This window comes from Silurus meridionalis, chromosome 28, assembly GCF_014805685.1.
Source record: "Silurus meridionalis isolate SWU-2019-XX chromosome 28, ASM1480568v1, whole genome shotgun sequence".
Lineage (NCBI taxonomy): Eukaryota > Metazoa > Chordata > Actinopteri > Siluriformes > Siluridae > Silurus > Silurus meridionalis.
This window is the reverse complement of record NC_060911.1, coordinates 8,052,962-8,125,050: the sequence shown is the minus strand read 5'-3', so window position 1 is coordinate 8,125,050 and position 72,089 is coordinate 8,052,962. Positions and strand designations below refer to the sequence as shown.

The following is a 72,089-nucleotide window of genomic DNA, read 5'->3' as shown; positions in this document are numbered from 1 at the left end:
TACCTGCCATTTAACAGTTTCCTGTTCAATTTTTTTCTGAATCACTCCAGACCCATTTTTGCTGTATTTCTTAATTAACCTGAGTTGAAGTACAGTTATGATTAATTGACATATTATGTGTAGTGTTGTTGTACTATGCTTAAAAGCAAATTGTGATCATTTCTGGAGTATCATGCCCTCTTTAAATATATGAACAGATGGACATTTAAAAATCTGTATAATTTACAAATATATATTAGTTATTTAAAATAGGTTATAAAGTGTGATTTTATATTCAGAGATAAACTGGCCAAGTGTTTCTTCAGTCAGTTGTTTCCCCTAATAAACATCTTTGGTCCACACAGAAACATCTCCTGACTGTCTTCTCAGATTCGGTATGTAAATGTGACCTGACTGACAATTCTGGTTTGCATAACAAGGCTTTCAATGCCTGCTTAGGAAAGACCAAAGGGGCAAAACCCTCTGTCCCAGTGGCAGAGCCAAGAGAAAAAGACATTCATTTAGATTAAACATAATTACTCTCTCTGGGGCCGACTCACAGAGAGAAAGAGAATCTCCAGAGGGATCATTAGCAAATTAGACCCAAACAGTGCAGTCTAGGGAAACTAATACCAGGTAAAACTGTGTGAACCTGTCAGTGTTGGTCAGTAAGGATGGGGATACAGGTTACGACAGCACATCAAAAAGACCTCTGATCTCTGAGAGAGTGTGAGAGAGAAAGAGAAGAGACTTTATAGAAGCAAAGTAGGCACTATGGAAAGCAGGATTGTTCACACAAACAAAGATTCCAACAATACAGACCCCTTTGTATGGCCGTGCACATATTTAACTTCCTCCTCTGCATAAAGCTATGCATTATACTCCTTTAGAGTTAAGCCAAAAGATGCTTGCCTCAAGCAGTATTTTCTCTGAAAGAAAGCACATTCATTTAATCTCAATGAATGAACTGGATTTAAGCATGAAAAAAAATTATATTTTTGATTGAGTGCATGCACACTATAACCAGTGCTTCTTCAAAACTTAGTTTCCTCTGTAAAGCAAATATTATGGTCCAAATGTGGGAAGGACTGGAAAATGTATTACATGGCCATGCCAGTAATATCAGTTTTACCATCCAGAAAAGAATCCGAGTCACGTCTCGGGTGATTTAGAAGAGAATTCCCATTCCTTGAAGTAAACCGCATTCCTGTCTATAATTGTGATCCAAAACGTGCGCTGCTGAGTTTGCAGGAAAATATGCCAGTCTGTCTACTTATTCCACCAAATAGATTCCATGACCTAGGCTCATTACTGAGATCTGCTAATATATGACATATTTTGTGTAAAAAGTATAAAATCTACACTACAGAGTCACGTCGAGGTAGAGTTTTTTGGGGTCCCTGAGCAATTTTAAGAATTTATTTTAACATGAATGGTTTGTTCTTTTGCCAAATACAAAAGTGACTCAGGCAAATAAAATAGAAGTTAAATGAATACAAGAGAAAATATACATGATCTTTTTAACTACATCTAAAAGGAAAATGAATACTCTATTCTCACAATTGCTACACTTCTAATTAGCAAATCAAACTTTTCAGTTGCATTTGTATCTCAGTTTCAATAATAGTCTTTGTTTCCTTTTCATAATAATCACAAATAAATCAGAAAAACGATCAGCTGGTTGGTGTGAGGAGATCTGATGCATACATGTGCTATTGTTACAAACCTTAAATTAATCATCAATGCGATGCAGCACAAACACAAAGCTTAACTGAAGTTGATTATTTTACAGTATCAGAATTCCACAACATTATTTACACCACATTTCCCAAACACTTAATCGTTTTAATAAATGAAAAACAGACCCATCAGTTTTATTAATTCATTCATTATTCATAGTGTAGTTATTGTTGTTGATAATCAACACTTTTTGACCAATCAACATCAAGCACTCAACAGCTCTGTCTCATACAAAGGATTGCTAATCATTTTAACAAACCGTTAAAGCAATTGTTAATCCGATATTGATGGCTAGCCAAAGGATTCTGAATAATGCATTTGAAATGGGAAGGTAATTCGTAAAAACATACTAACACAATAAAAACTTTGGGATATTTACAGATAATAGAATCTTGCAGGTAATGATGGAAGTGCAGAATATAAAAACTTATATTTATGGAAATCATTTTGGGCTGAGGTAGACATTTTTTTTGTCCGTAGAAAACAAAAATTTTTAAAAGCTAGAGGTTGTAGCTTTTTTTTAATCACTTTTTTTCTATGACTGTATGTTAGGCAACCCAAGAAATCGAGCCTCGGTTATTACGTAACTTAAACACGCCAGCAGCGTTACAGCTTAATGGCTTTTTCCCAAATGTTTTATTGCAATTTTATATGTGAATGCCTCTTTAAATGTTAAGGCAAACAATGAATTATTGAAAAGAAATTGCCTAAGGAAGAAAGAGAAGGCGGGACTTACAAGTTAGAGCAAGCTGCAGCTAGAAAGTGAACATAGTGGTGGTGGGGCTGCGAGAGAATTACGTTTACACGACACAAAAACAGTCTCGAATGTCAATTTTACATTATAATTATTTAATTAGTATTAATCAGGTAATGATCATCTTGTGTGCAATGAAACTCGCCTATAGACATTGACTCTCTTATTTGGTAACATTCAATTCTCAAAACTTAACTATAGAAGTTTTGGATGTGTATTAAATACATATACTTAGTAATTTATATATTTATTTGCTCAGGGACACTAGTATTGTTGTTAACTTAAATTATAAAGAAAGAAAATAACATCCATATAATCAAGTTATTCAGCTTATCTAATATTTTTATTATATTGTATTATTGTATACATGAGAGATGCATCACATTTGACTTAGAAAATGTGATGTGTGTGAAAAGTGTAAAGTTTTCCCAGAAGAAAAAATTATATTATTTGAGCAAAGGAGGAACACATCTGGAAAGAATTGTTCCAGCATGACAATACCCCTATGCAAAAAGCATTGTTTGGAGTGGAAGCTCTTGAGTGGCCTGCTATACAGCTCTGACCTTATCCCTATTCAACATCTTTGGGATAAATTAGAATGCTGACTGTACTCCAGGCCTCCTTACCTACATCAGTACATGATTTTACAAATCTCTACAAGCACACTCCAACATTTAGTGGAACATCTTCCCAAAATGTGGAGGTTATACAGCAAAAGGGGACTAATTGTTTAATGGAATGTACAAAAAGCATGAATTTTAAGGCCAGGTGTCCACAAACAGTTGTCTATATAGTGTTAAAGGAGAGATCATCAGATTTTTGATCATTAAGTGTTTGGGCTCTGCTGCCTCTGCCCCATATATGAGTCACCACTACTATTTGGTACAGCTGAACCAAATTTATCTACAATAACATTCAACAGGTTCTCCCAGGCCACCACTCATCTTTCATTTAAGCATTTTTCTGCACTTTTCCACCTTGCATTGCATCTGGAAATCATCAAATTGTTTTTGGACATTACTGTGGAACATATTTTCATAGTTCCTGAGGCTGATGTTGAACAAATAAATAATATTATATAATCACATTTTGAATTTTGTGGAAAGAACAGTAGCTTAAAATGATTACTATGAAAAAAGACAGATGCTCTGTTTATATTGACCCAAATATATGAAGAGAATAGATACAGTATAGAGCATAACCATTAAAGGGCTTCCAGTGTCACAATGTGATAAATATTTACAGTGGGATGGAAGGAATGTGGATATTAAATAAAGGCCTGAAGTTGTTCAAACTGAAGTGCCTTATACAAGCACAGGCTGCCTGAGATTTGTCATTCGAGGTGAGATTATACTTACCCATAAAAAAAAAAACAGGCCCCAGCATGTAGCTCTTGCTGGTGTGTCAGTAGCGAGCTGTCATTTCCCATGAGGCATTGCATTGTGTTTGGAATGCTGAGAACAGGAAGTGATTGTGGTTGCCGTGGTTATGCGAGAGCGAAGGCAATACTGCTGCAAAACATGCCATTCCAATGTGTATTATTTTTATTAGGGATTTTTCCCTGAATACTCTTTAAATTAAATGTTTTGAATGAAATTTTCCATGAATTAAGTTTTGCACCAAAGCCAAGATAATTAATTATTATTACTCTCTCTCTCTCTCTCTCTCTCTCTCTCTCTCTCTCTCTCTCTTTCTCTCTCTCTTTCTCTTCTATCGCTTTTCCTACTCTTTACCACTCTTCACTCTCCCAATATATTTCTCCCCATCTTTGTATTCCTTTTGTTTAATTTATGTCTCATTTTTCCTTCTCTCCCTCATTCTCTCCTTCATTTCTCTGTTCTACCCACCGATTTGAGCTTCCCTGGCTCTTATAATGACACACTTGACTCTAACTTAGGATCAGAAAAGCCTGTTGGATGGCAGTGGTGTCATTACAGTAGAAAATTATGACATATATGACAATATGACATTTATCTGGATATATATATAAAAACGTGAAATTCTGCCACAGAGACGTTTGACATGATATACAGTACGTTTGATATACAGTGCTGCTGCAACGAGTCGTTTGAGGTATTTTGAGTGGCACAAATGCTTCAAGAGCAAAAGAACATCACTGGAAAACGATGAGACATCAGAAAGACCTTTAACAAGCTCAAATCCTGAAAATCTCTGAACCATTCGGGAATATGTGCATGATGATCTTTGGAGAACAATCCACACGATCTACGCTGTAACTAACTCTTAGAAAAGAGTTAGTAAGGTAATGATTTTGAGCTCCATTTTGTTTGGTCTCTTCCGCCCCATACGGTATAGTCCTTTAACTCCGCCCCCATACGGTATTGTCTTTTAGCCCCGCCCCCTTACAGTATAATCCTTTGACTCTGCCCCCCACTAGTTAGTGTGACGTACACCATGGTAAAGGAAAGTCATGTCGCTTAAATGCTCTGAAATCGTACAAGGTTCTTAAGGAAAGTAAGGGATAATTAAGCACCTAGCTGGAACGGGAACAAGCTCTTACGGTGTTTCACTAAGAAAAGGTTTCTCATCAAGGAAAGGTAGATTTTGTGTTTCCCAAAGGAAAGGCTGACGGCTGAACACAAAATAAAGGCTTTTTGAAACATCAGTACACTTCACCATTGTCTGGCTAGGGGTTAGCTACAGTAAGAGCTTGGCCCGCATCGATTCCAATAACTGTTGTCTACAACGGGCCACGGAGGGTCTTCACAGCGCCAGTTACAGCTTCTGCTACATCACCATCACAAGACATCAGCGTGGACTTATCAAGCTGCTTCCTCGCACCTGACCTATACTTCGGACAGCAGTCTCACAGTTTCGGTGCAATGGTCAAGTACAACCACACTTACGGACATTGATGCAAGGTCGTGAGTATTAATCTACTATAGTACAACGATACGACGAGCAACGAATGAACGGCTTCTCGGACTGAACATTCAATACTCACCAGCTCAGCAACAAGAGCAACAGTATAAACTGTGATTATATTTGTGCCCATGCCTGTAGGCATCCACATGGACTTTGTCTGTGATAATGTCACAGTCAGGAAATGAGATAGAGGTGGAGGAGCAGATGGCTAGTTACCAGCATGAAGATTTACAAGGTGAAACCCACATAATGGTAGACCAATCAGAGCGACCGTGTCTGAAGGAAACAAATGAAGTTAAACAACAATGTCTAACTGATCTCCAAGGCAAATTTAATAAGGATGATAATGCTCTTGAAGGTCCAAGACGCTCTGAACGCACACGCCATCTTACAGAGAAGATGCTCGCGCACCAATATGAAGAGGCCAAGAGAAAGAGAAAAGGCTGTTTGCCATGTACGAACAGTGGAAGCTCCACGCAAGGAAGGCAAGAGATCAGCTAAAGACTTATATGTCAGAGAGTCAGCTCTGGCCTCTCATTCACGAGCTTAAGAAAAGTAAAGATAACATGATGAACATTTATTATGATATTCGAAATCTCACCTCACCCTCCATCGACATAAGAAGAAGAGTTGATACGTGTGAAGCTGTGACCACAGAAATCATCAACATTGCATACAGCAGAGCTATAAATGAGGAAAGCGGGTTTGATGAGCCGCAGGAAAGACACCGCCTTCACGAACTGCTCCACGACTATGCAAAGTCTGTCTATGGATCCGCAGCTTCTTGGACAAGTCACAGCCAGTCCGATCTCTACTCCATAACGTCATCCATGATAGTAAACGCATGGACGCAGCAGCTGAACTAGCAGTAAAGGAAGCAAATTATCAGATGCTGCTGGAAGAAGAAAAGCAAAAGGAATCTATAAGGGAGCTAGAGGAACAACAACGCAAGACACTAGAGGCACAACGCAAGACACTAGAGGCACAAAGGCGTAAGTTGGAGCGATTACAGGCAGCGAAAGAGATAAGGGCCGCTCAAGCCAAGTTGAAAATCTACGAAGGAGACAGATCACAAGGATGCTATTTATCTCAAGAAGGAAAGGAACATGGAAGCAAAGAATACACCTGTAACTACAGTGCCCTCTCTCAAGTTGCAACGCCCCATCATACAGACATTCCCTCTCTCACTCAGCTCTTTCAAGACAACATAGCCTTAAATAGGCTTCCTGTTCCTGAGCCATTTGTCTTCAACGGCGATCCCATACAATTCATTGAATGGAAGGCAGCATTCACTTCACTCATAGACCAAAGGGCAATCACGCCAGCCGAAAAACTATACTACCTAAAAAAGTACATTGGTGGCTCAGCACGGCAGGCTTTAGATGGCAACTTTTACCGAAATGACAATGAAGCATACCAAGACGCGTGGGACAGACTAAATCGCCGCTTTGGCCAGCCATTCGCTATTCAGAGAGCGTTTAGAGAGAAGCTCACCAACTGGCCGAGAATTCCATCGAAGGATGCTGAAGGACTGAGACGCTTCTCAGATTTTTTGAATGCTTGTCAAGATGCCATGCCTCATGTCAAGGGTCTCGACATATTAAACGACTGGGAAGAAAATGGGAAGCTCGTTCACAAGCTACCAGACTGGGCAGCTTTACGCTGGAACCGACAAGTCACGCAAAGTCTAAATGAAAATCAAGAATTCCCAAGTTTCAAAGAGTTTGCTAGATTCACGTCAGATGAAGCCGAGATTGCTTCCAATCCCATTACGTCCTTCCATGCCCTTCATTTGTCAGATTCTATCACTGAGAAGAGAAACCTCAGAGATGTGAAGAAAACCAAAGCTAGTGTGTTTACCACTCAAATAGTCACTAAAAATGAAAAACACAAGTCAGAACAGGGGAAAGTTAAGGTTTCATGTATCTTTTGTCAAGATAATAGACACCAACTACATGCATGCTACAAGTTCACTGAGATGGTATTAGTTGAGCGCAAATATATAAAGGAGAAGAAACTCTGTTATGGATGCCTGAAACCCGCCACAGCGTGAGAGACTGCCGTCATCGTCTTTTCTGTAACCACTGTAAAGGAAAGCATCCTACAGCCCTGCATGATGACAACTATAAAAGAGAAAGGACTACATCAGAACCAGAAACAAATCAAAGTGCTGCTGCGACGTCACTCAGTGTAGCAGGTGAAAGCTCATCAAACACATCTATGGTGATACCAGTCTGGGTTTCATCTAAAATGATCCAACCACTGAGAAACTCGTCTATGCACTGCTCGACACTCAAAGCGATACTACGTTCATTGACCAAGAAGTGAGTGATGGTCTTAATGCTGACAAGTATCCAGTGAAACTGAAGTTGACGACTATGAGCGGCAGGGATACGGTGATCTGGCGAAGGTGTCTCTGGGCTTCGTGTTAGAGGATATAGTTCTGCAGTTCAAGTCGATCTTCCGGTTACCTATACAAAGGACTGCATACCTGTCAACCGCTCTCACATTCCCACTTGTGAGACGGCTAAAAAATGGAGTCATCTGGCAGAAATAGTGGATGAAATACAACCACTGAAGGACTGTGTAGTAGGTCTTTTGATTGGCTACAACTGCTCAAGAGCTATGGCACCAAGGAAGGTCCTTTTAGGAGACGACGAGGAACCCTATGCTGTAAGGACTGATTTAGGATGGAGTATTGTAGGGCGCTCACTACAAACTCAGGATGTGTTGAGCACACATCATCTGTGTCACAGAATTACAGTTAAAGAGCTACCTCTGTTAACTCCTACCGATGTCATTCGCGTTCTAGAGTCTGACTTCAAAGATGGCAATGACGACAGCAAAGTTGTGTCACAAGACGACATCACATTTCTTAACATACTGGAGAAGGGAATAAGGAAAAATGTGTCTGGACATTATGAAATGCCTCTGCCCTTCAAAACCAGGCCCAGCCTGCCTGACAACAAAGGCTCAGCTATTACGCGCCTTCTTCACCTTAAAAGGAAATTACAACGGGATGAAAGGTATAAGGAACATTATGTTGAGTTCATGGAGGAAGTCATTGGGAAAGGAGATGCTGAGCAGGTCAATGACGGTGGGAGTGAAGGGGAGAGATGGTACATTCCCCATCATGGTGTGCGTCACGCGAAGAAGCCAGATAAACTTCGTGTGGTGTTTGATTGCTCAGCCAGATACAAAGGAACAAGCTTGAATGAGCACCTCCTCTCTGGGCCCGACATGTTAAACAACTTAGGTGGAGTTCTCATCCGTTTCCGACAGCACCCAGTTGCGTTGATGTGCGACATTCAGAAGATGTTCCATCAGTTCCATGTGGTTGAATCTGATCGCAACTTCTTGCGCTTCCTCTGGTGGAAGCAAGGAAATTTGAACTCACAGCCCACCGAGTTTCGCATGAAGGTACATTTGTTCGGTGCTGCTTCTTCTCCGGGATGTGCAAACTATGGGATGAAACATCTAGCTAAGGAGAATCGCGACATCTACCCTCAAGGCTCAAGATTTGTTATGAGGAACTTTTATGTGGATGATGGGCTCGCAAGCGTCGAAAACACCGAAGATGCCATTCAGCTTGCCAGGGAAGCTCGTGAACTCTGCGCCATGGGCGGTCTCCGACTACATAAATTTGTGTCTAATGACAAAAAGGTATTAGAGAGTATACCACTCTCCGAACGAGCCACCAACGTGAAGGATAAGAATCTCTCATTTGATGAATTGCCACTCGAGAGAGCTCTCGGGATTCAATGGGATGTGGAGTCTGACCGCTTCAAGCTTAACGTCAGCCTCAAAGAACAGCCTGAGACGCGACGCGGCATTTTATCTACAGTAGCTTCACTGTACGATCCTCTTGGGTTTGTAGCGCCAGTCGTCCTCAAAGCAAAGAGCATTCTTCAAGAGATGTGCAGGCGAGGTACTGGCTGGGACGATCCTCTTACTGATGAGCTTCGACATAAATGGGAACAATGGAAAAGAGATCTAGCCCACTTAGATAATTTTACCATAGCCCGTACCTACTCACCTGCTGGATTTGGAAGGGTCTCTAAGACAGAGCTGCATCACTTCTCTGATGCCAGTGTGAGGGGTTACGGTCAGTGTTCATACCTGCGACTTCAAAGCGAAAGGAGATGTTCATTGTGCCTTGGTTGTAGGAAAATCACGTGTCTCTCCAACCAAAGTCACAACCATCCCACGACTAGAATTAACAGCAGCAGTTGTTTCCGTGAAAATAAGCAACATGCTTAAGGAGGAATTGGGATGCATTAATGCAGAGGAATTCTTCTGGACTGACTCTAAAGTGGTCTTAGGATACATAAGAAATGAAGCGACGGTTCCACACGTTTGTAGCTAACCGGGTTCAAAAGATTCAGCTCAGCTCAGCCCCACAACAGTGGCGATATGTCCCGACAAATGAGAATCCTGCTGACCACGCCTCCCGGGGCTTGACTGCCAGTGAGTTTTTATCATCTACCTGGCTTGCCGGACCTAAGTTCTTATGGAACAAGGAAATAAAGCTGGCTACAGAGGAAGTACCAGAGTTATCAGTCGGAGATCCAGAGGTCAGGAGTGTTCTAGCACTCAGTACTAAAACCACGGAACACGCAAGCATCATTGATCGTCTGTCTAAGTTCTCATCTTGGTCGCTAACTATACGAGCAATTGCACGCATTCTAAGGCGCATAAGCAATAACAGATCAAACAATCTCACCACTGTAACCGAACGTGAAGAGGCAGAACATCATCTAATCAAAATTCTGCAGAAAAATGTGTATCAAGAAGAGCTAAAACTGCTGAGCAAAGGAATCCCTCTACCACGGCATAATCCTTTGCACGCTCTTGACGCTTTTCTCCATGACGACGGCATACTCAGGGTGGGAGGAGGCTATGCAACTCCTCTCTTCCCAACTTCTTCAAGCACCCTGCAATCATTCCCAAAGATCATCACATCACAAGGATGATTATTGCTTATCATCACGAAAAGATGAAACATCAAGGTAAAGGTCTTACTATCAACGAAATAAGGCGCAGTGGCTACTGGATTACAGGAATCAACCGGGCTGTTGCATCCTACATTCGTCAATGTGTCATCTGTAGACGGCCACGCAGACCTATGGAGGAGCAAAAGATGGCGATCTACCGCCAGAACGGTTGGAGCCATCCTCCTTTCACTTTCTGTGGCATGGATTGCTTCGGGCCATTCCTTACAAAACAAGGAAGAAAAGAGAACAAGAGATACGGTCTTCTTTTCACTTGTCTTAGTTCCGTGCTGTCCATATTGAGATTCTCGAGGACATGTCGACAGATGCTTTCATCAACGGCCTTCGATGTTTCATCGCCATACGTGGTGCTGTTCGTCTGATCAGGTCTGACCCAGGAAGCAACTTTGTAGGAGCCAAAAATGAGTTCAGAGAAGCTCTAAAGGAAGTTGATGCAGATCGTCTTGCTGTATTTCTTGCAAATAGGCAGTGCGACTTCAGAATGAATGCACCCCATGCTAGCCATTCAGGAGGGTGTGGGAAAGACATATAAGGACTGTGAGAAGTGTCCTAAGATCCACTCTCGCTCTTTCCTCTGGTAGACTAAATGATGCTTCGTTACGGGCCTTTTCTATGAAGCTATGGCTATAGTCAACAGCCGTCCTCTGACTGTTGACAATCTCAGTGATCCCCATGGCCTCGAACCACTCACCCTAATCATCTTCTGACAATGAAATCTGTCCAGGCCTTACCTCCTCCAGGTGAATTCATCAGAGAAGATATGTATGGCAAGAAAAGGTGGAGACATGTTCAATACCTTGCAGAACAGTTTTGGAGTAGATGGCGAAAGGAATACCTCGCCAACATAGCTCTTAGACAGCGCTGGCATGCTCCAAGAAGGAATTTACAAGTTGGAGATATCGTAATCCTGAAAGGAGAGGATTTGCAGAGGAATGAGTGGAGATTGGGTAGAGTTTCAAAAGTCACTACTGACAAAGACGGACTTGTACGGAGAGTTAAACTCCAGCTTGGTGACCGTAAGCTTGGCAAGAAAGGGGAGCGTCTTCACGAGTTGTCAGAAGTTGAGCGCCCAATCCAGAAGCTTGTTCTGTTGCTGGAGTCTAATTAAATCTGCTCCTTCCCTCTATAGTACATAATAGTACATAGTCGTTGCTACGTTACAACTTTGGCATAAATTGTCTTCGTTCTTATACGGTTTTTCGGAAAGGTAAATTTTCAGTTTAAATCATTCGTGCTTAATGTAGTCTGTGTACGTCCCATTATTCACTCATGATTGGTGGGAGTGTAACTAACTCTTAGAAAAGAGTTAGTAAGGTAATGATTTTGAGCTCCATTTTGTTTGGTCTCTTCCGCCCCATACGGTATAGTCCTTTAACTCCGCCCCCATACGGTATTGTCTTTTAGCCCCGCCCCCTTACAGTATAATCCTTTGACTCTGCCCCCCACTAGTTAGTGTGACGTACACCATGGTAAAGGAAAGTCATGTCGCTTAAATGCTCTGAAATCGTACAAGGTTCTTAAGGAAAGTAAGGGATAATTAAGCACCTAGCTGGAACGGGAACAAGCTCTTACGGTGTTTCACTAAGAAAAGGTTTCTCATCAAGGAAAGGTAGATTTTGTGTTTCCCAAAGGAAAGGCTGACGGCTGAACACAAAATAAAGGCTTTTTGAAACATCAGTACACTTCACCATTGTCTGGCTAGGGGTTAGCTACATACGCACCCACCCTAATCACTAGATTTGGCTCCTGTGAACTTCACCCTCTTACCAAATATTAAGGTCCAGCTCAGGTCGCCGTTTTGAAACCATTGCGGCGATCCAGCGCGAATCACAGAAGGTGCTTTAAAAAGAAGACTTCCAGGACATATTCCAGAAGTGGATGAACACTGGGAGAGCTGTATTGCTGTGCAAGGGGACTATTTTGAAGGTGATAGTGTGTAAACTTGGAGAAATAAAGTACTTTCTTGTAAACAAAGTAGTCTCTTGTAGTCTCTAAACTTTTTGATGCCACCTCCGGATAAGGGAAACAAGCCTAGTATGTGGCAACTTCATTTTTTTTTGTTGTTGTGCCAGGACTGAGCTGATCTGACCTTTAGATTAAAGCAGTTATTTGTGTGCCTTTAGAATATATATTTAACCTTGGAAGGTGAATTAACTTAGGGTTAGGGTTTGTTGTGAGACAATGTTTTCCTAATACCTCAACACACACACACTTTAGAGTTTTTAGCTGTTTATAGAAACAGCAAGGGAGAAAATGAAAACCTACATGATACACATATCAAAGCTTGACCCCTACTCACACATGCTGTATTATTCAGTTCAAAGAGATAAGATTCAGGCACACAAACCCGAATGGCTGCTTTAACAAAGAGACACAGCCAAGATGATGTAATGTACAGGTGGAAACTAAAGAGATTTGCCTTATCTTGATATACTAAGGCTTTGTTCACACAGAAAGGTGATTTGTTTGCTCAGACAGGAAAACATGTATTGGTTCACAGAGCAGAACAAGACAGGTAAAACCTAGGCTATCAATCTAGATGCCGATATACTTTAGGTGCATAGAACAAGCCGGCCATGGTATCTGTTATATCCTTGATGCTGTTGTAACTGTAGCTGCAAGAGTTAGAAAATGTACTTGCCTGACTGGCATAAATTTCTTATGAAAGAAACACTAAACATGATCAACAGGAAAAGAACCGTAAATTCAGATTTAAATGGTCACCTGACCAGAAATCTGATAAAGCTGAATTTGTCTAAAATGAATAAAACTGATTTTTGTTTTGTTTTATGCTTTCTTATTTAAAAAAAAATAGGAAAGCGTCCCGCAAATGCAGGATTGTGAGAGGTTTCCTAGAAAGGTAACCAAAATTCAACATGATTCTTTTTTTATGCAGGAGTCTATTTTAATTTAGAATGATTCCTAGACATTTGTTTTAGCAACATGGGAAAGCCCTAAAAAATATTTAATTGCTGTTCATTATGTTATCGGCTAAATATTAAAATAGAATGCCTTTGTGTTTAATTTCTCTCAAGCACTTTGTTCTGGTCGGCAGGACCAAAGTGCATTTCTCACGGCTCAATAAATAGCATTCGTTTGAACGATCAAAGCATAGTTTTATTATCTTGGCTGTTGTGTAATTTTCTGCAACATACTGATTTCTTCATTTTACATGACTGAGTGAGCACCCAGGGTTTGAACAATCTTTTGAACACCTAACCTAGCCAAAGCCATATCTTCAGTATACTGTACACCAGTGTATACTACATAACTTCACTAAACTTTAATTTACAACTTAATTCAATGAAATAGTCACAGAGAAGAATCTCCTATTTGTGCAATAGTCCATAATCGTGTGTGGCATCATTTACTTTTCTCATTCTCTTTGCTCTATTGAAAGAAAAACACAATTATGTAGCTCAAATCCAGAGATATCATCTCTACTGGTTCTCTGGGTCAAGTAGCAGGAGAGCCATAATATCCGGATACCATTAGGCAGAGAAAAACTAGAAGGATAGAAAACTGGAGGCATTTTAATGGAGATAGCACTTGAAGTGCTTCTGGATGGACTCCAGGTCGTACAAATGATTTCACCATTTTCACATACACAAAGCAGCACATCCCCACTGGCGCCGTGTCTTCATAGTGGATATTTCTGTCTAAACACTGGCTGATGAATGAGTGGAGCAAGATGCTAGCCAGAAAAACCAAGCAGTCAGAATTATACACTGAAGTTATTGCCTATATGGAAAACCAATTTTGAGTCATTACCGCAGTTGTCAACAATAAATCAGATATACGAGCTATGAGTGGTGTGTTGTGCCTTTTCTATATTCTGTCTTCTAAAGAAACATCTCAATTAAACAGACACAGCGTGGAGGTCATACATTGCACATCTCACAGAGCCCTGTATCCATATATTGTGTATGTATATGTGTGTGGTGGGTGTTTCTTGGGATCAAACACAAACAAAACAGAACATCAGAAAATCCCTGTCAACAAATAGACCATCACGTTTGCTTATTCAGAGTAGTTAAAACCTTTGATGTGCAACCAAACACTAACTGTAAAAGAATGTATGAATGTAAAAAATCAACATAACTTGCTGATGAGTCAAGGGCTCAGTCTACTGGGGGGGGGACCCGGGAAAAAAATATTTTTTGCAATTTTTTAATTTCTGCATTTGTGCATATTGTAGTGTATTAAATTAGGGAATTAAATCAAGCATAACGTAGATGGGTTTTAGCTTTGTGTGTGAGAGTGTGTGATTCAGAATGTGTTTGTGTGTGCGTTAGTTAGTCTTCTCTTGCTCCTGTGGAGTGAGCCACCTGTCCTTCCAGTTGACACTACTCCATTGTGCATGGTAGAAAAGCCTCTTTAGGGTGACAGATACGTCTCCTGGGATATCTGAGGGAGAGCAAGAGGAAGTGTGCTGAGGGTATCAAATGCTAAAAACCTACACAGACTGACACAGACAACTCTGTTTCTGCTAGAAATGGGCAGAACCTCACTTAAAACCTCAATAAAACATTTTGTTTTTTGTTTTTTAAGAGATAATGCTATATATGATGATAAAATGTCAATATGATAATACTAATTCTCTTTTATTAGTCTATATACAGTGAGGAAAATAAGTATTTGAACACCCTGCTATTTTGCAAGTTCTCCCACTTAGAAATCATGGAGGGGTCTGAAATTGTCATTGTAGGTGCATGTCCACTGTAAGAGACATAATCTAAAAAAGAAAAAACCAGAAATCACAATGTATGATTTTTAAACTATTTATTTGTAGGATACAGCTGCAAATAAGTATTTGAACACCTGAGAAAGTCAATGTTAATATTTGGTACAGTAGCCTTTGTTTGCAATTACAGAGGTCAAACGTTTCCTGTAGTTTTTCACCAGGTTTGCACACACTGCAGGAGGGATTTTAGCCCACTCCTCCACACAGATCTTCTCTAGATCAGTCAGGTTTCTGGCCTGTTGCTGAGAAACACGGAGTTTGAGCTCCCTCCAAAGATTCTCTATTGGGTTTAGGTCTGGAGACTGGCTAGGCCATGCCAGAACCTTGATATGCTTCTTACAGAGCCACTCCTTGGTTATCCTGGCTGTGTGCTTCGGGTCATTGTCATGTTGGAAGACCCAGCCTCGACCCATCTTCAATGCTCTAACTGAGGGAAGGAGGTTGTTCCCTAAAATCTTGCAATACATGGCCCCGGTCATCCTCTCCTTAATACAGTGCAGTTGCCCTGTCCCATGTGCAGAAAAACACCCCCAAAGCATGATGCTACCACCCCCATGCTTCACAGTAGGGATGGTGTTCGTGGGATGGTACTCATCATTCTTCTTCCTCCAAACAAGCTTAGTGGAATTATGACCCAAAAGTTCTATTTTGGTCTCATCTGACCACATGACTTTCTCCCATGACTCCTCTGGATCATCCAAATGGTCATTGGCAAACTTAAGACGTGCCTGGACATGTGCTGGTTTAAGCAGGGGAACCTTCCGTGCCATGCATGATTTCAAACCATTGAAGAGGGTATTACCTACAGTAACCTTGAAAACAGTGGTCCCAGCTCTTTTCAGGTCATTGACCAGCTCCTCCCGTGTAGTTCTGGGCTGATTTCTCACCTTCCTTAGGATCATTGAGACCCCACGAGGTGAGATCTTGCATGGAGCCCCAGTCCGAGGGAGATTGACAGTCATGTTTAGCTTTTTCTATTTTCTAATGATTGCTCCAACAGTGGACCTTTTTTCACCAAGCTGCTTGGAAATTTCCCCGTAGCCCTTTCCAGCCTTGTGGAGGTGTACAATTTTGTCTCTAGTGTCTTTGGACAGCTCTTTGGTCTTGGCCATGTTAGTAGTTGGATTCTTACAGATTGTATGGGGTGGACAGGTGTCTTTATGTAGCTAACGACCTCAAACAGGTGCATCTAATTTAGGATAATAAATGTAGTGGAGGTGGACATTTTAAAGGCAGACTAACAGGTCTTTGAGGGTCAGAATTCTAGCTGATAGACAGGTGTTCAAATACTTATTTGCAGCTGTTTCATACAAATAAATAGTTTAAAAATCATACATTGTGATTTTTGGATTTTTTTAGATTATGTTTCTCACAGTGGACATGCACCTACGATGACAATTTCAGACCCCTCCATGATTTCTAAGTGGGAGAACTTGCAAAATAGCAGGGTGTTCAAATACTTATTTTCCTCACTGTATCTCTTAAAAAGTAATGCTCATTTGTTTGTATGATGCAAAACAAAACAATAAACTAATCTAGCATTAGGTGGTAATAAATACAATTCAAATCATAAAATCTACACAATAATACTGGTAGTCACTCCAGCCCACATTAAATTAAGGTCCAATTATGTGGCACTGACAGAAAAAATGTTTGGGGTCCTTTGACTTACAGGATCAATCACAGGATCTTGGAATCTCTTCCACATTTCCTCCTTTGTATATGTACGTTTTCTCATGAACAAGTTTTGAATCGATCTTTACCAGACGTGACAAAATAAGGTTTCAGTTTCCTACCGGTTTATATAAATGTATATTTGAGGTCATTATGTTCTTTAAAGATTCACTGTGGTCAAGCTTTATTCTCCTGGCCAAGGCAAGCAACGTAGTTTACTCAAAAATAAACCAAATTTATTGTCATGTTCAGGATGATAACTTGTCCTCCATGTTCTCCAGCAGGAAAAAAATCTTGTTGTATTTAGCCTTGTACTGAAGAGTTATGCTAGTCATGTCATGTCAGGCCAAAGGCAATACTACTGTTAAGTCCATGTAATTAAACCAGTACTAATTGCTAGGAGAAACAGGCTGGAATGCGATCAATAGAGAGGGCATGTAAAAAAAAAAGTCAATTGCACGTGTTCATGTCATGACTGACATAATAATTATCTAACAAATAAACCTTCCTGAAGCATCATCCTGTTTTAAACGACTTTTCTATGCACTAATTTAAAGGATGTTTGAGGAATTTGGCGTAAAAATATCCTTCAGAAACAAGATCACAGTCGTGCTACATGTTATTTGCAATAGCATGTGCTAGTGCTCGTCTGGAATTTGTACAATGGAGAGATAAAGGCAGCAAAGTGCCTGAAATAGCCAAAGAATTTCAAGCAGGTCATGATATGTTTACATAGCCTTTAGCAAAATGCTAGCAATTCCGAATTCTTTAACAAAAGGATCCACAGTTCATCACTATCTGTCAATAATTAATTAAGCATTAGATTAGCCTTTGCACCACTGCATTTCTGTGTCTGCACACATGTAAATAGCTTAAAGGGTTGTTTCAGTGCTTGTTAATGTTTCTGATCAATACTGAGAAGGAGGAAAATAATACATATACCCCCCTTTCTATATCACTTTAAAAAAGGATTTCACCAGGATTGTCACAGAATGTCCTTTCACTGTTATAACTTCCATTGCTAGCATTGAAACCCAACCAGCTAACTTGTTAATGTTAGCAAAACATATTTTACCATAAAGTTAGCCTTGAGTAAATAAACAGAGCACCTGAATGAGCATTTACTTATTTTATTGTCAAGCAGAACTGTTTTTATCCACTTTTCAATATCCAGTACAAAAGATTAGCCTCACAATCTAGCTAATTTTATGTAACTTAAAATTGCATGGTTCAGACGGACTGAAATACTCAATCAGGTTGCAGATGTGACTGTATAACACTTGCATTATGAAGTACACTCTGCCGTGGGAAGAATGTCGAAGGCTTTGTCATACACGGCATGCACAGGATTCCACGGCGGCCCACCAAAGGAGGCATCGAACAGCCAGTGCTTTGCTACGCTAAGAGAATCTTTTCAAACAAGTCTGGTGAAAATGGGACCATATGTTGTCCATGGTGAGGGTTTAATCTGGATTAGAGTTGGGATTTGGTTTAGAAGATAGCATTAATAATAAGATTTGGCATCTAAAGTCCAGTAAACATATTGAGATAACCTTACTATCTGATACAGTGACAAAAGGTAGAGTAAATGATGTGTTGGGAAAGCTTGAATTAAGATTAATGAGGTGTTTAATTATCAAGATTCCTTGCTAATTTCTTTAACTATTGATGCAATCCATATTTTGAACACTGCAGTTTGATAGAGAAAAAACAAAACCATGTTTGCCACATGGGCAGAACTTATGTTTTTATTAATACATGTAAATCAGGCTGGTTTGGTTTTACAGGCATATACACAGGCCCACATGTCTATTTGTTTTCACAATATAAAACTGTTAAAGCAGAAATTACCACATGCACCATTCTGATTCAGTCTTTCATTGTCAAATTAGGTGAAGTCTGTGTGTATGAGCACCTGTAGCAGATCTACATAAATGACACTGTAGTAAATTAAAGATAAACCACACATGACTTCCACTTCATCATCCAATCGTGTAACCAATACAGTAAAGGGAAAAAGATGTAATTTATAATTTGCTGGTTAAAATTAAACAATGGAGTGTTTCACTGTCATTTTTTAATAGTAAGAAATCATTATAAAATGTATACATTTGAATAAAATATGGCTTAATAGACTTCAGGTTCATCCTAGTATGGCAGATTGCTAAGAAGACACTAATTAGCAAATGATTAAATCTGATCAGAAGGTGTTGATTCAACCAATTTTCCAATATGTTTTTAACACAATCTTGGAAAATACATCACCATTTCATTTTAAACTGCTTGCAATTTTATTACAGGATTGTGCTATTTAAAAATGCTTGTTAAAAAAGCACAATAAGAGATGCAAACATTTGAACTGATTTGGCATTCACCAACACTTGTATAGACTCTCTCTAGTTTTAGGTGCCTATCATCATCGTCATTAGAAGAGAATGTTCCAGCGTGACAGTTCATCCAAACTTCGTAATGCTTCTAAGCCCTGGCTGAGGCGATAAGATAATAATACCAGTGTGGGGTGACTTCAGCATGTTCAATAAATAAGAGTGACAGGGCCGCAAGCATAGCTAAGGCTTAAGCTATGCTTTTAAACCTTGTGCAAGTCGAGGCTTTGATCATGTTCATGAACACACTTCACTTCCCTCATTAATGCATCAAAGGTTCATGTTTTTATGGCTAGTTTTTAACATTTGCTTTTTATGGCCCACATAACACTCTGATATCCTGAGAAATCTTAAACCATTCATTCTCTAGGATTTTATGTAGTAAAGTATTTAAGAGATAATAGATTTAACTTTTAATCATGGTACTAAGTATGTCAGACAGGACACTGGTGCTAATCCCTAAATTGACCAAGCCAGTGTTTTTATGGATTTCCACTGGAGTGTTGTGGCAAAAGGATTTCAGCAGGATACAAAGGATGTTGATACACAGTAGCACAAAAGTGGACTTCAGATCTTCCCCAGTTGTTTATTCAACTTTATCTGGACGGTTTGTCATTTTAATCGCAAGTGCGAAGCGTTGTGTCACTGTGAATCTTCACTAATCATTAACACATACTGTCATGGCATGAGCACCATCAGCTCTCCATGCTAATCTGAGTAAGACGGTTACTGTGGCTTTATAAGATGACATCAGCACTTATGTCTGTGTCAACACCTGCTTGTTTTGATTGCTTGATAGTACGGTTAGTGCGCCTATATGAGATGTTTGCGTCATGTAATTGCACGGCATGAAACCACAAAAGACCACAATGTTAAATCACATTTAGGCGTTGCTTACCCGAACAGCATTGCACCCTGTCATTGGGGTTCATGTCTGAATCACAAACTAAACTGGAGCTTGCTGGTTGTCTTGAAGCTACTTGACACCATACAAAGAAATAACATAACTATGTATAACTGAGTATAGCTATTATTGTATTGTCTATATTAGGGAGGTAAATGCACACAAATAAATCATACATCTTTCTAAGAAAAGCTCAATTTAGATATGAATAGCAGCCATAGTATTTTAATAATAATATTAATCCTAATAAAATATTGAAGAAGATGGTTTTTAGTTTCTAAATAAAAGCCTATGCTTATTACTACATTTATGATGCTACTAATTTATTAATGGATTAAACCCAGTGTTTACAGAGGTATTTTTCTACTAACATTTAAGTCTGTGCCTATATCATAGACATAGCTTGTGTTTAAACAAATGAAACATAAATGTTAAAAATATAGGCTTGTTAATATGTCTGGGCATAGAAAAAAAAATCCATATTAAGTATAAGACCATTTGGATATAGATATTACTTACACAACAAAAAATACAGCAGCACCACCACATCTTAGTGCTAACCTAATTCTGAGCATTATTACAACAGCAGTGGACAGGTTCAACATTCATCTTTATGCCAAACATTTGTTTGGTTTTTAAAATATGTGCAGATGGAAGCAGGAAAAACTCAGTAACCGTTGGAAATAATTTATAAAACCTTTTTTTTTTGGCTTTGATGAATGGCAGACACACTGAAACTCGTGCACGCAAATAATTTGTAAACACTGACAAAATTAGGACAGAATGGCCATAAGTGAATGCATACACAGCACACACACACACACACACACACACACACACACACACACACACACACACACACAAATATAACTAACTGAGTCATATGACTACTTTGTGAGAAAAATACGTGGATTTTACATATGAAAACGTATTTATGTGAAAATAATTTTCTTTCCCTCCCTCAGATACCACAGCTTTCACTCAGATCTTGGCATGCTTGAAGGACATATTTTCATGGATGAGTGCTCATCAATTAAAACTCAACCCCAGCAAAACAGAACTGCTGGTCATCCCAGGTGATTCATCTCCAGGTCAAGATCCCCGAATAACTCTTCATGACTCTCTGCTCTCCCCTTCAGCCACTGCTCGCAACCTTGGGGTACTATAGACAATCAAATGTCCTACTTCTCAGATGTTGCTATTGTGGCTCGTTCTTGTCGATTTCTTCTCTACAACGTCCGAATGATTCCAGCATATCTGTTCAGCCAGGCGCTTGTTGAGTCTCTTGTCGTTTCGAGACTGGACTACTGCAACTCTCTGCTGGCAGGTCTTCCTCTGAACGCTATTCCACTGCAAATTATCAAAAACGCAGCTGCACGACTTGTGTTCAATCTGCCCAAGTTCTTCCACACCACCCCACTGCTGCGCTCCCTTCACTGGCTTCCAGTAGCTGCAATGAAATCTTACCTATTTTTTTTCTACTTTGTAGAACCTCTCAAGCTTCATCAGGTTGGACGAGGAGCGTCAGTGCACAGACATTTTCAGATCTGTCCAGGGATGTTTGATCTTTTTTAATAAATTTACAAAATTTAAAAAACACTTTTTTCATTTCGTCATTACGGGGTATTGTTTGTAGAATTTTGAGAAAAATAATGACTTTAATCTATTTTGGAATGAGGCTGTAACAACAAAATGTGGAAGAAATGAAGCGCTGTGAATACTTTCCGGATGCACTGTAGCTTGGTAAACCATTCAAACCATTCTCACACCCTTATAATGCCTTTCTCATGTGTGTGTGTGTGTGTGTGTGTGTGTGTGTGTGTGTGTGTGTGTGTGTGTGTGTAATCTTGCGGTTAGTGTCAGGGGTGGAGAATGAGGCTATAAATGCCACTAGAAGTTACATGTTAAATGTTAAATGAGGGATGGATGCATGCTTTTTCCACCAGCCATGCAGTCTCCAAGGGAAGTCATTATGCCCATTAAACATTAAACACATACTTAGTTATTCTAAATGTGGTGTATCTGATTTAATCACCAGCTGTATAAGTGCTATCAAGTATAAGTGTAACCCATATTTTAGTTGAATATATAGAACTTAATGTTTCTCTGTATGTCAAGTCAAGTTTATTTCTATAGCGCTTCTCACAACAGACATTGTCTCAAAGCAGCTTTACAGAATTTAACAGTTAAGTTAAATGGTGTGTATTTATCCCTGATGAGCAGCCGTGGTGACTGTGGCAATGAAAAACTCCCTTAGATGTTATGAGTAAGAAACCTTGAGAGGAACCAGACTCAAAAGGGGAACCCATCCTCATTTGGGTGACATCAAGAGTTTGATCATAAATCTTTAAAACAATACAGAACACTGGAGAGTGAGAACTAACATGATTACTGGAGTGTAAGATTATGAGTAATGTTCTTTCTACAGTCTTTTACAGTTATTTGTGGTTATAAAACTAGGAGTTACTGAGCAACTCATAAAATAGCTCAATATTTGCGATCATAGATCCAACACCAGCTTCTCCATGCCAGAGCCTTTAAACACATAAGGAGTCCAGTGTCCAAACTCCACATGAAGTGGGATCCAGTTGGCACTGGTACGGCTCTAGATGGTTCGGGATGTTTGCGAGTTCGGCGTCTACTTCTTTAAAGGTCCACAATCTTCATGAGATTGGACGTGACTGGGGCTGGAGCAACCTCAGGATGTCTCAGGATGGATAGAGAAAGAGAAGCAGTGGAGAGGAATTAGCATAGATGCTGTTCATGATATCAACAGCACAGGGTTATGATATGTGACATGTTATGTTTAGTCTTTGCTAAAAAGATATGTTTTTAATCTGCACCTAAACTGGAAGAGTGTGTCTGAGGCAAGAACACTGTTAGGAAGACGATTCCAAAGTTTAGGAGCTAAATGTAAAAACGCTCTACCACCTTTAGTGGACTTTGCTATTCTAGGAACTACTAGAAGTCCGGAGTTTTGAGATCTGTGGTGTATAAACGTTGTGTTGTGTGGGACTCGAGCGTATAGTGACAGGGGTCACAGGTCACCACAAAAATAAAAAAAAGCTTGAGAAAACCTCAGACTGGATTCTCTCACAATCAGAACACATAATCGATACCTGTTGTGTTATATTTGTTTGGTTGTAAGTCGTAATTGTGCTTCGATTGAAATCAGTTTTAAGTATACAGTAAAACCCCGTTGGACGAGCATAATTCGTTCGTGAAAATTGCTCGTAGGTCCATTTGCTCGTATGTTTGAACTAATTTTCCCCATAAGAATGAATGTAAAAGTGATTTAATCCGTTCCGAAATCTGTAGCCTATTTTAACAAACAAATACACCTCAAATGACCGTATTGTAAACATAATTTAACACTTACTCATGTGGTAGTGGTTAATTGCGAGTGTGAGACACACACCACGCTCGTACTTTTCCACTATTTCCTTTTTGGTTTCCATGGTAATTCTATTTACTTTCTTTTTACCAGTACCATCACTGATTTTCTTGAGACATTTTTCATGATTTCTAGTGAAATAAAAATAGAACATTAAAAGAAAGTTAAGTTTTTGCTGCACTGAACAACGAGAGCGACAGAGCGACACGAGATCAACTAAGCGACTGATGCTACCCTCGGCCGAAAGCGGGGAACCGGCAGCGTGGGTTTGCTCGTGCCTTCGAAATTTGCTTGCAAAATAGGGTAAAATTTTGCGAGCAAGGTCGCTCGTATCTTCGTTTGCTTGTACTATTAGTTGCTCAGTACAAAAGGGTTTTACTGTACACGTAAAATATTATTGCAGTATATTTAACAGCTTAGCATCACACACTCACCTTGAAAAAGACCATGATTATATCATGTTTGAATTAAATATGTGAACGAACAACATCTAGGGTTACCAATCCTTCACACAGAGCCTAAGTAAAACCTATTTTACTGAAGTGATATCAGAGAACAAGCTGAGAAAAATGTCATGGTCATTCTGGCTTCAAAATAGCAGATAGCTTAGTTTTGTTGTATTTAGCCTTGCAATCCTACGATCATATAGTAAACATAAACAAGTCTGTGTCAAGTTGACAAAGCTGTTTGAGGCACACGTGTGTAATGTATGTTAACTGTTTGTGCAAGTATATTAGCTTCTTCACTTTGTTAGCAACATTAGCTGCATAGTCCATGTGTGAAATTCAGACTAGTTTTGAGCTTCTGAAACAGTAAACTTTTTTTCTATGACTAAAATCTAAATAAAAATGCTATAAAATAAATTTTTTTTTTCACTAATTTCAATGCTTCCGCCGCACTGTATGGAACATGTTTTGTAGCTTAGAGAAGTTCTTAGTTGTAGCATTGAGGAGCTATGAACAATATCATGTTTTTAACGTTTGAAAAATTCACAACACATGAAGTCTAGTCTGTGTCCTTAATAGAATGCCAGACATTTTCCAAATAATCTGAAACCCGGGAATGTATGTAATCATTTCAAATGAAATACCATTGTATTCTTATAGACATAGTAGATATAGATTAGAATTTATTATTACAATAATTTACTAAATAGTTTCTCAGTTCCCTGTATCCATTAGCTTTGTTAACTAGCCAACTAGCCAACTTGTTATCTAATTTTTTTTGCTGATTTTACAGCAAAGACAGTTAAATAACAAGTTGGCGTGTTGGCTAGTTAACAAAGCTAATGGTTACAGAGAACTGAGAAACTATTTAGTAAATTCCTTAGCTGCAAAAGATACATAGAGAGTCATAGAGATTTTAATACACTATTAGAGCGTATTATATAAAAACAACCTTAAACATGAAACCAACAAAATCCGCATTTTAAACAACATGAAAGTTTTTTTTTACTGCCACTGCTGTTTTGTCTGACACACACACACACACACACACACACACACACACACACACACACACACACACTTATGTCATTAGCATGTAAAATATATGAGCTATTTATCTTCATATTGTCTCTCACGTCTATCTTTTTGCTTATACACACAAATTGATTATACTACTTTAAATGTAGATAGAGCAACATGCAAATCCTAACCTTTTAATCAGTCAGTTTTAAATAAATATAGGCTGAATTATTTCTTCCTAGTCCTAGTTCGTCAGAGGAGAAAAGAGCACAACTGAATAACAATTAGTTTTTCGCATGAAATTTTCATTTGTAGGAGGTGTTGCATTTCAAAGAGCTTTTTGTATGTGACATTTATCACTTATTCATGAACTCCAACAATGCAGCGGTTTGTGGATGTGGTGCACAGACCAAAGTATTATTTTCTTCAAGGTAACGGTTAACAACACACACAGACACACACACAGGAGAGAGAGAGAGAGAGAGAGAGAGAGAGAGAGAGAGAGAGAGAGAGAGCACTCCGGTGTACAGCATCTGTTACCTGTTTTCCGGCTTATCAGTTTGTATTTTAATACACATTGGAATGTATAAAGGGTTCGTCCCAACCAGAGATGGGAAGTAACTAAGTACAAATAGTTTGTTAATGTATTTAAGTAGATTTTTCTGGTATCAGTACTTTACTTTTAACTTTCACTCGTTACAAATATCTGTACTTTCTACTTCTTACATTTTCAAACCCATTATCGTTACTTTAGTTTGAATCTATTTGGTGACATGATCAACAACTGTTTCTTATCATTGCACTTTTTCTTTTTAATTTACCACTGGTGTGTTATTTCCTGGCTATCACGCACCACAGATGTAGACTAGCCTACAAAGCTAACAATAACAATGAGCAGAAGGCAACAAGAAGTCTGGGGTTAATGTGGATGAGACAGAGGGAGTCTGAGACATGACTGAGAACAAAGACATTTCTGATCATCTGATCATCATCATCTTTTCTCTGCTTGTGTTCTATATGGTGTATGTTCAGCCAAACTTCTAACCTCTTAGTCGTCGAGGTTGCGCCAGCGCAACGGATATCCCATTGTTCTCAGGTGTTAATGTTTAAAATAGATGAAATAAAAATGGAGAAGAGTAACCATTACTAATTATACATCATTCTAAAGCTCTAAGCCTCAAACAGGGATTTCAGATCACTGTTTTTCAATGGAAAACGTATAACGAATGTATTCGCTGAATTTGTGTAAGCAGTACACAACAAATGCATAAAAAAATTGCATTATTATTGTAATAACGAGTCACAAACACATCCATTGCTGCAAATCCCGGTTTATTACGAAAGATAAGGGTCCAGTGTACAACATGCCGTAAAGTATTTTTGCTTCAACCAAACAATAATGTTGGTTATTCTTTTGTTTATGTCACAGAGCTTCGGCTGGTGTTTGTGTGTGTATATTTCGGAATAATTCTTCGCATAAAAAAACAACATTTTGCTGGTAAAAAAAAAACGAATATGACTGGTAGAATATAGTGTTACAAAACCACAAAATAAAAAATAATTATTTTTTTAAATAAATTAAGTAAAAGACGCGGAATCTTTGGTTGAGTCTCCACTATAGGCAGGTGCAATGATGTTTTTTATTCTGCACCACCTTTTATTTAAAACCTTTTATTTCCAGCCAGTAGCATTATGGAATCCAAATGACGGATGGACAATGTAGCCAATAAGTACAGGATTATAATGACATATGTGACGATTTTATTCTCCACGTGTGTGAATCTTAGTTTTATTACTATTTACAAAAAAAAGAAGAAAACAAGTGAAAAAATGGACAATCAAAATATATATCCATGGCACTTCATCGGCTCTAACTTATTATCTTTTTTAGCAATATCAACTTTGTTGATTGACAGTAAAGTTTAAAGTGTCTTCTTTTCAAAGATATCTTAATGGTGTATGTAGCACATTTATATCAGGAACTGTTAATATTTAAATTTAGGTAGAGCATTTCAGCTGTGAGTCCTAAAAGTTTAAGGGGCGAACCAGACATAGTCTCAGATAAATGTTTGTAGGAATCTAATTTTTCATGATATCTTCATACAATTTAAAATATAAACTAATGAGACACGTGGCTTTCAAGCTTTTCCAGTGTTTTTCTGGATTGCTCCAGGACTGATTTCATGTATTTATATATAAAGAAAAAAGTTTAATTCGAGTTTTTTTTATGGTACTTTATCATCTATAACTTATTATCTTTTTGAGCAATATCAACTTTGAATAATAGACAGTAAAGCTCAAAGTTTCTTTCCTTTTAAAGATATTTAAATTGTGTATGAAGCCCACTTTTATCAGGAACTGTTAACATTTAATGTTAGGTAGGACATTTCAGCTGTGCGTCTCAAAATCCGTGCCGATCAAACATGTTTCAAACACTGTTTTCTTTTATTTCAAACCAACTCTTTTATGAAATACTGTTTTTATTCCCTGAAAAACATTGGCTACAAAAATTATTTGTATTTTCATAACTGGTGAAGTTTCCCATTGAGAGAAACAGCACAAATGAGTATTTTGACCAAATCAATATTTGTATGCATATTTTCTAACTCCAAGCTGTAATAAATGCTTATTAGATTTAAATATATCAGTTTTTGTGTAATGAGGGAGGGTGTGGTCTAAGGAGAACAACACCCTATATCAAGGTGTTGATAATTATTAGGCAGCTTCTTCTCCTCAGGCAAAATCAGACAAAAAAGAGATTTTAACTGACTCTGAAAAGCCAAAAATTGTATAAAAAAAAAAATAAATAAAAAAAAAAAAAAAAAAAAAGTCTTTCAGAGGGATGCAGCACTCTTAAAATTAAGATATCGGGGCATGAAACAGAACCAACCAATATTTTTTTTTAAATAGTCAACAAGTTTGCAAGAAATGTAAAGATGCCAAAGATTTGAGAAAAATCACACGAGAAGCTACCAGAAACCCATGATCCTCCAGTGATGTCATATTTCAGAAATGCAACCTATCTAGAGTGCCCAGAAGTACAAGGTGTTAAGTGCTCAGATACAGGGTCAAGGTAAGGAAGGATGAAACCTGACCACCACAGAACAAGACACATAAGTTGAAATGTCAAGACTGGGCCAAGAAACATCTAAAGGCAGATTTTTCATAGGATCTATGGACTGATGAGATGAGAGTGACTCGTGATGGATGGACCAGATGGATGGGTGCGTGGCTGGATCAATAATGGGTACAGAGTTCCACTTTGATTCAGCAAAGTAGATGTGGGGTACTGGTATGGGCTGGTATTGTTAAAGATGAGCTAGTTGGACTTGGGTTGAATATGGATTTAAAATCAACTCCCAAACCTACTGCCATTTTTTGGAAGACAGTTTCTTCAAGCAGTGGTAGAGGAAAAAGTATGCATCTTTAAATAAGACCATGGTATTTATGCAGGACCATGATTCATTGCATGCATTGAAGTACTTCACTATGTTGCTAGCGAGTAAAGGCCTTAAAGATGAAAAAATAATGTCATGTCCCCCTTCCTCACTTGACCTAAACTCTATTGAGAACTTGTTGGTGCTTCATGAACGGCATTAGGAAAACAGTACACCTCTCTCAACAGTGTCTGGGAGGGTGTGGTTGCCGTTTCACAAAAAGTTGATTGTCAACAGATCAAGAAACTGACAGACTCCATGAATGGAAGGATTATGAATGTTATTGAAAAGAAGGGTGGCTGTATTGGTCACTGATTTATTTATTTTTTAAATGTCAGTAATGTTTAATTGTACGTTTTGAGTTTTTTGTTTCATTCTTAGACGAACTGATGAAAAAGTGAGATAGAAATATTTTTCATTTAGTTGCATAATATTTCCGCACACTAATAGTTGCCTAATAATTGTGCACACATATTTATTCTCCTAAGAAAGCCAAAACCTCACTTTTACTTTCTTAAATATTCAGGTTTGAGGTTTCTGATTGACTGTGAGCTCTGTAATTATTCAATAATGAAATTAATCCTAAAAATAGAACTTGTACACAGTGTAATTAGCTCAGAATACATGGGATTGATCTTTATAGTAATGATGTCATCAAGGTGGGAAGGCCAGAAACTTTGGTTGGGAGTCGGACCTGTACACAAAACATCGCACAAAGATCACACGAGTTTGTAAAGAATGTAAAGAAGAAAATTATTAGCATTCAGCTCCATAATCAATGAGCAATGATATGTCAAATGAATCGTATGTGGTGTTTTGAGCTTGTGGGAAATATTGCAAGGTGTTCTAAAGTATCAGTATGCAATTAATATTTGTTGAAGATTTCCATATGGAGAAATCTTTTAAATTGTAGATCTCTAATTAGGTTCCAGCTTAAACAGTGTTATGATGTAGGGGGATTGTTAGGGCTATTATTATAGAGTTATGCTGAAAGAGAAAAAAAGTGCTGACATCAGATGTTTGTCCAATTTATATATATATATATATATATATATATATATATATATATATATATATATATATATATATATATATATATACAGTATATATATGCATAATATAATAATTTAAATAATCAGAAAAAGCAGGAATTTGGTGATACATTTTTTAAACAAAAGTTAAATTAATGATAAATAACAAGTAAAAAATGTAAATAATGTTAATATATTCAGACTATTTTGAGGATCACCAATACTTTTTGAGTCAAACCTAAATTTGTGAGAACCTCGAGTTACACAGCGGAAGTGATTAATCCAATGTGGACACACACACACACACACACACACACACACACACACACACACACACACACACACACACAGTGTAAGACACTATTGCCTTTGGCACATAAATCAACAATGATTTACTGCAGAAGTCTAACTAATTAAATCATCATAAAAAAAGTATGAAAACCTACACTGGCAGACACAACCACACCTATATTAAATGTTCAGCTTACCAGGTAGCTCATTAACTTTTCCCTGTCAGATGTTCTCCTGCATTTATACCAGCCTCTTTGACACATTTGACCTCTGAACCTTGGAATGAGTGAGCCGAAACCCGATCATCCGGTTGCAATACAATGTGTGCGTTTTTCTCTGCAGACACCTTGGCTGCAGTGCTGACAGAAAGCCTCGGGCTTCTTATGTTCTCTAAAATGTAATCCTCTTGCAGATAAGAGACAACATCATGCAAACGAAACTGTCTGAAACACTTCGCAGCTCTAACGATCACATCAAGGTGTGCTGGTTGATGTCACTGTAATAATAGTGCGCTGGATCGAGACCGTAGACCTATCTGCGATGGCATGCTCTGTTTTATCATATGGCACGGTTCATAAGTGTGTGTATTGTTGTGAGTTTTGTGTGTTTACTTAAATTTACATTGAACAGGATTTTAATATGAAGTTTGACTTCTATTATATTTTATCAGCTTGATCATATGGCATCATCAGTTTCAATTTTTTAATTTTGTAGCATTCACGTCTATACTCACCTTTTAACTATATCTGTTTGCTATATATTGAGATTTTTTTTCAATGCTAGCTGTCCATTTCTTTCCATTTTACTTGTATGCTAGCTTTACATTTTGTACATTTCAACATTATGCTAGCTTTGTATTTGTTATTTCAAGTCTACCCACATTTGAAATATGCCTATGGGTATCTATGTATCCTCATGTGACCTTGCTGCAAAGACTCCAGTCTAAAATAAGCTCAAACAAGTTTTGTTTTATCTACCATGCATTTTCATTCAAATCCATTCAAAGTACTTAAAATACAGGCGATAAGACCTGATGTCTGCGTAGGCGTGATGAGACGGTGCTGGTGATCGGCGAGGGATTTGTTTCGCTGCTATGCAAGTTTTCACATGATGCCGTGGTGTGAATACGAAATTGACCGAGTGGCTGTCGAGTCCTGGTTACATGTGTTCGCACGTCTTAATTGTACCTTCATCTCTTTTCTTACACAATACACTATTTATTTTCCCTCTACTCAGCCCAAAGTGAAAATGGAAACCTTTTTGGTTATGCTGCTACTTGTGCGTACAGAAATATGGAAATCTCTGTTTTAAGTCCAATGTCTCAGTTTACCAGAAGTTTATCTGAAAAATTCATTCACATGTTTCCCTGATACAGAAAGGTGCAGGTGACCCTGAATCAATGGTAATGTTAAGCACGAGGAACGTAGATGATACTTATTGATATACACTGGCTGTCTCCTCTGTTGTACATTCTTATACTTCATTACTGGTTTGCTCAAATTACAAAACAGTGAAATCAAATAAATTATAAAAAGTACTCTCTTTTATTTTTGTTTGTGCCTGTATTGCCCTGTTATGATCACTTTCAATAGTACCCTTTCTGTGTTTATCTTCACACTTGCATGTTATACAGTATTATTTCAATTTTAATTCAACATTTTTGTTTGTATATCGCTTTTTACAACAGCTTTACACAAATAATGTGGTGATAAAGAATGAATAAGATTGTTCTTAATAAGTGAAAGTTTGTCCCTAATGAGCAAGGAAAAACTCACCGAGATGGTATAAGGAAGAAACCTTGAGAGGAACCAGACTCAAGAGGAAACCCATCCTCATCTGGGTGGCACCGAATGTCCATTTATTACAGCTAAACAATGTTGAGGTGTGCAGTGATTGTCATCAAATGCAAACTGTAGTCCTGAGTCAGTGTAGTCCTGTTTACATTAAGTACAGTCCAAGTCCAAATAATAATGGATTCCCAGAGCGTTGATGAGAAACTTTCCCCAGCTGCACAGAGTGGTTAGAAGAGAACACCATCCAGAGGCAGGCCGGGACCAAGTGGGAAGATCCAAGGAAAGGAGAGGGGCAGGAAGAGTGGTCACTGGTACCTCAGGAGCATGTATAACTCAACCGAGAGAGAGAGAGAGAGAGAGAGAGAGAGAGAGATAGATGTGGATTATTAAGTATCCTTATTGTATAAAAGCTAAGGACACCGTGCAGTTGGGGATTCCGGCAAGACTCGCCATGGCAGCATAACTAAAAGAGAGAACCAGAAGGTAACACAGACATGACGGATCTCTGGGATAAGAGACGCCACCACACCACCGTCAACAAACCTGAGTGATAGTGTGAAAGTGAGGGGACGACAGCATACAAATATCCCATATTCACCAAACACTCGATATCTATAATCCCTAAAGATCTGCTCCTTTACCTGAGAAAAATCTACTGATAAAAGGCTTGACTAAATCAATATGTTTTCAGCCTCGACTTGAACACTGAGACTGTGTCTGAGTCCCGAACACTGGTTGGAAGGCTGTTCCATAACTGTGGGGCTTTATAAGAGAAAGATCTGCCCCCTGCTGTAGTCTTCATTATTTGAGGTACCAACAAATAGCCTGCACCTTTTGATCTAAGTAGACGTGAGGATCATAATGGTACAGAAGTTCACTCAGATACTTCGGCGTGAGACCGTTAAGTGCTTTATACGTCGGTAGTAGTATTTTATAATCAATGCGAGATTTAATTGGGAGCCAGTGTAGACTGATTAAAACAGAGGTGATGTGGTCTTATTTTTTTAGATCTAGTAAGGACTCTTGCTGCTGCATTCTGAACTAACTGAAGCTTATTATATACACTTACACCAGACACTAAAACATTACAGTAGTCAAATCTCGATGTAACAAAAGCATGAACTCGTTTTTTTCTGCATCCTGTAATCATCAATCATATTTTTAATTTTAGCAATATTTCTAAGGTGAAAGAAGGCGATCCTGGTTATATTATTCACGTGAGCCTGAAAGGAAAGACTCAGGTCAATAATCACACCAAGGTCTTTGACTGCTGTACACACTGAGACAGAAAGACCATCCAGAGATGCTACGTAATCTGAAAGTTTACATCTAACTGCAGGTGGTCCTAATAAAAGTACTATTGTGCAAATGTGCAATGTATTGCACATTTGCACAATCATAATACTTTTATTGTATATATACTGTATATATTTCATTAGATTTATATAATACATTGTTATTTGCACATCTGGTTAGATGCTAACTGAATTTTTTTACCTGTACTCTGCACAATGACAGTAAAGTTGAATCTAATCTAATCTAATCTAATCTAATCTAATCTAAATGTTTTGGGATAATTTTTCTCTTGAAGGCACCAGATAACAGCCAATAACCCACTGAGGCTTCTGTGGTTGTGCTACTTTGCATGACTGCTAGCTGCAGTTTGTAATTTGGCGTACCAGTGTAGATTTATTCATTACTAGAGATTTAAAGCACTTTTGTATGTCGCTCTGGATAAGGGCGTCTGCTAAATGCCGCAAATGTAATGTAATGTAATGCAAGTACACCACAGGACAATTTCCCAAATAACACATTCGACATAACATAGAAATTTGCAGATTACCTTTAAACCTTCAGGACCCAGCCCTTCCAAGAACATGTTAATTGATTCAGAAACACCCTCAATGTTCTCCTGCTGATTCATGTCTGTGGAGGTGTGTTCCCCTTATTCCATGATGTGATTGACGTGGTTAATACTTAAAGGCAATCATATACTAGTCTTGTGAAAAAAAATCTTTTGTTGGTAATCTTTCGTTTTGTGGGAGTGCGCACAAAATTTGATCTCAGCATTTAAGTAACCACTTATATTACTGGATGCTAATATGGCCTTTCACCTGCAAAAAAAACGTTCCCATTTCTGTGCTTGCAGGATTCTATCAAGCTACGCATCCCATAATGAGAGCTACAGTTACTGGGAAAGGTGGTAACAATAGCAAGTAAACTGTAAGGGATAAATGTACAAAGAATAAAGGGAAATTTATCAAACAGATGGTAAAGTAAGGCTAATATCATTGTGAATGATAAGAAGCATCCTTTATCTTACACTTTTGAATTGTTACCATCTGGCTGGCGATATTGTGTTCTTAGGTTTACGAAAAACAGGTCCAAATTATCTTTAAAACCCCAATTAAGCAATTAAATTGTTACATTCTTCTTTTCTAGACTGTTACTAAACAATGCCTAGTTTGGCTAAAGGCTAAACTGTGTTCCTAATGAGTGTACAACCCCTATAAACCTGTATTACCTCAGGGCTTGTTAACGGTGACTATAGTAATGGGTTGTACTGTAATTTACTAGTGGCAGTACATTGTTGTTGTTTGAAAGTCTACTACTTGTTATTTTGCCCTGCAGCAAGTCCTAATTAGGGCCCCACCTTAGTAAATATCTCTGTATACCACTGCCTATGTGTGTTCAACGTTTCAATGACATACTGTATACAGAGTCCTGGATATTTAACCATCACATCAATAACTGCTTATTCCCAAACTGTTTCCATTTATACTCAGATTTCTAGTAACACCAAATGACTTAAGTCATTTGTACAGTATATACAGTATACACGCTATATTAATACAGTATATACGCTGCCGTATTTTTCGGACTATAAGCCGCTACTTTTTTCCCACGTTTTGAACCCCGCTGCTTTAACAACGAAGCGGCTAATTTATGGATTTTTCCTGGGTTTTTCCCGGTTTCACAAACTTCAAGCCAAAAAACTGAACCCCATAACATTAGACCAATGAAATTTCCGAACGGAAACGAAAAAACGCACCTCACCTGTGTTCTGAGCTGCACGGCATCGGGAGAAAAAACGCACGACGATGCCAAAAGATGAACTCCCTAAGGAGAAATAGTAGTGAAAGGAAGGAAGAAGACAGTGAACAATGACTTTCTTGGTCGGCTACTGTTTAGATACAAGCCGTTGTAACGCGTTGAGTCTGGGTGAAGGGATAGCTCGCTAACTCCAGTTGCAACAGAAATCATATAAGCACAGACAGGTTTCCAAAACTCATGCTTTTTTATTTTTCTTGGCAACAGCGTTACGGGTTAGTCAAAGAAACTTAGAAATGAGCATCAGAAAATAATAAGGACATATTCCTTGGTCTTTCACACATGCAGTAATACCAGAAAAAATGCAGTGCCAGACTATTCCCAAAATACCGCTATGCTCCTAAAGGAAGTTTCAGTGTAGACAGTGCGGCTTATTTATGTTCAAAATAAAAATATTTGTAAAATTCAGTGGGTGCGGCTTATATATGGGTGCGCTTAATAGTCCCGAATTAACGGTATATAAATACACATACAGATCCATATTCATTCAATGTATAAGTATTAAGTTCTGGAAATTGCTTTAAGGCCAATGTCAGCATAGCATTGGTTGAAGTAGACCTCACTTGACAGATACAAATATGGTGCCATTTTGGTTCAGTAGAACATGTCCATGTTTAGTAACCATATGGCTTTAGTTCAATCAGTCTTGGCTGATTGACTACATTTTGTATTTTTGGCCAAACCATTTGACGAATCTGCAGTACTTGTTAGAAGGCCAAAAGATTCTGATAAACCCAGCGACCTCGATGTGTGGCCAGATGAAAAGGTGATCTGTGGCACATTCCAAACTAACTCTTTTGGCTTTTCTTCAGGAATGTGACAGAACGGCGATCTGCGAGAGATTTTCTTATGATGTCACGAAGCGAGGCATGCGACAAGACACAGAGCTGCATTCTCCGTCTGGCGAGTTTCTGTTTGCATAGCCTCTCCTTTGCTAACTGATAAAAACGGTTGCACGCCGGGGCAATGACTAATAATGACAGGGTTTCGGCATTTCAGCCCAATGACCTCATTAGGCCATTCTTAGAAAGGGACAAAGGCAAATGTGTGTGGAGTTTGTGCATGTGCTCTCATGATTGCATGCGTCTGGTTAATTTTAACAGATTATATTTAGGATCATATAACTAAGTCCTCAAAACCACAGGTGTGTGTGTATATATATAGATATAGATATATAGATATAGATGGATAAAATGTGTTCAGTAAACGTTGAGGTCAGTGCGCTATAGTAGGCCATTTAAAATCTTCCACTTCAACCCATGTATCTTTATGGAGATGGATTTGTGCACAGTGGCATTGTCATACTGGAACAGGTTTGGTCTCTTACTGCATACAAAGACATCTTATGTACTCTGTGTTCTTCCAACTTTGTGGTAACAGTTTGTGGACAAACCACATATGACTGAAAAAGTCAGGTGTCTCATTTGCATTGTATACATAATATTTACTGCTTGCAGGTGTGAATATTTATGCAGTCATACCTTTTTAGTTTTTTTTTATATTGTAAAAAATTTTGGAAAACATATAGATTTTGTTACTTCCATTCATGACATTAACTGCCCATTAAGTACATTTCAGTTTCACATAAATGCATGGATCACCATTTTGAGTGCGCGTGTGTTGTGTGTACATGTGTGTTTGTGTTTGTATATGTCAGTACCAGGTGAAAGTGTGTGTGTGTGTGTCCAACGAAACTCAGGCATACCTGTCATTAGTAGGCTGTGTAAGAAGCAGCAGGTCAGGTCCAAACCCCCCTTATTTAATGCTTTCTTAAAGCTAGCATGCTTTGCTGACCTTTCACCCTTGCTAAGTTGTCCAGGAAAACAGGTGGCAGAGCTCCGTCAGCTGTCCGGTAAAGTGCCTTTTAGTTGCTGATTTGTTCCAGCAGCTGTAGAAATCTATCATAACGCGAGCCACACACCTGCCTGAACTTATGAGCTCATTAGCACATGCTACACACAATAATAAAGCAGAAACACAGTATTCTAGGCTGAGATCAAGAACTCCCTCGATTGCATTGAAACTCTATTCTATTTTTAACCACAGTGTTTTTTATACTGAAAGAGCTCCAACTAGAACTGCTTCCAAAAGCAAAGATCTTTTAACTACCAAAAAACATACAGGAATCCAATGGGAACTTGGTGGAATTGCTCATTTCATACAAGACTGGAAATCTGAAACAAATCTGTCTGCAACGAATTGTGAAATATGATAGCAGGCCTGAATTAACCAGAGGCCTGTTGCTATAAATATGCATCTTGAAGGTTCTACTGCTTGTAGATGTGTTCATTCTCTTACATAAATGAAACAAATCCATGAGAATCATGAAAGGAACACACTGATAAGTGACAGGAATTGAACAGTGGCTTGAACAAAATCTAGAGCCATCAGATACACCTTAAAAGTTCTCTTTGTGTAGAACTAACGTGAGTGTTTAGTCGTCTGAGAAGATTCCTCTATTAGCATGATGAGAAAATTCTTAAGCATCCAAAGATATGTGATGTAGGGAACACTTGGTGCTTGAAGTGTGATTTGAACACAATTCTAAAACTTAAAATCAATCAAGAACCATTTGAGGTTCTCCGTTCTATGAGAGTACATTTTTACAGACCCTGTATATCATTAATTCTTGATATTATCATAGAAAAGAGGTTCCTCAGGGGTTCTTTCTCTAAGGAGGTTTATGTAAAACCTTGTGGTGTTTTCTACTTTAGGGAGGGTTCCAAGTAGAGCTGCTCAAGAACCCTCGAGGAACCTCTTAAGAATGAATGATATACAGGGTCTGTAAAAATTAACTAGGAAATATTTAATGGCTATAGAACTTTGCGGGCTTATTTTCAAGCAGGATGGTGCACCACCACATTTTGCTCTTGTGTGTGGTTAGACCAGAATTTTCCAGGACGTTGGCTGGGATGACGTAGACTTCATGAATGTCTCCAAGAAGTCCAGATCTCACTCCTTGTGATTTTTTTCCTGTGGGGCTACGCAAAGGAGGAGGTGTCACTGGGGGACATGGAGGCAAGGAACAGATTCAGGAGTTTCTCAGCAATATCTGAAATGACTTGCTTCAGAAGACATTCTCAGCCTTTTGAGGAAACTGGTTGACGCCACCGGCGCCTAAGATAAAATTTAAAAATTTGCGTTCGGTGTTCTCTGTAATAAAGTACATGGACAATTTGTTTCAATACATTTGTATAAGAAATATGGATTTTATTACCAATTTTTAATGCCTAGTTACTTTTTACCCACCCTGTACATTTATGGCATTTAGCAGATGCCCTTATCCAGAGCGACTTACAGTTATCTCAGTTATACAGCTGAGCTGAGCAATTGAGGGTTAAGGGCCTTGCCCAAGGGCCCAGCAATGACAGTTTGGTGGAGCTAGGATTTGAACCCATGACCTAGGGCTAGCCCTATATAGGAAAGACTTGAAGTGTGACAAAATATGATTCAAACTAAATTTCTGTTTGGAACTTGATTCAGACTCATTTATGTCCATTAATGGCTCTTCTGAAGGTACACACACTATATTGCCAAATGTTTGCGGACGCCTGGTCATAAGTTTGGTATGTGCTTTTTGAGCATCGCATTCCATATTTAGTTCCAAATTACTCTTACGATTCCCTTCACTCTTCTGGAAAGATGTTCAATGCGATTTTGGTTTGGGCTTGTGGACATTTGATGTAGATCAGGTGAGAAGGCCTGTGGTGCAGTTAGCGTTCCAGTTCATCCAGTGTTAAGTAGGGTTCGTGGTCAGAGCTTATGGCAGGAGATATTCCACTCCAAACTATGTAAAGCACATCTTCATGGAGTTCGCTTTGTGCACAGAGGAATTGTCTTGCTGGAACAGGTTTTGGTCCAAGCTCAAGTGAAAGGAAACCACATATTTCTGGGAAAGTCATGTGTCTCAATATATTTTCCATATAGTGTATTAAGGGTTCAGTGTGGAATTTTATGGGCAAGTGTTTGCTCATTTGTGAGAGGTTTCAAGCCTGAATCTGCACATCTAGAACCATTAATAAAAGTTTAACAATCAATAATAGCACAAACATTGGTTACGGCTAAATGTTCATTTTGAAAGACCTGACTGGTTTAACCCATTCAGGGATATCATACACCCAGTCTAGCTTCCCACTGCCTCGATGTGGTTCCACCAGTCATTCTAGAGCTCCATCATATCATTAGATTTATGTGATTATGTAGAAATTTGACTACATGTAACAGCATAGTAGTGTACTCTGGACTGGATGTGCTATATGAATTTCTACTCATCTACAGTGTACATGTGATGACACACAGTTTCAGATTTCTATTTAAAGTTAAAGTATGGACACAGCCTCTATCCATCCTCCTGCCACAGGCTTAAGGAATCTATTGTGTTTATGTTCCTGCCCTGCATCCACCCTGTGAAAAAGGCCTCAGCCTTTAATCAGTGCCACCAAGCCGTAGCTGCAGCACTGCAGATGGATAAAAATGTTTTCCATTCAAGTCCTCCTTCTCAGAAACCATAAAAGCTGCATGTTGTGTAATTTCATGTTTCACGTATTCGGAAAATTGTCCTTTGAGTAAGCGTAGACACGAGCGACAGACGTAGCGTGTGGTAGCGCTGCACCTATCAATTCAGAAGCATTGAACTGTGCTAGTTTTTGTGCCGTTTTTCAGCAAGTACAAGCTCAAGCATGCTCCGAGGACAATCCGAGCCAAGCACCTGCGGCTGTGAATTTGAAAAAAAAATGGGTTATTGGAATATGGCAGTGGAAGCTTTGAAGCTTTAAGGAGGCGTTTGTCATTTTTAAATCAACACTTTCTATAATAATTTGACAAAGTTCTGAGGAAGCTGTCAATAAAATGTTTTGTCAGAGGAAAAACTCCAGTCTCTTTGCAGCCTCAGGCTTGAAAAATTGAAAAAAAGCACATGACCACCCCACAAAACAAACATTCAGTCAGAACAATTACACATTTCTAGTTGCTTGTTGATTCATAGAGCCTTTAAAGAGGTAAACCCATGACCTCATTTCCATAATGAGTACATTAATAGCTAATATTTCAATCAACAAACCCTTCGTTTCGTCTTAAAATATTTATTTGAATAAATATTTATTTATGTACTTGTTTATTCACTTTCCTATTTATTTAAAAAAATATATTGATTCGAACAAATCAGATTATATTAATACATATATTTATTAATCTTGTATAAATCCATTTCCTGTATTAATTTATTCGCATGTAATTTTTCTTGATATATAATCTTTTAGGATATATTGATGTATTAACTCTAATTTATTTGTAAAGTGCTGGTCTTTTTATGATTTTTAAGAGACGTGTTTCTTAATTTAGTTTCTATGCAACAATCAAGGTAAAAGGCAAAAACAGACAAGAATTAAACAGTGAATGACTGGAAGAACGTTCTTTTGATGATGTAATATTTTTGGCTCTAACCAAAGAACTGCCTTACACACACAGTCAAACTTGGTGTTGGAAGCTTAATGGTTTGGGATTGTTCTGGTGGAGGGAAGGTTGGAGATTGAATTCAATTCGATTCATTTTTATTTGTATTGCGCTGTTAACAATGAACATTGTCTCAAAGCAGATTTACACAGATAATCTGATGATAAAAAATTTATATGTTCTTTACGAGTGTAAGTTTGTCCCTGATGAGTGAGTCGGTGGTGACTGTGGCGAGGAAAAACTCCCCGAGATGGCATAAGGAAGAAACCTTGAGAGGAACCAGACTCAAGAGGAAACCCATCCTTATCTGGGTTGCACCGGATGTCCATTTATTACAGATAAACGATGTTGAGGTACAGTGATGGTGATCAGAAGCAAACTGTAGTCCTGAGTCAGTGTATCATTGACATTAACTACAGTCCAAATCCATCCTTCCATGTATCCATCCTGGAATTTTATTCCAGGTGGAAGGAAAACTGAACCAAAATGGCTTTTATACTAGATACATACTGTATTATGGACTATCAGAGAATGGCATATTATTGAATTTAGATAATCATTGATTTAATTTAGAAATGCTACCATAGCTAGTCTCACTGGAGTCCCTACATGCACCCTGATCACACTGTACAGTCTTTAACTTTTATGTAGCAATAAGTTCTTGTTTTTCTTTTCCTGTAATCCCTCTACCCCCCTCTCTCCAGTTAAACATGCTCCTGAGGTACCAGTGACATTTCTTCTCTTCAGACCCTCCTGATTCATCTGATATCCTACCTCTTTAATTGGCGATCCCTCTGTACAGCTTGGGATGGTTGCATATGAACAGTGCTTCAGTAATTCAAGTGCTAAACAAAGAAAACTGAATTAAGTATAAGGATGAATTAAAAGGGGATCAACAGTTTGGGGAGAAATAACCTGTCTCACAGATGTCTGGATTATACTACATGGTTTAGTTTGCCTTTAGAAAACAGTTGTTAATGATTTATACTGCATACCAATCCAGTTTTATACAATTTATATTATACAGTAACCTGCTATAACTTTATGACCACATAAGTAATATTGTGTTGGTTCCCCTTTCGCTGCCAGAACAGTTCTGACCCATCCAGCATCAACAGCATTACCAACTTCAGTAATTTGAGCTACAGGAACTCCTCTATTGGATTGGACCACAGGGTCCAGCCTGCGCTTCTCACGTGCATCAACACGTCTCGGCCTCCCATGACCCTGTCACCAGTTCACCACTGTTCCTTCCTTGGAGCACTTTTAATAGATACTGAGCACTGCAGACCAGGAACATCTTACAAGAGCTGTTTTGGAGATGCTCTGACCCAGGCGTCTAGACGTCACACTTTGACCCTCGTCAAACTCCCTCAAATCCTTACGCGCGCCCATTTTTCCAGCTTCTTAAACATCAACTTTGGGGACAAAATGTACACTTGCTGCCCAATAAATATATTCACCCACTAACAGGTGCCATGATGAAGAGATAATCAGTGTTATTCACTTCACCTGTTATAATGTTATGCCTGATCGTTGTAAACTTCAGCCTGAGGACGACTGAGCTTTCATACAACCTTACTACAATATTTTCAGTTGTACAACAGCTTGTGTAAACACTGTACTAAAAACATCATTAGACCAAACGTTATTACACCCTACAAGAACCCTGCAATCAAGGCAACAACCATTCAATCTTTTAAAACAATCTTATTATTAAATATTGTGCACTTGCAGTAGTTAACTGTGGGTGAAGCAAAGGCAGATTTCACTCAGCAGCTTGAACACAGCGACATCTATTGCCATTTCTGTGTAACTGCAACAGTTTAAATTACGATAATTAAAAAAGCACACACACAAACACACACCAGTTTCAGTTTATTCTGGTTTATTTACTGAAAACCCAGACGAAGTTATTGGTTTATTTACGTGTTCCTGTTTCTCTCGAACAGGTCAGGAAGAATGAAAAAAAAAACTGAACTGAAAAAAACTAATGAATGTACATTTTTCTGTAATAGGTAAACTAAAAAAAAACTAAAAATGTGGAACACTCTGATATGCAGACAGACTAGTGTGTGTGTGTGTGTGTGTGTGTGTGTGTGTGTGTGTGTGTGTGTGTGTGCGCGTGTGAATAAGCATACATTTTCTACCCCAAAACACTTTGTGGTTACACAGATAAAGACTGGGACTGAAAGATGGAGAAAAGAAAACGAGTATAGAAGTACAGAAGAAAGTTTAGGAGATGAAGGGAAAGTTTAATAAGTGTTTAAAATCAGGAAGGGTCGCTTCTCGCTGTGTATATGACTACATTGTTTTTCCATCATGGTAGAAATTGCAGAGGGAGTTTTGACACTCGATCTTGCCTTGTACTTCATCCTCCGATTCGTTCGCACTTCTCTCGGTCTATCTCGCTCTACCTTTTCGGTGTCACTCGTTCGAGAGTTCACCGTTTTTTAGGCGGAGCGGCTGTGCGGGGCGGAGTCACGGGACGCCCCGAGTTCATCCCGCCGTACTGGTACTTAGCCTTCTTCTCTGAAGGCTTCAGGATCTAATAAGAGGGAATGAAATTATGAGTGGTTTATTTGCTGGTTTTTTTGCGATATTGTACAAAGAATCTTCAAAAACTGATAGTCCCCAAGTTATTATGGTTCAATGTACGATATCTCGAACTTATGATGACGATACAGATATATATATATATAATTTCCGGACAATAAAGTGCATCCAAATATAAGCCGCACCCACTGAATTTGACAAAGATTGTCTATAAGCCGCATGTCTACACTGAAACTAATGAACTTTACACAGGCTTTAATAAAAGACAGTGTCTGTTACACGGCTTGTATCTAAACAGAACCCTACCAAGAAAGTCATTGTTCACTGTCTTCCTCCTTCCTTTCACAACTATTTCTCTCGTGAGTTTTTCTTTTGGCATCGTCGTGCTTTTAAAAATCACCACCGGTGAAGCTTTTCTCCTGATGCCGTGCAGCTCACTTTAAAGATTCGTTTATCGCAACATATAGTCATATTTCCCAGACCTAGAGTTCTCACGTGATTACTTTCGGCTCTAAACGAACTCCGCGAGTGTGGGTATGAGTCTACGTGTTGTACCTGGAAGGAACACATAAGCGTTTCGTCCACACTCATCATGCCGCCGGCATTGTCGAACTCCCCGCAGTAGTTCGGGGCAGAAAACAGAGTGACCAGCTGTCTCTTGGCAAAGAACTCATATCCATCCTCTACCACCTGCCATCACACACACACATAAATGAGGTATAAGGCATTGCGCAACATAGCTTCAACAAAGGAGCAGGATCTTAACCTCCACCATGTCAAATATTGAGAAGTAATAAAAAATAAAATAAGCAGCATTTGTGTCATGTGGTGTTTTTTGAAAGTTTAGAGTGAAGAGTGGTCACCTGGTGCGCTCTGCAGATGAGATCTAGATCGTGGCGGTTGAGGAACTTGCTGACTACGTCGGCTCCAAAGGTGAAGGATACACCTCGGTCGTTCTCTCCCCAGCCCTGAACGTCTTTATCCGGGTCGGACCACAGCAGGTCGCACAGCAGCCCTGCACAAAAATATTAGAGGTCGACCAATTAATCAGTATCGCAGATTCATAGATAGCGATAGCTGGAAATACTAACTATCAGCCAAAATCCATACTGATAGTTTTTCCGGCTTCTGGTAAGCCGTCATTACGAGAGCGGCCACTAGAGGCAAACTAGTGACACTACGTGCTGCTTGTTATAACATACGAGATGATCTGCTGCCTGAGAGCGCTATCATATATGAATTATTTATGATGTAATTATATTTATTAATTAATATATTCATATATATTTAATTTAGCACATTCTCATGATTCGGTACTGTTTTTTTTTTTTTTAAACCTTCAGTACTATTTTTCATAGAGTGTGTTTTTACACAGGATCCATCAGTTGATTATCTGTTTATGACAAGTTTGATTTATCCGTTTGGTATCGGTAAAATCCACGATCGGTATTGGTCGACCTCTTAGAAAATTACATCGTTATGCCATAGTGCCGTTCAGTTTTCATCGAGTTCTTATTCACGCAGCTTGGACAAATCGTTATGCGCTTGCTGAAACATGTTCTTGTTTTTATTAATGGACTTTTTAAAACAATAAATGTAAATATTTCACGAGTTTAAAAGCTTAAAAGAAAACTCCAAATCTTTAAAATCCCCCCTTTTAGGGGGAGTAGGTACCCGTGTCAGGGACGTCTGTAGGCCTCATGATCCGTCTGATCTGCTCCATGGACTGCAGGTCAGGGGACAGCCCTGTGGAAGAGGCGAGGATGCAGAATCAGTCACAACCATTAAGTCAATTTAAAAACAAATTAGTTACACAGAATCTTCTGAGCTCGCAAAGAAACTAAAATACTTTATACATTATTATTTAAAATGTAGGTGTTTTGAAGGTGAGCGCCTTCGCAAATTGCAGGCGTGACTAAAAATCATTGACGGTTTCCAATTAAACCCACCTCCATGGCAGCAGAATATTTTTTCATCGACAATGGCGGCAATCGGCAGACAGTTGAAACAGTCGGTGAACGTCTTCCAAAGTTTGATGTTGAACCTGCGCTTGCCTGAAACGGCACAAAAGAAATGATAATCGCATACATACAGGTGGCCCTATTGTGAGCTAAAAAAAAAATCTCCGAACTGACGCTGAGTACAAGGAAGAAAAAAAAAAACAGAATGAAGCTCGTATTAAGGTTTGGAGATGTGTTTGCATGCTTACACTCATCGTAGAAGCCATAAATGCGGTTGATGGAGGCGCACTCGTGGTTTCCTCGCAGCAGGAAGAAGTTCTCTGGGTATTTGATCTTGTAGGCCAGCAGGAGGCAGATGGTCTCCAGAGACTGCTTTCCTCGATCCACGTAATCGCCCAGGAAGAGGTAGTTCGCCTCTGGGGGGAATCCGCCGTACTCGAACAACCTCAGCAGATCTGTGTACTGACCGTGGATGTCGCCTGTACACACGACAGGGCAGGAAAGAGATGATTAAAATAAGCCAGGGTTTGTGTGGGGGTGGGGGAACAAGACAAAGATAGAGACAGAAAGACAGTAGGCTGTGTCTGGGGGAGTGAGCTGAATATGAATAAAGGTGTCTGCCAGTCGAGTCAATAGAGTCTGTGTACTCCAGAATCTGTGAGCTACTGCACTCTTTGGACGTATTGTCAGCGAGGATTCCGTACAATACGTCTAGACAAAAGTCTATTTTTCCCGGGAACATTATGGCCACAGAACTTTCACAGAAAACAAAGATATTGTTATTCGTATCCAGTGTTTCATTTTTCTTCATGTGGAAAATGTCCTAGGGGTTTCCAAAAAGCATCGAGATAACCGATGATCGAGATAAACGAAAATCAAAATGGCCGCAATATATTAACGTGCTTGAAATTTCTTTATGTACATGATGTGCGTTAATAAATGAGAATGTGCATGCACGTGTTTTTGAAGGGTTTTTTTACACAACGTTCCGAGCGGCCAAGCGCGGCTTTCGCCTCCCGTTCATCGCATAACATTTAACAACAAAAGGCGTATGTGCACTAACTAACAGCAGAGATTCACCAGTATACAATACAACACCTGTAGCAGCTGTAAGCCTTGATTTTTTCGCCACTTTCGCGAGTTCTTCTGCGGCTGCACCAAGATAACCGACGTTAAATGGCAAATTTTCCCCCCTTGTGCTCGAGATATCAGGGTTCGGCGACATAAAAAAAATCGACATAACCGATAAAAAATGCTTAGACAAAGCGTGAATTTGGCGGTTCCACTTCAAAAACATCGACTTAATAGGGTTGTCGAGGTAACCGAGGTCGAGATAAGCGGGTTCCACTGTGTATATATATATATATATATATATATATATATATATATATATATATATATATATATATATATATATATATAGTGTTTTCTCACAATCAAATACAACACCAACATGAAACACTGATTCAGAGATTTGTGTCCAGTGTAATAAAGAATTGCAAGCTAAAAAAAAAAAGCTAAATCATAATGATACTACTTTGACTGATTATATCATCACCTTTGGCCAGTACTACACCTGAAAGCCCTCAGGAAATTACATGAAGCCATGAATACCAACCGCAGATTTTGAGCGGGGCCTCCAGCTCCAACAGAATGGGCTGACTCAGGAAGATCTCTCGGGATTTAATGCACAGCCCTCGCACCTCCGCCTCCGTCATCTGCACAATCTTTCCTGGGCGACATCCTCGTACTGAGAGAGAGAGAGAGAGAGAGAGAGAGAGAGAGAGAGAGAGAGAGAGAGAGGCAAAGAATTCATATCAAAGATGCGAACAGATGACAGGTTAACAGTGCACAATTTATAGTAGCCTACAGTACAGGCCATGAGTGTTAATCGAAAGATATTTTTAACATTAGTCTTCATTAAAAGTGTCTGGGAATTAAACTCTCGATTCTGATTGGCTGGAGGGTGTTGATACGTTCTATAGCTGCAGCTCTGGTAGGAACTCCAGTTTCGTCAAACAAGTCATTAACTTGTAGAGTTTTGTGCTTTCGTATACATGAAACCTGCACTTTTCCTTCAAGGTCAATAGAGGAAAAAAGAGAGACTTACTCTTGAGATTTTGCAAATGCTAGAAAATTGCTGTGATATTAAAAAGAATAAACATTTTCAGGAAACACAAATCCTTTAGCTTTAAAGAAACGGTTTTTTTTAATTATTATTAAAATGGTCCTGAATACACGATCGAAGCAATTAAAGACATTCACTAATAAAGTCAATGTACTATAGTGCCAATGCCAATCTTCCCACTAGTGGACATCCCAGGAAATTCACCCCAAGGTCAGACCTGCAATACTCAGACAGCATGTTAAATCTTAAAGTTCATGAGTATGATTATTATTAGAAAAAGATCAAACAATTATGGTTTGTATAGAAGAGGTGCCAGGAGAAAGCCTCAAGAAGAACATGGTCGAACGGCTTAAGTTTGTCGCATCTAAACAATGTCTTTTAAACAGACAAGACTAAAGTGAAGATGTCTGGCCACAATGCACGGCACCACATGCTTTCATTTATTGCTTTACTATGTGTGTGTGTTTCGGTTGTGGCCATTCTTAAAGTTTTAGCCAGATTTTCAGAATTTGAAGAACGTTCGCTTCAAAACAATGAGGTCTAATGATCCCACATGGGGCCATAGTCACACACTGTACAATACATCCATCATGAATTTATTTATTTATTGATTTTTTCTCCACACTTCCAGTGTGACATCACAGAATGTACACCTTTTATCAAACATCGTTTTCACCTCATTCTCACACCGACTTTCGACGAGGAAAGAAGCAACAGCAACTATGACGTATTACTCCAACATCTCTGAACCCTGCGATGTTTTCATCGAGGTTGAAGGTGTTCAGATCGAGGCCCACAGAGCGGTGCTCTCTGAATTGAGCCCATACTTTAGGTAAAGAACGAGGGCATCTCAGGATATGTTATTGAGTAGAAAAAGATGAGAGTGAACTATTTAATTGTTTAACCCAGTAACATGGTAGATTCCAATCTCAAATTGTATCTATTCACACTTATTATGATTTGCTTGATTGGCAAAGTTTTCACTTATAATTAGCCTCATTGTATTTACTCTGTATCAGGAATGTTTTATTCCCTGGACTTACAATTATACATTTATACATATATTTATACATTATATACACTAATAAGGTCAATGTACTATAGTGGCCATATGTCACATTCAGCAATCATCAACATACAGAGACTTTTTTGCGCCGGAGCAGCCCCTATAAGAAGGTAGCGGATGGAGTATGACGTGTGACCGAGGCATCATCACATGCATCAAGAGTGAATCAGACAGATGTGGCGGTGAAAATCCGACAATTTTCCAAAATAAAAACGTTCAGAATCAGATAATAAATAAAACAGAAATAATGTAAGTTATATATGTAACAATTGACCTACAGACCGGTGCCGGTCCACGCCCCGGGGGTTGGGGACCAATGTGCTAAACGATTACAAAAAGAATCTGTTCTTGTAAAAAAACAAAAACAAAAACAAAAAAAAAACAATAAGTTTCAGTAATGTAAGCAAAATGAAGCAAAAGCATGTGTCAACTTCTCTAAATCTCAGCAAGTGATGCAAGTTGATGGGCAAACTTCCTGAGCACTCGGCCTTAAGAGGCAACGCTGCTGTTTGAAAGTGTGAAACCAGAATTGTATCTGATTTACAAGCCAAATTACAGCCAGGTGGCACTATGACACGAAATCAATTAATGACAATGGTTATGGTATACATGGGTTGGAGTGGAAGATTTTAAATAACCTGCTTTAGACCTCAGACCTCAACCCTACTGTAAAAAAGTTTTTAGACGGGTTAGCACAAAGCCAAGGAGGAACGACATCAGCAATGATCGTAAAGAAGCATACGCTGCTGCTTATCAATTCGAGAAGGGTTTACAAACAAGTTAATGCTCATTATTGTACAGTGAGGAAGATTAATCACGAGAAGAAACAGACAGATGCCAATCTTCCCACTAGTGGACATCCCAGGCATTGTCATAAATTTCATTTAACAGTAGGGGGACAATAAATATAAAATTTCTCATGAGCAATTTTTAAAGGGGACACAAATAATACAGTCAAATTGTACTTATAAAGACACAGTGTTCCCACAGTGAAACACTTTGTTTTTATCATTATTATTGTAGCATGGAAACTGCGTTATTATGGTTATTTTCAAGGTTTTTCTCAGGTTCAGTGATAAAGCAAAACAAGGAATTAAAAAAAAAGTTTACATTTTTATTTAAAATTAATTAAGACATTTAAGAACAGAATAGAAATTGATTATACAAAAAAATACAGTGGGGTCAGTTCGGATGTAGCACAGTGCTCATTTAGTAAATGTACAGATAAACAATATGCTAATTGTGTGTTAATATTAAATTAACATTATACCAAGTCGTCCCAAATAAAACACTGCATGGGAAATGGCTTTGGTGCGTTAGTGTCAGTGCACTATGCTACAAGCTACTGTAAACAAGCTAACGTTCACTAGATAAGTCATATTTTAATCACTAATAGAGCAGATTCATGAAAAATTACATCCGAAATCAGCATTTTTGACTAATACTAATGTCCCCCCACTGTGACATCACAGAATGAACACCTTTTATCAAACAGCTGCATCGTTTTCACCTCATTCTCACACCGACTTTCGACGAGGAAAGAAGCAACAGCAACTATGACGTATTACTCCAACATCTCTGAACCCTGCGATGTTTTCATCGAGGTTGAAGGTGTTCAGATCGAGGCTCACAGAGAGGTGCTCTCTGAATTGAGCCCATACTTTAGGTAAAGAACGAGGGCATCTCAGGATATGTTATTGAGTAGAAAAAGATGAGAGTGAACTATTTAATTGTTTAACCCAGTAACATGGTAGATTCCAATCTCAAATTGTATCTATTCACACTTATTATGATTTGCTTGATTGGCAAAGTTTTCACTTATAATTAGCCTCATTGTCTTTACTCTGTATCAGGAATGTTTTATTCCCTGGACTTACAATTACCGTAATTTCCGGACTATAAAGCGCACCCATATATGAGCCGCACCCACTGAATTTGACATTAAACATAAATAAGCCGCACCTGTCTGTAAACCTGTCTACAATAATAAACTTTACACAGGCTTTAACAAAAGACAGTGTCTGTTACACGGTGTAACGGGTGAAATATGTTGTGGCTCCTTTAAGAGCAGAGCAGTATTTTGGGAATAGCCTGCCACCAGCATTTTTCCGCTATTACTGCATGTGTGCAAGACCGAGGAATATGTCCTTATTATTTTCTGATGTTAATTTCTAAGTTTCTTTGACTAACCCGTAACGCTGTTGCCAAGAAATTTAAAAAAGCACGAGTTTTGGAAACCTGTCTGTGCTTATATGCTTTCTGTTGCAACTGGAGTTAGCGAGCGCTCCCTTCACCCAGACTCAACGCGTTACAACGGCTTGTATCTAAACAGTAGCCGACCTAGTAAGTCATTGTTCACTGTCTTCCTCCTTCCTTTCACTACTATTTCTCTCGGGAGTTTATAAGTTGGCATCGTCGTGCGTTTAAGAAAAAGTTTTTTCTCCCGATGCCGTCCAGCTCAGAACACAGGTGAGGTGCGTTTTTTCGTTTCCGTTCGGAAATTTTATTGGTCTAATGTTATGGGGCTCAGTTTTTTGGCTTAAAGTTTGTGAAACCGGGAAAACCCCAGGAAAAATTCATAAATAAGCCGCTTCGTTGTTTACGCCGCGGGGTTCAAAACGTGGGAAAAAAGTAGCAGCTTATAGTCCGAAAAATACGGTACACACTACTTTTTTTTTTTTTCCGGAAGCTTTATGTGCCAAATCCCCAAATCCTGATCATATTGTACGCATGACATCATTTTCATTTTCGTCTTCTTTATTTTCTAGTGCTCTGTTCTCAAAGCGGATCCCAAGCAAGCCTGTGTACAACATCCCTGGTGTGGCTCCAAACATAATGCAATCCATCATCCAGTATGCTTACTCCAACACAATAAATATTACAGAGTTAAACGTGAAGGACCTCTTGGTGGCAGCTGATTATCTGCTCGTGAGTGACGTTGTTCAACGCTGCTGCACATTTCTGGAGAAACGAGTATGCCTGGAGAACTGCAGGGAAATGTTTCAGCTTGCTGATATGTTCTTCCTTAACGAGCTGCGTAAAAAGTCTTTGAGTATAATTAACGAGAACTCATTCAGCAATCCAGATGATCTGAGCACCAGAGAAGTTGCACAGAAAGCATCAAAAGCCATACACACTGAGTGATTAATAATATAATCAGTGATCAATCCAAATAAGAGTGTCTGTCTATCTGTCTATCTATAAAATAAATACATACATATATATATATATATATATATATATATATATATATATATATATATATATATATATATATATATATATTGGGTGGGATATACCAAGCAGCAAGTGAACATTTTGTCCTCAAAGTTGACGTGTTACAAGCTGGAAAAATGGGCGAGCGTAAGGATTTGAGCGAAATCGAGGTCAGAGCATCTCCAAAACTGCAGCTCTCGTGGGATGTTCCTGGTCTGCAGTGCTCAGTATCTATTAAAAGTGCTCCAAGGAAGCAACAGTGGTGAACCGGCGACAGGATCATGGGAGGCCGAGGCTCTTTGATGCACGTGAGGAGCGAAGGCTGGACCGTGTGGTTCGATCTGACAGACGATCTGAAGTAACGATTGAAGGCGAAACATCAGCACGGTGAATAAAATCTGTAGAATCCTCATCATGTGAAAATGGTGTAGATTAATAAAGTGCTATTGTGTAAACTGTTTGTAACTTCGGGACAGTCGCACTGGATCTGTTCTATTTTCCTAATTGTGCTGAATATATTTTATCTGCTTTATTTTTTAATTCACTACTTAATTTGTAGAGAGACCAGCATCCCATCCCAGGGTATGGTTCTGTCCAAACAAAGTGCCCAAAAGCCACTCAACCAGTCTTAAAGCTGGTATAGTTATTATATAATATATAATGCTAATTGACTAGTCACTCAAAATGAGTGAATCTATTAATCTACAGTGGAACCCGGTTATGTCGATGTCCTAGGGGGTCGCCAAAAAGCATCGAGATAACCGATGATCTAGATAAACGAAAATCAATATGGCAGCAGTATATTAACGTGCTTGAAATTTCTTTATGTACATGATGTGCGGTAATAAATGAGAATGTGCATGCACGTGTTTTTTGAGGGTTTTTTTACACAACAGCGTTGCTGCGATTTGTTTGATGAAGGCATGCTATAAAAATGTTCATACATGTTTGTTTATTTGTTAGGAATCCACCTGCCACGCCCCCTTCGGCCCCCTTCGTTGTGGCAGGTGCTTTCTCGGCCGCTTTCTCTGAAGCTCTCGGCTTCAATCGCGCACATATGGTGCTCGTTTATCATCATCACCAGCTCCTATTTAAACTTCCACACTCTCACTGTCCGTTATTGTTGGTATATGTTGGTTCACGGCGGTCGTTGTTATCGCTCATGTGCATCCCGGTACGTGTCTTCCCACCGGCACTCTCTCAACGGCTGCTCTTTTCTTCCCAAAGCGCATCGCGGATTCCCCCCGATCCTGCCGGTGTTCATTCTATGCTTTTGCTGCTCATCCCACGTTCTTCCGTGTGCTGTTCAGCGCCGCGCTTCTACTTTCGCCTCCCGTTCATCGCATAACATTTAACAACAAAAGGCATATGTGCACTAACTAACAGCAGAGATTCACCAGTATACAATACAACACCTGTAGCATCTGTAAGGCTTGATTTTTCCGCCACTTTTGCGAGTTCTTCTGCGGCTGCACCGAGATAACCGACGTTAAATGGCAAATTTTTCCCCCCTTGTGCTCGAGATATCAGGGTTCGGCGACATAAAAGAATCGACATAACCGATAAAAAATGCTTAGACAAAGCGAGAATTTGGCGGTTCCACTTCAAAAACGTCGACTTAATAGGGTTGTCGAGGTAACCGAGGTCGAGATAAGCGTGTTCCACTGTATTTTGATACATTTAGTTTACATCACATGTAAACAGAAATGTAAAGTACCGTAACTAAAAACATTAAAAAAAAATCTTTTTAAAATAAATATCCACCACAAGGGGGCAGTGCCTATTAGGCATTGATTTTTAATACGAATGCCACTTTTTTAAATATATTTTTGCTTTTTATCCATTCATCCATTTATCTAATTGTTTTTAACTTTGTTATCTGTGCTTTTAGGATGCACACACTAAAGGCTCCTCACATGCGTGCGCACACACACGTCACGGCATCAGGTGCCATCTCACACAGCCATAATTATCCAATAGAAAGCTCTAAACTATTTGCTTACTAAAAACCAGGAGATTACATTTTTTGGCCAGGCAGTGTATTAGTTTTTATAAAAAAAGTAATAAAAATCGATCAATCCATATGAAAAGAATCATATCAAATACATTTAGATACAATACAGCTCTAAGAGAAAAGGAACCGGAGAAGAAATGGGGGTTCTACTATAATGTGTATTTGAAGCTTTGACACCTGTCTGCACACACACACACACACACACACACACACACACACACAGCCTGAAGCTAATGCATTTACTGGAAATTGAGATCTCAGTTCGCAGTAAACTAGGCCTAAAGCCTAATATAGCGCAGCGAGAGACTACAGCACTTTACACCACCTAGATCAAGTTACACTGAATGTACACAATGCTAGTGCAAGCAGGGGACAAATATGCGCACACACACACACACACACACACACACACACACACACACACAGACATCAAACTATTTAAAGCGTAGATGCATTTTATGATGAACAAGCGAGCACGCACAACTGCAAGTGTATGCACTCTGACCTAAAAACGCTACGCACACACACACACACACACACACACATACACACAATAGCACAGAAAGACATCAGTTTACTTAAAGCATGAATGCATTTTATGATGAACACACAAGCAAACACACAACAAACACACGACTGCAAACACATGCACAAAAGTACACACACACACACACACACACACACACACTAAATGCTAAAGAGTCATGTGAACCACACATCCTCCCACACTCTCAGATGTAAAGGCATTTACACACAATGTCACACACACACACACACACTTCGGCACACTTGCGTACACACACAGTTCCCAACTGACCCCTGGACTGTACCACAATAACAGACGGGGGTTGGGGTGCTTTCTGAGCATGTCTCCTTCCAGGACTCTGCTCTGTATTACCACAAAGAAAAATCTCCTTAGCAACAGAATCAGGTAAAGCAAGGGTGAGGGGGTGGGGCACAAAGATCGGCAGATTTCTTTTGTCTACAAAAAAAACGTGACCCGTGAACACGTTTCGTTGTGAATAATTTTCTTACTCTTTAGTATACATTATTATCATTTAAACAACTGAATATTATTATTTATATTACCATTTATACAAGGATAATTAGTGTTCAATAAATATTATATTATTGAAATCTAATTTCGATGATGAAACTATTTGTATTTAAATAATAAATATTTATGCTGTTTTTCATTCATATGTAATGAAAAACCTCGATCACACCATTGATATCGATCACGGCAATGAGACCTTGCATTCGGGCCGATTCGATACACACAAAATGCACAAAAGTTTCGGGACGCCTCAGCTATATGTGGTTCTTCCACAAACCTTTATCACAAAGTTGGAGGCACACAATTGTTGTCTTTGGATGTGGTAGCATTTGATTTTCCCTTCACCCAAACTAGAACCAAACCTGTTCCAGCATGACAATGCCCCTGTGCACAAAGCGAACTCATGCCCTTGCAGAGTAAAGTTTATTGCTATGGAAAAGGGATCAGGGGATCAGTATGTTTCTCAGTATGTTTCTCGATCCTCTAACAAGCAACAGATCAAATATTGAGGTACTACAGAGCCAAGTGTATATTTGTGTGTGTGGAACGATGTAGTGTGTTAATTCTGAGAAAGTAGTGTGTAGTATTAAATGTGAAGATTTGAGATGGAGCTATGTTCAGGCTATGTATTTAGTTTGAGTGTGTGTGTGGGAAGTGCCTTCCACAGGGCATCTGAGTACATCCATCCAAATTTGGCCTGGGTTATATGAGAGAGAGAGAGAGAGAGAGAGAGAGAGAGAGAGAGAGAGAGAGTGTCCTCTCTAATTCTCCTTAATGCCAAACTAAAACACTGCAGTGCAGATTGTTGGCCTCTGCCTGCCCTCTTCATTTTCCCTTCTTTCTCTTCATCTTTCTCGGCCTCTGAGCCATTGCACCACTTCAAAGCTTCGGTAATTCATTTGTTTAACTTCTTTGAACGGAAAACTCGGGAAAATGAAACACAAACGTAGTTTTAAGTAAATATTTGTTATAAATAGGGTTTTATTTACAAATTGTATAATATATATATATATATTTAAGAGCGTCTTTTCAATAATGAATTCTTTAGACCAACTATATTTACCAGGTTGCTGTTAAATACTGAAAAGTTCTAACATTTGCAAGGAAAGGTGCAGCACTGACAGACTTAAACAAAATATAGCCACAAACAGCGATCGCAGGGGTCCAAGCACCTCGAGATTTTACTTTCCAAATCATCTAGAACAATAGAGAGGCGGAGATTGAAATTTTTTTGAGGATTTCTAAATATAAACTAGATGAAATGTCTACATGAATCCGACTGGCTGAAGAAAGCCGTGTTCCTGAAGTAAACACAAGAAAAACATTAGGATTTCTTCAGCGATTGGAGCGTTTCTGTTGACAGATTAGATAATTACTGAGTGTATTGTAACGCATGTACGCCTGAGGAATGGAGAAGGAGTGTGCTGGTACTGATCTTCAAGAATAAGGGAGATGTGCAGACCTGCAGTAACTACAGGATATTAAAGTTGATCAGTCACACCATGGAGTTATGGGAAAGAGTAGTGGAAGCCAGGCTGAGAGAAGAGGTGACCATCTGTGAGCAACAGTATGGTTTCATGCAGAGGAAGAGCACCACAGACGCATTATTTGCTTTGAGAATGTTGATAGAGAAGTGTAGAGAAGGTCAGAAGAGTTGCATTGTGTGTTGGTGAATTTAGAGAAAGCGTATGACAGGGTGTCGAGAGAGGAGTTGTGGTATTGTATGAGGAAGTCAGGTGTGGCAGAGAAGTATGTGAGGGTGGTGCAGGACATGTATGAGGACAGTGTGACAGTAGTGAAGTGTGTAGTAGGAACAACAGACTGGTTCAAGGTGGAGGTTAGACTGCATCAAGGACCGGCTCTGAGCCCTTTTCTGTTTGCAGTGGTGGACAGATTGAAGGACGAGGTCAGACAGGAGTCTCCCTGCAGGAGGTTTATGGATGTGGTGAGGGAAAACATGCAGGTAGTTGGTTTGAAAGAGGCAGATGTAGAGGACAGGGGGGTATGGAGACGGATGATCAGCTGCGACCCCTAATCGGAAAAGCTAAAAGAAGAAGATTGTAACACATGTTAGGCAGCACTGCTGTCACTGTACGTCGGGTTTGGCACAGATGGACTGCATGGCGTGTTTTTCCGGCACTGCAGGTGAGATCGTACACTTGCCATTCACAAACAAAAAAAAAAAAAAGAAGAGAAAAAAAGAAAAAATACACGCAATCCCTGTCTAGCAGGTCCAGCAAAACCAGCACGAGGACAGGCCAAGCACCTGAGCTCAGGCATGAAAACCTCTCAGTGTTCATCAAGACGAATGTAAAAGCATTCCACAGGAAACACATTCATGGAAGATTTTAAGATACGTGAACGTGTGTGTTTGGTGTGGGGGGAGTAAGAGTGAGAGAGAAGGAAGGAACCGAGACTTATATGTATACAAATTACTCCCTCTGAAAAACAGACTGCCATTTATGGGCGTACACGGAGAGAGAGGAAGAGTGACGAAACAAACACACACACACACACACACACACACACACACACACACACACACACACACATAGTTAATGCATTCGAACTGAGGCATGATATCATCTGCAGTTTTAGGAGCAGGAAAGCTGCTGTAGGTGTTAATTAAATCCTGTAAGTTCTCACTTGTGTTAACCAGAAACACATTAAATATGCTCCTACTGTAATATTGTGATGATTCTGAAAAGAAACAAAAATCTAAACAAGTCAGTTTCGTTATGTCTGTGATATTGAATTATAAGTATAACTCGGCTAGTTAGCAAGTTACAGGACATTGAGAGGAACAAGTAAAGAATTTGCATAAAAGTTGAAGCCATGGGAGTGTATAGATCAGGAGGAGAAAGATTAATAGAATGAAGCCCCTCAAACGGGATTCTACAAGATACAGGTGTACACTTTATGAAATGTATCTCATTACTTAAAGCCAAGGCAACTACATATGACGTATCAACACTACGGAGACCGAGGTGTGTCCTGAGAGTCACACAGAATATAGATTAACATGGCAGAGGTAGAGCTGCATAGATACCTAGATACAGAACAGGAAAAGAACATCTGGATTTATTAAATCTTTCTTTTGCACTACAAAGGCGTGTAAAATTTATGATTTGCCGTCTGTCTGAAACAAAGAAATAACAGCGAACTATCTGTACCATATTAAACTGCATAACATCACATCGTGATGGGGGTCAATCGTATCATATCGCATGCGTAGCTGCTTCGTATGTATCATTAATGTATCGTATCAACGGCTATACATCGAGACGCGAATTGCGTCGGCCTCAGTTATGGAGACGCACATCTCAACTACAAATGCTAATAAATATATTTACTAACAAATGTAGAAATAAACAAGCTTAAAACATTTTCGTTTGGTTTGCATCTCTAAACTAGTGTTCGATTTACTCACAAACAACTCATTATGCTTTTTGAAGACGTTTTACCGCATGTGAAATGATGTGAAATTAAACAAATGAATAATCTTTATAAAAATAAAAAGTGTAATAAAATCAATGTCGAGCTGTTTGGGGTAAAAGTGAAAAACACCGTTCCTTCGTGCTGTTTTTGGAAAGTCAGCTACCTTTGAGTGGCAGCTTCATGCCGGATACATCAATCCATCGTAGAATATTGTAGCACTGTAAGAGGTCATCAAAAATAAACCTGTTGCTGTAGCACTGTGTACATGAGAAATTAAACAGTTTCCTTTGAGTCCCTAATAATATTACACCATTACTATAAACCCCCACCCCACCCCTCCCCTCCCATACACACACCCACACACACACACACACACACACACACACACACACACACGTACAGTACAGACCAAAAGTTTGGACACACCTTCTCAATCAAAGAGTTTTCTTTATTTTCATGACTATGAAAATTGTAGCGTCACACTGAAGGCATCAAGGGCTATTTGACCAAGAAGGAGAGTGATGGGGTGCTGCGCCAGATGACCTGGCCTCCACAGTCACCGGACCTGAACCCAATTGAGATGGTTTAGGGGTGAGCTGGACCGCAGAGTGAAGGCAAAAGGGCCAACAAGTGCCAAGCATCTCTTGGGGAACTCCTTCAAGACTGTTGGAAGAGCATTTCAGGTGACTACCTCTTGAAGCTCATCAAGAGAATGCCAAAAGTGTGCAAAGCAGTAATCAAAGCAAAAGGTGGCTACTTTGAGGAACCTAGAATATGACATTTTTCAGTTGTTTCACACTTTTTTGTTATGTATATAATTCCATATATAATTCCACATGTGTTCATTCATAGTTTTGATGCCTTCAGTGTGAATCTACAATTTTCATAGTCATGAAAATAAAGAAAACTCTTTGAATGAGAAGGTGTGTCCAAACTTTTGGTCTGTACTGTACGTACAGAGCAAAGCAATGCTCTGCTTTGGTCTGTCTGCCTTCTTTCCACTATGGGTAGCCAGCTAGCCTCCATTACACACACACTCTTTCTCGCTCGCTCGCTCGCACGCACGCACGCACGCACGCACGCACGCACGCACGCACACACGCACACACACACTGTGGAAAATTGTGACCCTTCTGCTGGCTTACAGCATCTGAAAATGGAAGCAAATGGAAAAGGCCTTTTTGCTGTTTATGGACACACTGAATACTTCTCATTGTTTGTGTGTGTGTGTGTGTGTGTGTGTGTGTGTGTGTGTGTGTGTGTGTGTGTGTGTGTGTTTGTTCAGTTTTGTAGGAGTTTTTCCGACTAAAGGCATAATAAAGTTGCATAATGGTGCCAACACTAGTGCAAGAAAAGGAAAACAGCCACACACACACACACACACACACACACACACACACACACGCACAAACTTTTATTAACAATTTAAAGAGACCATTTTACTATAAGAATTATATGCTGAAGGCTTCAAGTCATTCTCTTTTTGCAGTTTAGAGTCTGATGGTCTGAATCATCGCTGATCTTCATTACACAGCGTTCACCACCACTGTGTTTGTTTTCAGTACGCAATGTGTTCAGGGGACAGTACAAGGACAGAACTGCATATTCTACATTCTCAAAGCTGACAATCCTCTAAATCTGATCGACATGATTAAAAAAAAAAAAAAAGGTTCAGGCTGACATGATGTCCACCACCTTCTCCGAGTTATAAACCGTGTATAAAGTGTGGGAAAACAGTGCAGCTCATGAACTACTTTAACCCGCAAAAATGTTGCGCGATAAAGTTATTTGCAAACGTCACACACTTCCACTTTCTAGATGAAAGTGCACCTCATATGAAATCATCTACCCATGATTCACCTACTGTATCGATGTTACAAAAAAATAAAATAAAAACAAGGCTTTTGATTGGCTATTTATATATCTACCACTAGGGTTGCAAAATTCCAGGAATTTTCTAGATTGGAAACTTTCCATGGGATTTGACAAAATTGCAGGTTAGCCTATAACAAACTTAAATGTTGAAAAAATAATAATCTTGCAGAATAATTTTGGTTCAAACGACCAGATTGAATGCGACTTCAGCTGAATTTCTACCTGCACATTCATCAATCACATGCACACTTACTGCAGGGTTACTGAGGCCACTCCCCCAGCATACACTGTGCATTCCTTCTTAACATAACACACACCATTTTAGAATCCTGCACACAATATATTCATGTAAAATCTATGTAAATTACATAAACATTATGTAAATTTATGTTTAAAACTTTCTTGTGCTGTGATCAAAGTTTTTTTATTTATTTTTAAATCTGTATTAGTTTGCATGCATGTCAGTTTATAACCAAACAAAATGTATATATTTACGCTTGTATATAATACAGCTGATATAAATGTCCCCCAAATTTGTAATAGATTCCGATAAATTCCCATAAATTCCTGGTAAGATTCCGACTTTTCCCGAATTCTCCAGATGAAGCTCCCATAGAAAGTTTCCGGAAGGTTATGGAAATCGTCTGCACCTTTTCAACCCCATACACCAGTGCCACAGCTCTCTAAAACTGGGAGTCAAGACAGACGAGTTAGATGTCTTTCAGGGGACAGTGGAAGACGGAGGACGGCAGAAGTTGTCTCACTCCTTCAAATCCTTTTGGATTACAAAACCTCTTCTAGATGTGTCTCGATATTATACAAAGCATTCCTGCTACTTGAAGGATTTAGGGTTCGTTCGAAATGCTAAACGTTTCCAAGTGTTTTCATTATGATTCATTTTGGAAAACAATTAAAGACGCTTACGCTCATTATCCTACACATCAACACACACACTACATCGTTCATATAACTTTATAGCCGTAGCTAATTGGCAGGATGGAGGGTAGATGCAATTACACACATTCTCTCTCGCTCTCTCGCTCTCTCTCGGTAAACTAATAACAGAAATAGACATAATAAATAAACAAAAAAAGAAAGAGAGAAAACAGAGCTGCTGTTGTTTTATAATCTTCTGGAGCGAGATAATGAGCTTAAATACGAACACTTCCGCACACACACACACACACACACACACACACACACACACCTTCATTAAACGTAATGAAAAACAAAGTCGAGGACAGTGAAAATCGGAAACAAGCTACAAAGTGCGCTGCAAAAACATACAGCTCTTTCACGACCGGGTTTGGAAGAGATGATTTTTCTAGATGATTTATTGTCTTGCTAAAATACAGGACATAAAACCTGATATTACTGAGAGCACATACAATATTCAAACCCCTGAGAGAACTGATAATATCTGATACACAGATGATGCAATTTCCTTTTAGTTTAGTCAACACATTGAAATATAGATACTAGGTGGTGTTAGTGCTTGTGGGGTTTTTTTTTCCAGGTTAAGATCAATGCCGTCATGAACCTTTCAACTATATTTAAAAAAGAAAAAGAAAAATTGTAAATCAACTAAACAACTGAAGGTCAAACAATAAAGCAGGGTAAAATACAGGCAAAAACTAAATCAAAAATATAAAAGAGCAAAAAGTTAGAAGTAGAGAAACAATTTTCTAGCGCCAACCTTTTGGCAGCGCTGAGAATCTGCTCCTAACTCCACAAAATATTTTTTCCGCATATTTTTTTTCAGCGTGCCTGTGACTGCAAAAACAGAGGCTTCCGAAAACGCATTTTTTTCCATTGCCGCACCGTTTCAGAGAAAATAAACGGCCAAGGGTAAAAGAAGCATCTTCTGTTTGGCTCATGCGCAGGACAGGAACGTAAGCATTTGCAGACATTTCAGTGTGGATAAGCAACTTTTATGAAAACCATCGAAAACGGCAGTGTGAACGCGGCGTGTTTTTTTTTTAGACAAAAATGCCGTTTCCGAATCCGGTTTGGTTTCCGTTATCCAGTATTACTTTAGACGTAGCCTTGTTTTATAAAAGATATTTGTACAATTTCTCAATTTTATATTTAAGTAAACCGAATATGGGAATAGTATAAAAAACACATTTTTCAATACATTCAGACCTGGTAATCGCTCAAATCAAACTCTATATTTTTCATACTTTTCTAAAATGCGTAGGGACCCTGATCCTGACAGATGAAGTCTCGCTGTGGGGTCTTCGAGAAAGAAAGTGGTGCCTTTATGTGGTACGGAAAACACAACGTGAATCTGCTCGCTCAGCCCTCAGGTTACGTGTGAGCTGTCGCTGTCACTAAACAGTGGAGCAGTGATTACTAACAGAGACAGCTGTGCCTGCTGACATTTACACAGAGAGAGAGAGAGAGAGAGAGAGAGAGAGAGAGAGAGAGAGAGAGAGAGAGAGAGAAAGAGAGAGAGAGAAACAATGGGGGGGAAAGTCACTTCTGTCTGTATCACAATTACTGAATGATATAATAAGATTTCTTCTAATTGGTTAACATACAGATTCTAAAGTTTGCACAGGCTTAAATGAACTGGAGATACGTCCATGAAGATATGGGTTGGAGTAAAAGATCTTGAGTGGTCTGCTATACAGCTCTGACCTTAACCCTACTGAACACCATTGGGATAAATTGGGACGCTGACGGCACCCCGGACCTCCTCACCTACTGACTACTTTGAATATTAAATGATTTTCTATGCAGTTGTCGCATCGCACTGAAAAAATGGCTGTCTGACTGCGGCTACTTGCGCATTTAATCAGGCAGCGTCGTATCGCTAACCCTCCCCCAGATATTGCACACGCCTTGAGTCGCAGAATGAAAAATGGATGCTTCAAATTACTGGAGGAATCCTATTTACCCAAAACTGAACTAAAAGCCAGAATCGCACAGACACCATGATGCCAACACACAGTGTTCATATCACTCCTCACTCCTCCTGTGGCCATTTTATTACTGATTAGACGTGAAAACCAATTTATTACCTCGTCCGAATAAACAAATCCAATCTGAAGAGGGCTTTAAAACGTTCCTGTTGAGACGGGACAGAATGTCATTATTTCCTTAGTTACTTCTACTAACGGTACGGGATATTCGGTGACGAGAGATACTTTGTTTCGTTAAATATTTACGTTACGTATTTCGTTGGATCTTTTCCGTAACCTAACGTGACCCGGTGTCGGTTTTTTTTGTTTTTTTTTTTACACGTGCACAAAAGCGTCACGATGTTGTGACACGTCTATTCGAGTGTCTGTAAAATGGCCTGTTTATTTATTCAGCGGTTGAGAGAGCCGAGCGTGTAAACAGTGGTGTCAGATAGAGCTGTTGCTGGACGCTTGTTGTCCCCGAGAGGCGCTTAGTGTTGTTAAAGTCCCAGAAAAAGTTATGAGACACACTTCTGTGTTCATTACAATGAACAGAGGGAGAGGAGGGCTGAGGCTTAACTACTGCAACCATTTACAAAGCAGAATGGAAAAATGGCTTGGGCTGAGAGAGAGAGAGAGAGAGAGAGAGAGAGAGAGAGAGAGAGAGAGAGCGCAATCCTGCAATGATGTGGGTGAACCAGCAAAATAAAGGTGTCGGTTTTGCATTCCAGTGTACGTGAGTGCTCTTTTCACACCCCCAGGTTAATGCCAATGTTATAACTAGACTTTAATATAAAAAATTCTTTAAATCAGCATCACGGTGCCTGTAGTGTCAAAAGACAGACCTCTGGCACTCTGAATGCGCATCATATTCTCAAATTTGCAGAAACAACAAACAAGCGGAACGTCTTCTGAAGCTCATGGCCAGAAGTCACGTCATCACGTCATCAGACAATCATCACGTTTGGCAATACGTCTCACGTTCCACAAGAATTAGCCAACCAATCTTTGTTTATCAGATTTAACACGGCCGTGTTCACCGTCTTCAAATGTCCATGACATAATAAGACTCTGCGTTATCTTCGACATGACCTCCTCAATTAATTACGGTCGTAATACACTCTTTCAATCGCGAAAGAACGGAAGAACGGAGAAGAGGCTATTTTAAGATCCCTCGCTTTGCCGTGTAGGGTTGACGCCTAGGCTGCGTCCAAATAAGGCTCGGAGTGAAAGAAAGCGAGGGCGAGCTCTCCCGTCGTCTCAAGGGTCTCGGTGTTGTGCTGAAGGTCACTTCGGCGCTCGTGCTACTGCTCAATACCGTCGACTGGCATCAGATTGATGTTTGCGAACAGGAAAGGAGCACGAGCGTGCTGATAAACGACTGCTGCTTGAGATCGAAGAGCAGCGCTAAATCTTGCAGTGGAACGACTTCAATCTTCGTTTCTTTTTCACTGCAGGTTTTGAAAAGACTTGATCTGACCGCGCTTATCAATAATCAGGGATGTCAAAAAATGTCGGACGACAAGATTCCTGAGCCGTAGAAATATCCTGATTCTCTAGAATGTTTTATAAATAATATTGTGTCTGGATTGCCAGTCTCAATAAATTTTTTTATCCTGGTACTCATTTGTCTCAGTTTGAGAAACACCAAGCACAAGGCTGTTTATTTAAAATTTGACTACACCCACAAAACTCCATAAAAAGGCAAAGCTCGCAAATGTTGAAAGAGCAATGAAGGAGCACCTCCTAAGCTCGGCATGCGCCAAGTCTTCCAATAATGCAGCTCGGCCACTTCGGCGCAGTAGCCACCTTAGACACGCCTACTCAAACACCCTAATGGGGCACCAATATTTTTGCCCTAATTGTAAGAACAAAATGAAAATACAACCCTCACAGATTCACAATAATTGGATACTGGATTTTCATCAACACCGCAATACATTGTGTAAACGCTCCTCCAAACAATTAACGACTCATCACCTTCCTACACAAGGCCGTGGTGTGGCTTGCCGGCTAGCATGTAGCTAAAGGGACGTACGATAGTCTATAAAACGTGACCATGTATCGTTAATGAAAGGAACGGCGTCATACAATCGGTTGAACGATCCTTCTAATCGTAAAACTTTTGGATGTCCTTCACAATTTTCCTTATCAGAAAAATCCCTAATGCCAAGACACTACACGTAAGCAACAATTGATGAATGTGAATTCCTTCGAGAGCAGATTACTGGACATCCTGTTAGTCATCGACGGCTCTCACGAACGAAGCAAACAAACAGGCGTCTGTCACCAAAATACACCGTCATAACACAGCGTAATGTGACGTACAGATTAATAATAATCTTCATAACTCGTATAAAGACTAGTCATGTACCAGTCTAACATTTTTAAATCGTCTTCATTTGATCACAGCAAGTCACCATAACCTTCCACAACCGGATTTCAACCTGACAAGTGCCCCTTTCACGACAGTTTTATACGAGTCTAATTGCGACATAAATTCAGACTTGTCTAACCGTAGAAAATCTGACTGGTTTTATGTTGAACGTGACCATTAATTCAGGTATCAATCAGAGAGAGAACACCAGAATGCTGGATGATGTAACCCCATTACTCAGCATGATAAACTATGATTAAAAAGTAGTCATGCACACACTCTCTCACTCACTCACACACACACACACACACACACACACACACACACACACACACACACACACACACACACACACACTAGGTATCTCAAGTAAGGTGTGTCCTCAGGAATTCATACCTTGCTTTAGAAGCCCTGAGGGAGAACTTTAATCAACGCACATTCAAGGAATAGCGTTGATGTTGGATTTGCTCTTTTTTGATCTGCTTTTGTTGTGATTACACACATAAATAAATATTATCGCATGATTTCTTTTAGAAGTGAGACCAAAAAACAAACAAACAAACAATTAGGGAGAAACAAAAACAAATAGCACAGAATTTTTTCTTTCATTTTTTTAAATGCAACTGCATAATCCACGTGTTTAAATTCCTGTTTTTTAATCACATAGAATTACATTCTGTAATGTTCGTGGTAGCGTAGCAAGCGAAAAACGACGATCGTGTACATTCCATAACGTTCTAAGAACCCTGAAGATAATCAACAATGCAACGCTTTTCCTTGGATCCGTCATATCAGTCCTCCTTCTTGACATTTATCTACTGCGTGTGCGCAGGTGGAATTTTCCCATGACAATGCACTTTCCATCACCGCATCAATAAAGAATCCATCTCGCCATATACCGCTTTACACCTTAACTAAGAGCATGACTGGGCATCTCTGTGGAGAAAAGCCATTCGGACTATATAAACGTGATATATTCACACAGCTGTGTGTATATTGTGTTTCTATGCTGTATTTCCCAGCTACATGACCAACCACAAAGTCAGAGACTAAAAATACATTTCTCCTGAGGCTCTTTAAAGTATTAAGAAGAAAGTCCCAGTTCAGATATCAAAAGGTTCAACCACAAGTAATCAGAGTATTACTCTTAAATAAAGGAGTATCGAATGATAGAATAAAACGTGAACAAAACAAACAAAACAGTTCATTTTTTTGTTTCAAATCCTGTCGTCTAACAAAGGAGTTACGCAAGAGTGGATCCTGGGCTCAGCTCCTTTTTTCGCATCTTTAATAAAGCTAATATATCCGTACGTAATCCTTCGCCTTTTATAATCATTTTGACAACACCAGCCATTTAAAAAGCCTTACGTCTGGTTATAACCAACCCTGACTGACTGCACTATTGTTTACAGTTTTGCCATTGTGATCTAGTAATTTAACCTAGCTTTAATATCTGTCTATAACTGATTACTTTGTTATCAGCATCCTAGAGAAAATTCGTACTCTTTACATCGGTTACTATAGGACACATCCACACCAGTTATAACTGGTCAAAAAGGAATGGAATTGTTATCACCAGTTATAACAGGTTCCAAAAGATATAACATGACTAAATGCTTTTAACCTGTTATAACAATACTAATAGTTTTCAGTAGTTATAACACCACCAGTTTTTTTTGTTTTTTTTTTACAATTAATACACCACTGTGTTGTATAAAACCACCAGTCCTGTACCAAATCCTTGTGCCCAGACGTAACCAGTTATAACCTGCCCCCCAGTCTCCTTTAACACTTATAACAACAATCCTAAATAATTATAACAACACTAAAATCCTTCTTCCTGCTTTTTCTCACTCGCTGAATACCAAGTTTAATCTTCATTAGCACTAATTATAACACCAATCCTTTCTCCACATGAGGAGAGGACTGTTTTCATGGGGGACTCCGTGGGTTCGATTCCCATTCAACAGTGTTTTTAGGGAAGTGGTAACTCAGTGGTTAAAGCTTTGGGTTACTGAACAGAAGGTCAGAGGTTCAGGTCCCAGTATCATCAAGATGCAACTCTCGGGCTCTTCAGCGAGGCCCTTAACCGCAATGTACTCCAGGGGGGATGCATCATAGCTGACCCCAGCTTCCTAACATCTGCTGGGACATGTGAAGAAAGACTTTTACTACTCTGCAATGTATATATGACAAGTTAAACACCTCTTTCTTTTTATTTCTTTCTCCAGTTATAGTCGATATCAGTTGAGGAAAGTCGAATCCTTTGAGCAGTAAATCGGTTCAATCACACACTTTCTAGTATCCATGAAAATAATGGGGTTTGCAGGAATGCAGATGTGGATGCAGATGTGTCAAAAACATCAATATTTCTTTGTTGTTGTTTTTTTTTTTTTTTTTTAAAGAAGCACTCAGGAGCTCTCTAAAGTCGTTTAAAGATTTAGAATAAAATCAATTAATTAAAAAAACGCATGAATTTAATTCGTTCTTGGTTTAACACTCCTGTGTTTTAGGAATGGTCTAGATTTGTTTGTTTGTTTGTTTGTTTGTTGTGGTTCATAACAACGTAGGTATTTGACTGTTTATTCCAGTCGCTTCATAACAAATACACAACCACCTAACAACTCTAACAAATCCACAAGAACGACAGTTGTGTGTGTCTGTAGACATTTTATGGATATTTTTTTTAAAGGACAGAAATATCTTCGAGCTGAGATGTCTGAGCTAAAAGGTGTGCCCGACATGTTAGCTGCTCTTCGCACAAGCGGCCTCTTGGAGGACAAAAAAAAAACAACACCCCTCCATAACACACAAGATAACTTAATTTTAGACAAATATTTCCTCAAACACTTCTCAGGGACGACGTTGAAGCTGTTAAGGTACATGGGATTAAAAAAACTCACCCTCTAAAAGCCTTGAGATGAGCGAATCGACGTCCAGTTCCCCCTCCGCCATATTTGAAGGGTGTTCGCGACAGAACAGGGACGCGCGCACACGCACAATGAGAGAGGGCGAGAGAACGCGCGCGAAAGAGAACGAGACAGGGAGAGCGAGAGAGAGACGGGCGCGCGCGCCTGACGCGGCCTAGCCGGGGGCGCGCACGCAGAGGGGTGGAAAGGCAGAACGCGCGCTCCCGGTCCAAAACGCGAACGATTACACGATTTATGTTGCACATCTGTATTTTGATTCTGTACACTTGCATAATGAAGTTTTTTTTTTCCTTCTTCTTCTTTTTTTCCAGACCTGGCCGTATTCACACATCATTAGAAGTCGCCAGATGACGTCATAGTTGCATATGTATTGCATGATTGTATTTCATAATACACTTGTCTGAGCTACAAACTAGTTATTAATTAGAGATTCATTGCCACCCAGACCAGCATGAGTTCCCTTCTGAGTAGGAGGAAGAAACTCTATTTGTAGAGCACTTTAAACAATGCACATTGTCTCTAAACATCTTTACATAGATTACGGGCTTATAAAGTTGCATTAAAGAATGTATTAGTTTAGTGCCTATAAGTTCGTTCCATATAACTATACGTTTATTTCTAATAAGGCGACTGTGGTAAGAAAAATCTCCCTGAGATAGCATGAAGAAGAAAGGAACCAGACTCACAAGGGAACCCATCCTCATCTGGGTGGCACCGAATGTCCATTCATTGCAGGTCGATCATTGTTGAGGTGTGCAGTGATGGGAGCTTGAATGCAAAACTCTTCATGCATCCTGTAATCCTGAGCCATTGTAGTTCTTCTTCTTCTTCTTTCGGCTGCTGCCATTAGGGATCGCCACATCGGATCATCCGTCTCCATACCACCCTGTCCTCTTCATCTGCCTCTTTCACACCAACTACCTGCATGTCTTCCCTCACCACATCCATGAACCTCCTCCTTGGCCTTCCCATTTTTCCTCCTTCCTGGTGGCTCCATCCTCAGCATTCGTCTACCAATATAATTCATGTCCCTCCTCTGCACATGTCCAAACCATCTCAATCTCACCTCCCTCACCTTGTCACCAAAACATCCTACATGTGCTGTCCCTCTAATAAACTCATTTCTAATCCTGTCAATCCTCATCACTCCCAACAAAACCTCAACATCTTCAGTTCTGCTACCTCCAGCTCCACCTCCTGTCTTTTACTCAATGCCACTGTCTCTAATCTATACGACATCGCAGGTCTCACCACAGTCCTATAAACTTTCCCTTTCACTCTTACAGATACTCTTCTATCACAAATCACTCCTGTCACTCTTCTCCACCCACTCCACCCTGCCTGCACTCTTTTCTTCACTTCTCTAACACACTCTCCATTAATTTGCACTGTTGACCCCAGGTACCTGAACTCCTCCACCTTCTCCACCTCTTCTCCCTGCAATCGCACCACTCCACTGCCCTCCCTCTCATTCACACACATGTACTCTGTCTTACTCCTACTGACTTTCATGAGCCATTGTAGTTGAATAGTGATATTAATTACAGTTGAAATCCATCCTAAAAGTTCTTAAAACCTTAAAGAGGATCCAGACTCACATGGAAACCCCTCCTCAACAATGATAAATCTATAATGAAGGGATATTCGGTGCCACCCTGATAAGGATAAGTTTATATTTAAGTGGATAAGTTCATTTTTGAGTCTGGTTTCTCCCAAGGCTTCTTCATGTTGCCATCTCATTAAGGTTTTCCTTGCCACTGTCCCCACTGGCTCGCTCATTAGGGATAAACTTATAGGCAAAAACATATAGATTAAAATTTTATAACCTATTTATCTTTGTAAAGCTGCTTTGGGACAATGTCTATTGTTTAAAAGCGCTACACAAATAAAATAATGGTGATTAGTAATTTGATAAATGACACTGGGACGATTTGTGTGATTCATGATTGTTTGTAGGGAACAGTGGTAAACAGGGAATGTCACTGGAAACAAGGATCATTTGTTTTATTAAACTTATATAAGCAATTTTATGTCCATTAGAAATATAAATGTATTTATTAAACATATTACAGAATAGCAGTTTATAACTTTATCTACTATTGTAACATTAAATGTTTACAAAACATTTTTAATGTTCCTGTCATCACTCATAACAGTTATAAACATCTGTATCCTTGCCAGGCTCTAGTTTCCCTAGGTTCAAGTTAATAATATTAGGACATGGAGTTTGTCGCGTGAATGAGAAAAAAACTGACAGAAAGTGTAAAGTCCTAAACAATATCCCATTGCAGAACATCTACTGCCTGTCACAAGATGCTGACACTTCCATTAATGTTACAAATATTTTCACCATATCAACAGTATACATTTTCATCATTAAAATTACTGCAGATTTTACCCAATTTATTATTAGCCTTATATAATGGAGGCTATGGAGCAGCTGTAATACAATTCCTTGGGAATTAAACATAATTTTAGAAACTATAATGTAAAAGTATACAACTTTTGCACCCTATTTACCACTAGATAATGGCAACCCATTCAAACTGCTTACGAATCATTGTTGCTTTCATAACTGCCTCAGCTGTTTTGTACAATTTGAAGGCATCTCTTTATAAAGTAGAACAAAACAATATTATCTCACCATGCTATACAACAATTCATTTGGGTCCACCTAATTACAGACAGACAGGCACACAGACAGACAGACAGACAGACAGATTGAAGGACAGACAGACAGACAGGCAGACAGACAGACAGACAGACAGACAGACAGACAGACAGACAAACAGACAGGCACACAGACAGACAGGCAGACAGACAGACAGACAGACAGACAGACTGACAGGCACACAGACAGACAGACAGGCAGACAGACAGACAGACAGACAGACAGACAGACAGACAGACAGACAGACAGATAGATAGAGACAGATAGACAAATAGATAGATAGATAGATGATAGATAGATAGATAGATAGATAGATAGATAGATAGATAGATAGATAGATAGATAGATAGATAGATAGATAGATAGATAGATAGATAGATAGATAGATAGATAGATAGATATAAAACAATATAGAGCTTTGTTGCCTGGACCCATTTGATAAAAAGATCCAATATCCAACCATAGGTCTACTGTACCATCAGTGCTTGGACTCCTAATTAGAAAGAGAAAAGCACAATGACACACTTTGTAAACAATTATAATTGCACACAATTACACATAATTATACATAATTACAGATAATGATTTATACAAAGAGAAAACAATGGAAGGGAACATTGCATTAGAAGACTGTATGAATGTACAATGAAACAACTTTCATGATTCAAAACTAAGTGTGCAGTAATTAGGGTCATGCGTTAGACAGGGACGTGCCAATCAGGTTTTTGAGTATCCGACAAAAACTGGATCAAAACCCTCTTTTCAATCCCAGAAGTCGGTTTTTGTTGGATACCCAAAAAAACAAATTGGCACATCCCTATCTAAAGCATATGTATGCAAATGTATTTTAATCAGTCCATCCTTCCAACATGTTTAAATTAATGTAAACAAGATTTAGACTGGGCTGGTCATTACATTACCAGTATCTCTTACCAGTACTACTTTAACTCTGGACTTGCACAGCACAGTGCACTTTATACCTTATACCACACCATACCGCACACGGACACTTTAGAGACAATCACATCAACCACCTTAAACTTTTACTGTCATAAGCATACCATGTATATACACTTTTCTTTCTCATATATATATATATATATATATATATATATATATATATATATATATATATATATATATATATATATTTATATATTTATATATTTTATATCGTTTATACTTTATTTATCAGCCTTCTATTTCTTAGTTTATTTTTCTCCCCATTCTATTCCCTCATGCCGGACCGTCGTAAAAAGCATTTCACAGCATGTCGTACCCTGTATGTATAATAGAATAAAATATTTTTGATTTGATTTGATTTAATACCAAAGTACCACTATTTAAATGTGGGCTCCACTTTTGCTCCACCACAGTTTGGCAGAGAACCAAGTCTTTTTAGATTGTGGCAGTTTCTAATAGATTTCTTTCTTTTTTATTTAATTTTATTATCAAATAGGACAAGATTTCTCTCCCAAACCTTCAGCAACTGGTCTCCTTCAATGCCTGATGTATGCGTACAGAAGACGTGATGCTACACAGTGGTAAGCATGGCCCTGTCCCAACTTTTTTGAGACCTCTTGCAGCCTTCAAATTCATAATGACCTTATTATTTTCTTAAAATGGTATATATTCTCAGTTCAAACACGTTTTGTTTGTTTTACTGTGAATAGAATATAGATTGACTTTATTTATAGAGATATGCAAAGCATTGCATTCTGTTTTTAGTTACATTTTTACACAGTGTCCCAGCGTTTTTGCAAATTGGGTTGTATAAGAAAAGCAAATGTTCCTTTTCCAAGATCTTAGAAAGAAATGCTGGTGAGAAATGTTGAATTTTGGT

The 72,089-nt window shown here is 39.0% G+C and overlaps 2 protein-coding genes across 3 annotated transcripts; one reads left to right on the top strand and one right to left on the bottom strand.

The window, feature by feature from the left end:
- Positions 1-41,922: 41,922 nt before the first annotated feature.
- On the bottom strand, positions 41,923-67,700 carry LOC124381499 (serine/threonine-protein phosphatase PP1-beta catalytic subunit). Its single transcript, XM_046843205.1, has 8 exons — positions 67,549-67,700; positions 46,187-46,318; positions 44,817-45,047; positions 44,557-44,661; positions 44,282-44,353; positions 43,471-43,622; positions 43,163-43,297; positions 41,923-42,599 (listed from the first exon to the last, which is right to left on the bottom strand). Exons 1-8 carry the CDS (start codon positions 67,598-67,600, stop codon positions 42,495-42,497), a joined length of 984 nt encoding a protein of 327 aa, XP_046699161.1. The 5' UTR covers positions 67,601-67,700; the 3' UTR covers positions 41,923-42,494.
- LOC124381500 (kelch-like protein 10) lies at positions 47,216-50,954 on the top strand. Of its 2 annotated transcripts, none has more exons than XM_046843207.1 (2): positions 47,216-47,528; positions 50,531-50,954. In XM_046843207.1, the coding sequence occupies exons 1-2, from the start codon at positions 47,419-47,421 to the stop codon at positions 50,904-50,906; spliced, it is 486 nt and encodes a 161-aa protein (XP_046699163.1). In that variant the 5' UTR covers positions 47,216-47,418; the 3' UTR covers positions 50,907-50,954. The 2 variants fall into 2 exon arrangements, with proteins under 2 accessions (XP_046699163.1, XP_046699162.1); XM_046843206.1 differs by lacking the exon at positions 47,216-47,528 and adding an exon at positions 49,230-49,428.
- Positions 67,701-72,089: the final 4,389 nt, after the last annotated feature.

Bases quoted from the DNA above. Each gene is read 5' to 3' on its own strand.
- LOC124381499 (XM_046843205.1), bottom strand. From the start codon at position 67,600: ATGGCGGAGGGGGAACTGGACGTCGATTCGCTCATCTCAAGGCTTTTA. The intron at 44,354-44,556 runs GTGGGTTTAATT...CCTCTTCCACAG, and splicing joins AATATTCTGCTGCCATGGAG to GGCTGTCCCCTGACCTGCAG. The intron at 43,298-43,470 runs GTGACCACTCTT...GTGTGATGGCAG, and splicing joins TCATCTGCAGAGCGCACCAG to GTGGTAGAGGATGGATATGA.
- LOC124381500 (XM_046843207.1), top strand. From the start codon at position 47,419: ATGACGTATTACTCCAACATCTCTGAACCCTGCGATGTTTTCATCGAG. The intron at 47,529-50,530 runs GTAAAGAACGAG...TTTATTTTCTAG, and splicing joins GAATTGAGCCCATACTTTAG to TGCTCTGTTCTCAAAGCGGA.